General features: G+C 40.3%; 5 protein-coding genes across 5 annotated transcripts; 2 read left to right on the forward strand and 3 right to left on the reverse strand.

Moving 5' to 3' along the window:
• Nucleotides 1-2,475: 2,475 nt before the first annotated feature.
• On the reverse strand, nt 2,476-10,895 carry LOC139469292 (alpha-L-fucosidase-like). The gene is made up of 8 exons (XM_071251431.1): nt 10,532-10,895; nt 7,985-8,091; nt 7,644-7,774; nt 6,874-7,007; nt 6,066-6,163; nt 5,810-5,942; nt 4,405-4,575; nt 2,476-2,957 (listed from the first exon to the last, which is right to left on the reverse strand). Exons 1-8 carry the CDS (start codon nt 10,864-10,866, stop codon nt 2,699-2,701), a joined length of 1,368 nt encoding a protein of 455 aa, XP_071107532.1. The 5' UTR covers nt 10,867-10,895; the 3' UTR covers nt 2,476-2,698.
• Nucleotides 10,896-13,147: 2,252 nt separating this feature from the next.
• LOC139467693 (alpha-L-fucosidase-like) lies at nt 13,148-22,248 on the reverse strand. Its single transcript, XM_071249210.1, has 9 exons — nt 22,154-22,248; nt 21,153-21,560; nt 18,789-18,895; nt 18,127-18,257; nt 17,539-17,672; nt 16,562-16,659; nt 16,110-16,242; nt 14,114-14,284; nt 13,148-13,349 (listed from the first exon to the last, which is right to left on the reverse strand). The coding sequence occupies exons 1-9, from the start codon at nt 22,246-22,248 to the stop codon at nt 13,148-13,150; spliced, it is 1,479 nt and encodes a 492-aa protein (XP_071105311.1).
• A 4,268-nt stretch (nt 22,249-26,516) lies between these two features.
• LOC139468256 (alpha-L-fucosidase-like) lies at nt 26,517-37,112 on the reverse strand. Its single transcript, XM_071250102.1, has 8 exons — nt 36,670-37,112; nt 34,871-34,977; nt 33,729-33,859; nt 32,862-32,995; nt 31,552-31,649; nt 30,971-31,103; nt 29,386-29,556; nt 26,517-28,231 (listed from the first exon to the last, which is right to left on the reverse strand). Exons 1-8 carry the CDS (start codon nt 37,005-37,007, stop codon nt 27,973-27,975), a joined length of 1,371 nt encoding a protein of 456 aa, XP_071106203.1. The 5' UTR covers nt 37,008-37,112; the 3' UTR covers nt 26,517-27,972.
• An 11,913-nt stretch (nt 37,113-49,025) lies between these two features.
• On the forward strand, nt 49,026-56,715 carry LOC139468257 (alpha-L-fucosidase-like). Its single transcript, XM_071250103.1, has 8 exons — nt 49,026-49,458; nt 50,784-50,890; nt 51,468-51,598; nt 52,031-52,164; nt 52,641-52,738; nt 52,830-52,962; nt 54,065-54,235; nt 55,986-56,715. The coding sequence occupies exons 1-8, from the start codon at nt 49,127-49,129 to the stop codon at nt 56,242-56,244; spliced, it is 1,365 nt and encodes a 454-aa protein (XP_071106204.1). The 5' UTR covers nt 49,026-49,126; the 3' UTR covers nt 56,245-56,715.
• Nucleotides 56,716-64,760: 8,045 nt separating this feature from the next.
• LOC139468258 (glutathione S-transferase D2-like) lies at nt 64,761-69,965 on the forward strand. The gene is made up of 4 exons (XM_071250104.1): nt 64,761-64,910; nt 67,811-68,033; nt 68,461-68,637; nt 69,392-69,965. Exons 1-4 carry the CDS (start codon nt 64,832-64,834, stop codon nt 69,543-69,545), a joined length of 633 nt encoding a protein of 210 aa, XP_071106205.1. The 5' UTR covers nt 64,761-64,831; the 3' UTR covers nt 69,546-69,965.
• The last annotated feature ends 2,124 nt before the right edge of the window (nt 69,966-72,089 follow it).

Raw genomic sequence — 72,089 nt, forward strand, 5'->3', positions numbered from 1 at the left:
CAATAGGCTTATCTAAGCTCATTAATAGTCACACGGGCCTATAGTTTATTAAAGTCTCATCTCAACATATGATACGGCAAATATACATGATCAAATCTTTTAGAATATTGAGCCTTGTATTCGAGAGACTATTGTACATAAAATGCAATGAAAGTAGAATTTATTTAACTTCAAATACTGAAACTATGTTCCAGTGAGGTGAATATAGACAAGTATATAAAATTTGACGTTTCGTTGTTTTTAAATATTAATGCAAGTTTTGACAGATAAAAGGTCATTTCAGGACGCGACAAAATAAACTTACCTTTATCGACATCTTTAAAAGACAAGCAACCATATAGAACTTGGATGCATTCGTTAAAAAGGCGACGACTTTCATCAGTGTAAAAATGACAGTAAAACGTAATATTAATCCTTGATAAAATCTTTACAATAAAAAACATTTTCTCTCTGGTGAAGGACAGCTATCATATTGTAGTTTCTTACAGGAGCAACTCCACATCTGAAAAGTGTCAATGCCCTTTCATGAGAACGTTGCATGTTACATTTTACATAAAATTCAGAACCAAATTCATTTTTAAAAGTTAAATGTGTTCGAAGCCTTTTACCACCTGTGACTGTTCTACCATCCGATTTTGGTACTGCTTGTTTCTATTGATTGTGATACTTATTAAATATAAGATTTGTTACTTGCGACACAACAAAAGGGATGTGATAAATTGTATTTACTTTGATATGAATTGCACATGCACCAACATGCGGGCGACCCGCGCTGTCACACACCATGTGTTATTTGGACATTGACTTCATCACCTGCTCCGGTGGCTTGGTGGAAAAAAAATCTCGGTTAAAACAATACTAAACATGACAGATGTGGCTACAGGTTAGATTCACGTCATGACATTTTCAAATGGAAAAAGTCAACGTAAAATGAGAATTATTTCAAATAGTTCAAAAGTAAAACCACAAAGCTGGTTTTATTCATCCTTCATCATAAATTCTCTTCCTTGTGCGTATCACTTCTAAATGCCACTTGGTGATCGGCATTAAGGGGCCAAAACAAGGACGGGTTGGCTATACTGTGTCTGAGTGGGATATTCATGTTAAACTGCGGCATTGTATCTCAGTGGGCTAGTAATATAAATCGGCATCAGTCCGGACCAGTACAAGCAGCCACACACACACACACACACACACACACACGCGTACATGCACGTCGCTATATAAGTGCAATAATGTTGGACGCGAAGCCAACTAAATGCCAACTGTTACTCATTTGTCTCTCGTTGAACCATCTGTGATCAACGCAAGATGTCTCGATTAACCATCTGTGGTCTCAGATGTCTCTTAAGGAACAATATGTAGCATTTTCAGTAAACAGAAGATGTCAAGTTTGGTTACATCACATGGTTAAAGACTAAACTGCCGGACACAAGAAAATGTGATTACCCAAAATATTACAAACATTATGAAAACGTTACATGACTGAAAACAGTCGCCGAAACACTGCAAAGGTAGGGTCTAAAACGTTACTATGACACATATGAAGATCCGGGTTAGAACTGGTCTTAATCAACCTTTGCTTGTCGGAAGAGGATGGACTTGGTTGATGCATGTCATTGTATCTCAACTGCGTATTTCAATGATCATGATGCCAGTCACTGGATTGTCTGGTCCAGACTCGATTATTTACAGCCTGCCGTCATATAGCGGAATATTACCGAGTGAGACGTTAAACAACAAACACATCAAATACATCATCATCGACTTATCATTTCTTGTTGTTTAATATTTTCTTCTGCCGGCAGTTTAGGTCTTCAGCAGCATCCGTCATCCGCCGTTTCCGGATGCTTACTCCGCGAAGGAGAGGAAAGGCCCCAGTACCCCATGCACTCGGGAGACTAAAAGAAGGATTGGGTTGTTTGACATGGGTGATTGAGCGTCATCGTACACCAAGGACGTTGGTCATTCATATGCTAGCGACCACTGGCCAGCCTTGCCCAGATCGCACACTGCAACCATCCGATCCTCGTTAGTCGGTGTTAACAAGTATGAGATCTTGGGAGCTCATTCTACCCCGGATTCCCATGGGAGGGGAATGCAGAGCTCAGTAGGGCACCCATCCAAGTTCTGCCTATGCCCAAACAAACACGTGGCCAGTTTCAGAACGTAGTGCAGTTATTAATGTTGCGCAAAATCCTAAGATCTAAAGGGGCCTCCTCAGGTTTTCCTTGACAGCAATCTGTAACCAGTACTAGAGTACAGTAAACTACGGTTATAACGAACTCAAAGGGACCACTAATTTTAGTTCGTAATAACCGTAGTTCGTTATAAGCATATATACAACAAATGGCAGGGACTTACGTTCGTTATATCGGTCAGCTCAATATAAGCGTGTTCGTTATATGTGTAGTTTACTGTATAATTACCAATAAGACGATATTTTTTATGTAAAGTTTAATTTTAAATGCATGTGTACAAAAATCATCAACAAAAATGACACAGGATGACCATGACTAAAGTATATCAAGAGATGTAAAAATGTCATTAATATTAAAAAGTCTAAAAGGCCCAGGCAATAAATGTGCAAGGCGAAAGGAGTGAATTAGATGGACTTTATACCGCTTTTATCAATATTCCAGCAATATCATGGCGGAGGACATGTATGAGAACTGTACAAAATTATACTTTTAAAATACTACTGGTTTTTTAGATTATCAAGTCTGAAAACCCAGGCCCACTCGCAAGGCATACGATTGGCTGGAATTGCTGGAATCATGATTGTCATTCCTGATGTGGCGCCAGCTTTGAATCCAATGTGTCCTGGGTATCCTAGCAACGTCACTGTGGTGGCAGGACCCGGGTGGGGGACAGCTAGCTCCAGCTTATCTCCCACGGGCCAACTGAGAGTGATGGCGTACACGGAAATACCGGTTGATGACTTCTTGGACGTGTACCTACGTGAGAATAAAGCGTACCAAAACAGAGTTTACAACGCTCTTCCGTACATCTTCAGTATGATAACCAATTCACCAATAGTCATAATAGATCTTATTTGTAAGAAAGAAAAAGAGGTATCGAATTCACAGCGTTTCAGTTTTATATATTATGTGTTCAGGCAACCTATTTTCTTACTGAAATGCAAAAGAAATTGCTGTTCATGAAAATAATTCATGAAAGATTCCCATTGAAATATCAATGCTTTCTGGGGTGGTATCTCGTGTTTTTTACATTAGTCTGTATCCAAACTTAATGTTAACGGCCAAAAAGTGATACGATTTATGGATGTAATTGGTCGCCAAAACGCAGCTACAAAGCTGTTACCAAGTCCTGAATGTTTTCCATGAAAATCAAAATAACCTTGCCATTCTTTGGGCATTTTCTGTTAAACAGAGCCCCAATACATGGATCCAACATTCTTGTATCGATACTATAGAGCGCCATGCCAAGACTTACGAAGAATCAGAGAAACCAGGCATTAGGACAGCTGCATGCTGACCAGAGTGCACGAATGGTTGCTAATGCTTTTAATGTCCACGTGAGAACCATCTTCAGATTACAGCAACGATACCGGGTCACCAACGGCATGCAGTCGTCCTAAAGCCTGGTTTCTCTGATTCTTCATAGGTCTTGGTATGGCGCTAGTATCAGAACAAGAATGCTGGATCCACGTAATAGGGTGCCGTTTATGAGAAAAGCCACAAGGAAACGATAGCGAATTTTGATTATCATTGGAAGCATTCGGGACTTTGAACCATGGTCGTTTTGCCGACCCATTATATTCATATTTGTTTCAACATTACACTTGTGTACTTATGTAAAAAAGCGAGATACCTCCAAAAATGCATTGATATTAATTGCACAAAATGCATTGATAGTAATGGGAAAATGCATTGATAGTAATGGGAAACTTTCATTAATTATGTTCATGTAGTGACGTTTTGTAGTGCAGTACACATCGCAAGGTCTTAAATTGCATTCACACTAATAGCCTCGTAACATAATTTCCTTTAGGTAGATATTTCTTATGAGTATGGGGATGTTTTTGTCGATTTTATTTACACCCTTCTTTCTGCGGGAAGGTATAATCATGTTGCGATGAAAACCATTTTCCGTTTGAACATACGGACAGTTGTGTTTCACTGCTTGCTTGATTATAATGATAACTGATTATTTTTCGATGAATCGTCAAACCACTAATGACGATTGAACAATATGGCTGTATTATCCCTTTTGGTATATAATTAACAAGAGAGATTTGAGGAGAGAATGGCTTAAATGGAATTCTTTCTGAATTCAGATTATTTAGTTTGTAATTAAAGTGGGTTTAATTAATATTTGGTAAAATATTACAGTGTTATATGTTAGTACGTCCTTGTGGGAACTTTTATGTATTGTACGTACCAGACACCAGGTGTCGCTGTGTCATTCTGGGTAGTCCAGGGTCGTGTCCCATAGATGGCGTCGCCATTAACCTTCAGCCATTGTCCCATCTGCCGCAACCGCTCCTCATATATCGGACCGATCATACCGTCAGGGGTGGGGCCAGCATTCAGCAGGAAGTTGCCACCGCAGCTGTCAAAGAACAACATCAACTTGGGTCTCAGAACATAACCTTATAGACTGTATGTATCTCACCAGTTCTTGCCTTGTGTGTGTGGTGGTGGTTGTAGTGGTTGTTATGGTGGTGCGCAGAAAGGTACGGGCTAAGAGACGGTGGCCCGGTCGCATGAGGCGCCACAATTCGCTGTGCAAAGTTGCGTTCCTTAAATCTATCGATGGTTTGCCCTGTTCCATGCCGTGAAATAATGTCAAACCGAAGACACTCTCTCCCTCATTGATCGAGTGAGTGAGTGGGTTAGGTTTTACCCTGCAGTGTTCCACCAATATCACAAGGGAAATAAAGACGGAGTTTAACGCATTGTACGTACCAATTTTGGGGATCGAACCAGGAGTGTGAACACTTAACCACTACACCACCTCGCCATCCCACCGACCGTGCCTTGATTAGAGGTTGAGAGGTTATTTGATTGTAATATATTGTGTCACGAGTCTTGACTGGTCTATGAAACTGTGATAACCACAGTGGACACGACTAGTTCAATGGTCTAATAGATTCAGCTGCTCGCTAAACATTATTGTATTTATAACCATGTGCATTGGTTTGGCCAATTGGTAAACGTCTACAACCTCCATAGCTATACGCTGAAATACCATTCCAGACATAGGTACACCCAACTCATCCCACTTATTCATAAATACAGACGTGAGTAGTCCACACTCATACACACCGTAGGAATTCCATACTTATACGCATATATCCCTGTGGGGATTCCACACTCATTCACATATATCCCTGTGGGGATTCCACTCTCTTTCACATATATCCCTGTGGGGATTCCACACTCTTTCACATATATCCCTGTGGGGATTCCACAATCATTCACATATATCCCTGTGGGGATTCCACACTCTTTCACATATATCCCTGTGGGGATTCCACACTCTTTCACATATATCCCTGTGGGGATTCCACACTCATTCGCATATATCCCTGTGGGGATTCCACACTCTTTCACATATATCCCTGTGGGGATTCCACAATCATTCACATATATCCTCGTGGGGATTCCACACTCATATACTCACTCACACTATTCTATAGATATGGAGGTCTCCAAATAATCGAGACATCATGAGCATCTATCTGCGCACACAATGTACTCAACCACGTATTCAACCACTCACCCAAACACCAACCCACCAACCACCTCACGAAGTCACCACTCATAATAAAGAAATAGGGTACCTGACAACTGTAATGAGCTCTGTCAGGAGATGGTTTATGGTGAAGAAGTCACTCAGCTTGGCGTTACGGATGAATCCCCAATAGTAGTCGTGGATAGTGGTGGCATCCTCGAACTTATGCTTCTGTGCCACTCCTGTCAATTGAGAACCAAATTGTGCAAACTGAAGATACGAATCGCATGGCAAAATAGCAAACTCCTCCAAACCACCTTTCAAATCAGTACTAAATCAGTGCCAAATCAGTGTGCTACACCTACCTGGATTGTACCTGTCATGGCAGGTGTAGAACCCGCCATGTTTGCATGTTGCGTCTTTCCCCCAGCGGTCGTTCGTCACCACAGTGTCCTTAACAGGGCTGGAACAAGTGAGAGTGTCTGTCAGGAATACTCAAACATCACTGTGAGGCGGACAAAATGGTAGCTAACGATCATCATGCATACCAACATTGTGAAACGTAAAGGTCAAGTGACACCAGTACAAGCATTGTGAAAGGAAACTAGGATATCCAAACATTAAATGCAAAATTTAGAAAAGACAGAAAGCTGGGGAGGGGGAGGATGCAATACAGCATGATGAAGTGGGCAGAATGCTATCTAAGGATGCAATGCAGCACGATGAAGTGTATCTAAGGATGCAATACAGCACAATGAAGTGGGCAGAATGCTATTCTAATGATGCAATGCAGCATGATGAAGTGGGCAGAATGCTATCTAAGGATGCAATGCAGCACGATGAAGTGGGCAGAATGCTATCTAAGGATGCAATGCAACACTGTAAAGGGGGCAGAATGCTATTCTCAGGAGGATGCAATGCAGCACGATGAAGGGGGCAAAATGATATCTAAGGATGCAATGCAGCACTGTAAAGGGTGCAGAATGCTATGCGGTTGTATGTCATGAGTGTTGCTGTTTCAGTATGTCACGAGTGTTGCTATGACTGCGTGTTTTTCTGTGCCAGGATATACTTAACTATATTCTTTTGTCATATTTGTTCTCCAGAGTCATGTTATGGCAATCTGTACTGCTTTGTCTTCACTTAATTTGACAGATATAGGAGGAGGCCTACCTGTCGTTATACAGCCACGCTATGAACTCTGTAGAGTTCCAGTAGGTAGACGGTGCCATCCAATCCCCATCTGACCAAATAACATCAGGCTTGTACAGGTTCACCAGCTCATATAACTCGGGCATTGTCTTGAACTGAAAATTGTTTTGTATATATGTTCATTTCTGTTAGTATTAAGGAAAAAAGGCTCCAGAGCATAGGGAGAGTTTTAAAAAAAAGAGTGTGTCTGTTCTTGCATGAATGGCTTTCGCTCAATGAACCAATGTACACCCGCAACCAGTACACCTCACTGCTCGAACAGGCTACTGCATCACGTGAAGATTGTTTTGGTTGTAGAAATAAGTGAGTTAGTGAATGATTTTTTCCTCAATCATCACAACTGCCTGTAAATAATCAAAATTAGTCAGGCAAACCAGTGGTTGATAGTATGCCCAACGACCCACGGGCCTGGGTACGATGACATCCAATCATAAAATGTTACCATCCGATCCTCATTATTAGTATTATTATACTACCCTATATTGATCCGAAACAAACCGAAACATCCAAGCAAGCGCATAGACACACTATTATGCATGACAAGTGACGAATATCTCATAAATGATTGCCTGGTAATGCCATTCATATCAAACGTTAGCTAGCAAAGTCTTTAGTAAGACAATATCTGTCAGAATCTTTTGGGTTTTTTAAAAATTATAATAGAACAGAAATATAGTTAAACAAATATAAAACTACATTTGAAAGTATTTGAAAAGGTCCACAGGACCTACCTTAACAAAGTCTTGAGTTTTGAATTCGTTCTTCTGATCTTGAAGAAACATTGGGTTGACAAATTCGAACAGCGAGTGGTAAAGACCAAACTTGATGGTCGTCTTCTTCCTGATTGAGTTGGCCAGGTCACCTGGAATAGATGATTCACAGAACTGGTTACATGGCGATCAGGATGATATATAGATGTGCCTCGTTACTTATAGCTATTGATTATTGGATGACACGCGAACAAATATTCAAACATTCTTTGCTGCTGTCAAACATAATCGGAGCGAATCTCAAAATTCGAACCCAAAATCAGTGGATCCTTGAAAACCATGGGACGTAACTCTGCACGTACCAACTAAGTCCCTGCGAGGGCCAACGTCCATGGCATTCCAGTTAAACGAGTATTTGGTTGGCCAGTTGCAGAATCCTTCATGGTGCTTTGATGTAAGTACCACATATCTGAAATATATATATATTTATATTATAAACTTTGTATAGAAACAGTTCGAGGCACATGGCGGAAGTTGAAAGCAGGAAATACAAATCGGTCGGTTCGTCATACTACGATGATTAATAACAACACAAGAACTAACATGACCAGGCTGACCAAACAGTAAATTATCAGAAGTAGACATCTACAGAAATCTATTTTAACAGTACCTCTCTTACTCTTAAATATACCTGAACATCAAGTTAAATCAACTGACCACGTCTACAATTAGCTGTAGCATTGGGGGAAGCTTTTACCAAGGAATATTCTCTTTAAAACTGTGATACGACGTTATACTACATGTTAAAAACAGGATCTTTTGTGTCACGAGGACCTTTCACAATGCGTTTCCTTGTGTGAATTTCAATCACATGATGTATTAATAATACGTCCAGGAAGTCGACAGCGAATACAGTCGTTAAACTACACACGTTTGGTGAGGTTTATTCAGTTTGTTTCTCAACAACACCTACAATGATACAGCCAGCCGTATGTTGGATTTGTCCATTCCTTCAGGCAGTTGTTCAACATCTTTGACTTGTTTTCTCAGGACGAACACGGTGAGAATAATCTTATTGTGTTTGGTGGGATTAAAAGTAGCGATGAAACCTGGACTCATGCTAAACGGTGACGGTGACGTGGAGGCAAAACTGGACATATCGCTGGACGTCGGGGTCGGATAAGGTCTTTCCTCAAACCGTTGCTGACCCTTCTGTCATTTAGTGGTCTCAACCCAGGAATTGTCAGTGGTACGTCATGAGTGTTGCCTGCTGTAGGTTATGACCAAGAAGTCCCACACAGAGCGGCCAGAAACATAAATAAATCTGGCACCTTACTGATAGCATCACATTCTAATGACAGATATGTTACTTTAGGGCAGTTTTACACCTTTTGTTTAAACTAATGGTTTACAGGTTGTGGTGTTTGACATTTGGTTCTTTCTGTCTTAAGCTGTCTGGACATAGTTTGTGAGTGTTATCACACTGAACAGACATTTGCGCTTAAATAAATCAGAACTTAAATCTCAAATATGTATTGGTTTGTTAGTTTTCATTAGAAAAAAAGAACCCTTCACAGCACCGGAAGTAGTCAAGATTTTAGTCACGTGATCTCTATCAGTAAAATGATTGGCTCAAACCCATCGTCTGCTGTAGCAGTATTCTACTGTTTCTGTTGTGGTGGACGATTACTTTTGGATTATACCTTGGCTATTGCATTTTTATGCCCAATCATGGCTAAATTGTGTGTTTCAACTGTTATTTTCTTGGCACTCACTTGGAATACCAGATTCTTACTAACTATTTACCATGATGCGACTTCCAACGGACACCACTGAACATTTGTCAAGAAAGGTATGAACATATTGGAATTCTGACGCCTCTAAAACTAATGAATTTTCAAGTGGAAAATATCAAGAGTACATTTTTACAAATAAGGCTTGTGTATGCATTAATATTATGTAGAACTTGTAAATGCTCGCAGAATTTTGCATCTTGTGAATGTGTGTGATTTTATGCCATCCAAAAAGTCAGAAAGGAAATAGAAACAAAAGCTGAAAAGATGGCATTCCTCCGGAGAAAAAATGTAAGACATCGTATCATTATGGTAGCCCATGTAGTCCCTGTCAGGTATGCATACAGTTGGGAACATTTTATCAAAGATGGTCCTCATCATGAAATAAATAAACCTTATCACCCAGGTGAAAAGCATGAGTATTCAGTGAATATATTTCGTAACATGGAAAACTAATAAAAGTACAAAAACACAGTTGTTTTAGTAGAAACCAGCTGACAGAAACTAGAGAGTGAATATGTCATCTGCTAGCAAATTGTATTTACTGTTTGTAGGTCGCATTTGAGAACGAGGCTTGGTTTTTACGGGAAAAGATATCAATTACAAAATTGAGGCTTAGCTCGCACACTGAATATAAGCTGATACTAAACCGAGCTATCCGATCAAAACAAAACTAAAGAAAAAGTCATTAAAGTAATGCCAGTTTATACTATGACCATAAGTTGTTTCAAGACATTGGTAAAATGTAATGAGGTTTAACGTCGCGTTCAAGATTATTTCACTCTCAAAGCGACTTAAATGTGTGTGTGGCTGCTTGTACTAATCCGGACTTATGCCGGTTTTATACTATTAGCCCACTGAAATACCATGCCGCAGTTTAACATGGATAGTTAATAAGGCAATAAGCAACGGCCACCATAACGCCGTGAAAGGAAGGAAAGACCCCACAAAGCCTGACACGACTGGCTGACTTTGCCTTTATACCACCAATCTGACACGGGTCGAGTCACTGTTACTAATATTAGATGTGGGAGGATAAATTCGATAATTCACTGTCGGGTGTTATGGGTTCGCTACAGTTTTGTATGGAGGTACTTCTAGTGCTCGTGATCTCACCTTGCCCCCGAGGCGTTGAATATCTCCGCCCATTCGTCGGGGTTGTAGAACTCAGCTGTAAATTGTGTTGCAAAGTCAGCATAGGTAAAATCCGGTCGGTAGTTATTCTTCATGAACTCCATAATGTCCGGTCTTTTTTCTCGCCAAAACTCCTGGAACCAAGCACCTGTGAAGCTTGGAACAGAGAACACCCCCCAGTGAAGAAAGATGCCAAACTTGGCCTCGTCGTACCAGGCCGGGAGGGGCCTCTGATCCAGCGACTCCCATGTTGGGTCGTAGCGGGCACCTGCCGCAAGTGTCACAGTCACCAGCGTGCACAACAACAGTCTAGCCATGTTGCGTCGTCCCGTGTGTTCACAAGGAATCGCGCTGTCAGCTGAGCGTAATCAACAGATCAATCACGTGACTAGTCACATGTAGGTGAGGTGAAACGGGGTTTACGTTGAGTCCAAGATCAAGAGAGAGAGAGAGAGGTCAGTAACATGAATTTTAAAACCGATTGAATTGATCTGTTAGAGCTAGGTGTTTACCGGATCAAATATTTAATCATTTTTAATATGAAAATAATTAATTATAAACAAGATACAAGAAACCAATCTTCTATTATCGCTGCCGGATACTGCCATTTAAAATGTCTTCATTGTCACCGATCGTCTTAAATGTGAACTGTTTGCAAATTGATCTAAACGTTTTTAAAGATTGTCGAACTGTGTGCTTCGTAATTTGCAAAGGAATTCATCCCAAATGTCTTTGAGAAAGATCTCATTTTAACGGAGTCATCGGCTTCTTACGACGTTCTGCTATCATGGCTGCTTAACATAAACAATCTATGGATGAGTTTGCGTGTGATGTGTGAATGAGTTAAATGTACATGATAGTCTTCTACTCCGTGAAAAGGCAAAAATATATTTAGTGAGTTAAATCAGAGGTCACGTGTCGCTGATGCGATTTATTGCAACACTCTTAACAAGTCTATATGTAAAAGAGACTGCTTGTACTGGTCGATTGTATAATTGTATGTTTAGGAGGGGTGAATCAGAGGTTCCACTAATGAATACAAACTGTCGGTTGATGAAACAAACCACGCTGGAGTGTATGCAGTTGTCCACGCGAATTCAGAAGAACATGACGAGTTTCAACACCTTCATTGTTAAACAGGTAAAACTATTCGGCATAGGTAACCAGCCATCTTTATAAGGTAGTTGTTAAACTGAATAATCTAGTTTCAATTGCCTTTCTTTGATAATAAAATACGTTTCTTCCTGTTTTCTAACACATAATCATAAAGGTGAAGATAAACATGACTGAAGAGATTGATAGTAAAGATCATGGTTATCAAATGTAGTTGGGCACGGTCATTTGTTTTGTGTGTTTGCAAAGTATGTTTCATTTATGAATAAACAGGTCAACAATTACAGTACAAGTCCGCCACCTACCAACTCCGCCACACGACCAACAGTTCACATGTGCAAATGACTCGACACCGGGAGTTCCTTTAATCCATGGGTTTATTTCATACTGGCAAGAATTATGGCTTACAAAGGCATCTTCCCCGAAATAAGTATTAGGAATGATATGGTGAGGGTGTTCTTGTTTACGCTGCTTTCCAACAAGTATATTGATGATAAAGTGTTTTTGTTGTTTTGGTGTTTGTTGTTTAATGCCGCACTCAGAAATATTCCAGCTATATGACGGCGGTCTGTAAATAAACCAGATAATCCAGTGATTGACATCATGAGCATCGATCCACGCAATTGGGATACGATGACATGCATCAACCAAGTCAGCTAGCCTGACCACCCGATTCCGTTAGTCGCCTGTTACGACAACCATTATCGCTTTTTACGGCAAGCATGGGTTGCTGAAGACCAATTATAACCCGGATCTTCCTTATGATATAGTGACATTAAGTTTACGTGACAGGAAAGTCCAAACTGATGTGTGTTCACCCTTTTTGTGAGGTGTCTACTGAAGTACCTAGGAATGTAATAGAAATATTTGATTGAATAGTTCATATTAAATTACATTTCTATACATCTCATGAACGTTTTGATCGCTTGATTTTGAAATCACGAAATTGTCCACATTTTAAGGATATGTTTCCTTGGTTCTGAAGCAATGCCATTACCAATATATGGTGCCCTGAGTTTCACACATCCATACTGAAGCTCGACTAAATGATATGAATGACAAAGAAAAAGGACACACAACGGACACAAAACACATTAAAACATATATCCAACCACAAAATTACAAAGAAAATCCACCAAATGATACATAGTATGCATATATAATGTATTCTATTGGTTTTTGAGATTATCAAAAGATTGAAAACCCAGGCCCACTGGCAAGGCATTAGTCTGTCTTACAGACCCTGATACAAATATATATCAAATACAGCCCATGCAAGTCTATAATGTTTGGCAAGTCTAGATCACTGCAGTATCAGGGTCCTTTACACGTGTCGTAAATGAAGAGAGTCACTGGGCTCCTTTTTATTATATTTTTATTAAGATAACTGAACAACTGTTTTTTATGTAAGATGTGTTCATTTCAGAGACTAGATGTTAGTCTAGCAAGGCATACGATTAAATGGAATTGCTGGAATCATAACTGTCATTCCTGTTGTGGCGCCAGCTTTGAATCCAATGTGTCCTGGCACGGACTTATATAGGTCCGTGGTCCTGGGTATCCTAGCAACGTCACTGTGGTGGCAGGACCCGGGTGGGGGACAGCCAGCTCTAGCTTATCTCCCACGGGCCAGCTGAGAGTGATGGCGTACACGGAAATACCTGTTGATGACTTCTTGGACGTGTACCTATGTGAGAAGAAAGCATACCAAAACAGAGTTTACAACGCTAATCATTGCATCACCATTAGCTAGACCATTTCACCCATAGTCGTAATACCTCTCATTTGTCAGAAAGAAAAAGATTGATCTACTTAAGAGCGTTTCACTTTTATATAGCAAACGTTCAGACAACATTTGTTCTATGTTAACAGATCCATCAACGAAACATTGTAACGTAACATTCACACTAACATCCTTGCAACATTAATTTTCTTGCAACCTGATGAAAAAGATGTTTCCATTTGAATATATGGACAGTTGTGTTTTACTGATTGCTTGATAAAAATTTTTCAATTAATCGTCAAACCACTGTTGTAGAACCGTGCTACATATACTGTTCAATCAGGACTTCAGGTAACAGCAGACAAACACATTTTAGGGCGACTTGGTTCACTTGGATGACTTCATGATGTTACAGGTACAAGAAGTGCAAGCGCGGGAAAATATTCATACGTATAGACTAATTACATAACTGGTTACGTAATTCTGATGCGCTAACATTGATGCGCTATGAGCGATAAATGAGTATTACAACTGCCATCAATTATTTTTCAACAATATGGATGTATTATCCCTTAAGTATGTAACTGACAAGACATGGGGTTCGGGGATGGCTTGAATGGGATTCTATCTCATTTTAGATCATTTCAGTGTGTAATTACAGAGGTTTAATTAATATATGGTAAAATATTAGATTCTTATATGTATATACATGTATGTAATGTACGTACCAGACACCAGGTGTCGCTGTGTCATTCTGGGTAGCCCAGGGTCGTGTCCCATAGATGGCGTCGCCATTAACCTTCAGCCATTGTCCCATCTGCCGCAACCTCTCCTCATATATCGGACCGATCATACCGTCAGGGGTGGGGCCAGCATTCAGCAGGAAGTTGCCACCGCAGCTGTCATAGAACAACATCATCTTGGTTCTCAGAACATAACCTTATATAATGTATGTATCTCACCAGTTCTTGCTTTGACTATGTGGTGGTGGGTGTGTGGTTTTAGTGGTGGTATTTGTGGTGATGGTTGTGGTGTGGTGGCGACGGCGGTGGTGGTGGCGGCGTGGTCGTGGTGGCAGTGAAGGTGCGCGGGATGGGGTTGGGGAAGAGACATGGGTGGCCCTGTCGTCCAAGGCGCCGCATTGCGCTGTTCAGAGTTTCCTGGGTTTGAATCTTGGTACACCCTGATTACGATTCACGCCATGATATAATTGAAATACTGTTCAAAGCGACGTTAAACTGAGGTCGCTTAATCACGCCTTGTGGGGCGAGCGAGCGAGTGAGTTAATTTTTACCCGCACTTAACAGTAATCCACCAATACCACACCGGACATTTTGAGGGAGTTTCTCAAACTGTATGCAACACTAAGGTGAATCGAACCAGGCGAGCGATCACTTAACCACTAGACCACCTCACCATCTGTCGCACTTGCCTGGTTTTGATGTTGGTAACAGAGTTGGTTTTAAGTGTAATAAAATGTGTCATGTGTACAGATGTGTCATGTGTCATAGCTCGTCCTTGAAACTGTGATAATCAGAAGGGACACGGCTAGTTCAATGGTTTAATGCGCGACAACTCGCTAAACGTGACTGCATAGCTAACTATGGGGACTAAGTTTTTCATACTTCATCACGTTATATGAGGCATATTAAGGATTGGATACAGTGAGAAATTGAAAGATGAATATTACAAACTAGAGGACCATGCTCCAATATCGTAAACATGGCAAGTGTCAAATTGACAACGTGCATCAGACATAATCCTGGACAGCTTCCTGAGGCAAGGAGTAAACTGACCATAAATGTCCTGTTTCCTCTCTTTCCGAACTAGGCTAGAATTTCGAGACTCGATCGTAGCGCCACCAGTGGCTATTACGAGTTATGACCCTTCTATGCCCCTACTATTCACCAATCAGATTCCATCTCTCATATCACTTGCTTTTGCTTCAAACCAAATGGCGGCGCCCAAGTCAATCCGATCTGATCGATAATCAAGATCTATATCGTAATAAAACGGGTCTTTCCCCGCGAAGTACATCATATCACCTGAGCACCTTGATTAAAACATAAAAAGATTTGCAAAATGTCTGTCGACGCCAAGTTAACAGTACACATGTTTTGCAAATCCTGCAGTCGGCCGAAATCTGCACGTTGAAATGTTGTTTACGAACCGGACGTCGATTTCGTTACACGATTTTGATTGGACTATGCATCGACTCGTTAGTCCAGCCAAAATGAAACTCCGGATTTCCAGCCTAGTTCGGCAAGGGTGGAAACTGGACTTTTATGGTCAGTTAACTCCCTTGCCTCGGGAAGATGAATGCAGGACCAGTATCTCTTATTGTGCTGTCAGATAGCGTTAGGCAGACACATTTAGGCGTTATCTTCGGCTATGTCTATCATCCACCCTTATCAAATCACACGTACCACGTAAGTGCTAGCAGCTATTCTTCTTCATACTGAACTTCACTCATAAACACCTTTATCATCAATGCCTCCGCCAAACTAAATTATATAATTCTGTAGCTAAAGCTCACAATAACAACTTTATCGCCATTTTAATCAGATCAATAAGATTATTCCTATTGTTAGTTGGTACGTATTTCTAGTACACCATAGATATAATGAAACAGTAGAAGCCCATTTCTCTAAAAGCGGCGTTAAACCCGATTCACGTACTCCACAACTCTCCCACCCACTCACACACTATAATGAAATAATGTACCTGACAACTGTGATGAGATCAGTAAGGGGGTTCTGTATGGTGTGGAAGTCAGTCAACTTGGCGTTGCAGATGAACCCCCAATAGGTCTTGTGGACAGTGGTGGCATCCTCGAACTTATGATTCTGGGCCACTCCTGTCAATTGCGAACATATTCAATACAAACGCCATGAAACCCCGTTTATCCGGAAGGTTTCATTTGTATTGAAATCGTCCGGATTCAAAAAGCACCCGGATAACGAATCATGGCTACATAATACTATTCCTTTAATACACGTAGATTTTACCTACAGTAAACTAGTTTCGCAAAATATGCTTTGAGTTAGTGAGACTAAATCCCGGCACTATCGCTACAGTTTGCAAATAATCGAATCTAGGCGGTCCTATAAGCGGTTGACAGCGCCAAGCTATTTTAAATGAGCTTTCCAATCAGCACTGCAGTGTGCTGCACCTACCTGGATTGTACCTGTCATGGCAGGTGTAGAACCCGCGATGTTTGCACGTTGCGTCTTTCCCCCAGCGGTCGTTCGTCACCACAGTGTCCTTAACAGGGCTGGAATAAGTGAGAGTGCCTGTCAGGAATACTCAATCATCACTGTGAGGCGGACAAAATGGTAGCTAACGATGCTTACCAACATTGTGAAACAGTCAGGATAGATCCGAGGTACGTAAAACTAACACATATACACATTTTCGAGAAAGGAAAAGGACATCGAAAGATTCAATTCAACGACAGGAGTGAGTGAGTTGGGTTTAACGCCGCTTTTAACAGTATTCCAGTTATATCGCGGCGTGTCAGCTTAATGTGGGAGGAAAGCTCGAAGTGATGCAGGTATCAGACGTTCACCACTTCGGTGAAACCAACGAGCACGGGTATGGTGCTGACAAACCTAGAAACACAATCGGGGCGAACCGGGATTCGAACCCACAATCATAGGTTCCTGGCGTGCCCAAGGGACGCAACTCTGCACAGCGAATCGCGGCGCCTTAGACGACTGGGCCACCCGAGCCCCCTCAACGACAGGAAGCTATCAAAGGATGTATTCAGCATTTTGAAAGGAACAGAAGGACCTTATTCAAAGATGCAAGGCAGTATTGTGACGGGGAAAGAATGTTTTCTATGGATACAAAGCAACATGATGATAAAGACTTAATACAATGATCCGAGGGCGTAATGCAACGTTATTTAATGGCCCGCAGATATTCAACATACAATGAAGCACTGTGAAGGGGCAGATTGCTATAAATCTGATTACGTAATGCAGCAATGTAACAGAATGTCAAAAGTGTTGCCGTGACAGGAAATAATAATTGGTAAAAGTAATTTTATTCTGCTTTGTTTTTATATATATTTTTTCTATGGTTGCCATTTCCTTGTCTGTCCTGTACTGCTTTGTCTTCACTTGGTTTTCCGATATAGGAGGAGGCCTACCTGTCGTTATACAGCCACGCTATGAACTCTGTAGAGTTCCAGTAGGTAGACGGAGCCATCCAATCCCCATCTGACCAAATAACATCAGGCTTGTACAGGTTCACCAGCTCATATAACTCGGGCATTGTCTTGAACTGAAAGACAAGTTTTACCAGCTCAAAGTACACCTGATATCAGTACACCACACTACTCGAAGAACAATTGTGTGAGTGAACGCTTTGCTCCGCAGTCAGAAATATTGTAGATTCACAGCTGCCTGTAAATAAGCAAATTATTCAGGCAAACCAGAGGTTGATAATATGACCAACGACCCACGTGCCTGGGTCACGATGACATTCAATGATGAAGCGTCACCACCCGATCCTCTTTAATCAGGAGTACTTGGAACCCTTTCTGATCCGACATTCTAGACACTCTATCATGCATAACAAATGACTAGTTTCTCATAAATGCCTGCCTAGTAATGCTATTCATATTAAACCTACCCTTGAGAAAGACAAAATCGAAGGAACAGAACAGAAAAATAATAACAGGAATTTGAAAGTAAAAATACATTAAAAAGTATTTGAAAATGTCCACAGGACCTACCTTAACCAAGTCTTGAGTTTTGAATTCGTTCTTTTGATCTTGAAGAAACATTGGGTTGACAAACTCGAACAGCGAGTGGTAAAGACCAAACTTGATGGTCGTCTCCTTCCTAATTGAGTTGGCCAGGTCACCTGGAATAGATGATTCACAGAACAGGGTACATGGCGATCAGGGTTATGCATGGATGTGTCTCGTTACTTGTTGCCAAATATACATTCACTTCTTAAAGATTATCTACATTTGAAAAGAAGAATGAAACAGACTGGTGTAGCATTTATAATTCTACAATGACTATTTATCTCCAGCCACGAAGTGGGGCGGGGGATATAGGAACGGAGTTCGCTTCTCAATGGGGACACATTTTCTCAAAAGCTATTTAAGTAAAAGAAATGAATTTTTACACACCGGTGTTACTGGTCATGTTCTTAAATGAGTTCAAAAGTTGGTACCATACATAATTATTTTAGAGAGTTATGTCCCTTGCTCCATGCCTTTCAACTTTTCTCAGAAACTACTGCAGTCACATGAATGAAAGTACTTATCAAAGAGATACTGAGCTCGACAATTGGTGTCAAACCAAGAAGCAAAATTGGGGCGAATTTCAAATTCGACCTCAAAATCAGTGGATCCTTGCAAACCATGGGACGTAACTCTGCACGTACCAACTAAGTCCCTGCGAGGGCCAACGTCCATGGCATTCCAGTTGAACGAGTATTTGGTTGGCCAGTTGCAGAATCCTTCATGGTGTTTTGATGTCAGCACAACATATCTGAAATATATATATATATGTATATATATATATACATGATATAAAAGAGATAGAGGCATTTTTCAAACATAATACTGACAGTGAGTGATTATAACAACCGGACAAATATATGACTTGCATGTTATACAGTTAGACGGCCATAAGGAAGTATGTCGTATTTCATTACAAATACGACGCTTCCATTTAGTCTCCTTGCTATAATTCGTTTGCCATATAATAATTTATGTTTGGGTGTAATCCATGTTGATTTATTAACTGAATAAACAGGAGCCCCGATTGTTTGGAAACCTCTTTAGTTGATCAATTACTGTTCGGAACGTGTACATGATGACATAAACATTACAATTTGACCAAGGCGTGGCATGACATTTGTTTGTTTGTTTGATGTTTAACGCCGCACTCAGCAATATTCCAGCTATATGACGGCAGTCTGTAAATAATCCAGTCTGGACCAGACAATCCAGTGATTGACATCATGAGCATCGATCCACGCAATTGGGATACGATGACATGCATCAACCAAATCAGCGAGCCTGAGCACCCTATCCGTTAGTCGCCTCTTACGACAAGCATAGTCGCCTTTTACGGCAAGTATGGGTTGCTGAAGACCTTTTCTAACCCGGATCTTCACGTTTCGCGTGGCATGACAATTCAACGAAATCCTTTGGTCAGGGGATATAGAAATGAATGTTAAAATTATCTTCCCTTGCAATACGAGTTTCTCGATAAGCCAATACCATGTCACATGACAACGTGAAAGGAAGAAAAGGACACACAAAGCCAGACACTATTGACACCATCTGCCTTTATTTACCTGACACAGTTCGAGTCAACGTTACTAATATTACATATGAGATGATAAATCGTATGCACATCGTCAAGTTCCAATGGAGAGTCGTAACACAAACCCGACATGGGTCTGTGCGCTGGGGTTAAGTAACACTGTTACTAATATTAGATACTCAGTGTGCGAGCTTAGCCTCAATTTTGTAATTGATATCTTTTCACGTAAAAACCAAGCCTCGTTCTCAAATGCGACCTACCTACAAACAGTAAACACAATTTGCTAGCAGATGACATATTCACTCTCTAGTTTCTGTCAGCTGGATAAACAGGTTTCTACCAAAACAACTGTGTTTTTGTACTTTTATTAGTTTTCCATGTTACGAAATATATTCACTGAATGCTCATGCTTTTCACCTGGGTGATAAGGTTTATTTATTTCATGATGAGGACCATCTTTGATAAAATGTTCCCAACTGTATGCATACCTGACAGGGACTACCATAATGATACGATGTCTTACATTTTTTCTCAGGAGGAATGCCATCATTCCAGCTTTTGTTTCTATTTCCTTTCTGACTTTTTGGATGGCATAAATGCACACACATTCACAAGATGCAAAATTCTGCGAGCGTTTACAAGTTCTACATAATATTAATGCATACACAAGCCTTATTGGTAAAAATGTACTCTTGATATTTTCCACTTGAAAATTCATTAGTTTTAGAGGCGTCATACCTTTCTTGACATCAGTTTAGACCCCTGACACACAAATTAGAACCTCAATGACATATCAGTCAACACAAATTTAAACAAACGGTGTAACACTGCCCTAAAGTAACATATCTGTCATTAGAATGTGATGCTATCAGTAAGGTGCCAGATGTATTTATTTTTCTGGCCGCTCTGTGTGGGACTTCTTGGTCACTTCGAGGGGGAAACTGGGGACTGTCTTTTATCCAATTAAAAACATGTTTACAGTTCTAGCTCCTCCTATTTTAAGTTGGATATAGGAAGCTTAGTGATCAGTGATTGCTGGAAACACAGGAATTGGCCCCTCCCCTTAAGACAGATGGAACCCATATTTTTTGGAATGACTTCTACCCTGTGAGAGAATATTTTGAGATCACGTGACTTCAATAAACATGTTCTCACAACTTCTACAGTGCATGGATGGGTTATATTTTGGTAGTATTTTGATAAATTGACACATGTGGAAATGGGAAATACATGAAAACATTACATGTTCAAATAGGATTTGTAATAAAAGGTTTATATGAGGTAGAGCCCAGGATTTTTCACTTCTTGTGACAGGGGTTGTGACGTCATTATGGGGATTTTAGCATTGAATCTATTTATAACCTGTGTGAAAGCGAGGCTTGGTTTTCATCTATAAGCGGTAACATAGGCTGAGCTCGCACACTGACTGCAGTATGGCTGGCTTGTTTGTAGTTTGACTTTACTGTGTTCTCACCTTGCCCCCGAAGCGTTGAATATCTCCGCCCATTCGTCGGGGTTGTAGAATTCAGCTGTGAATTGTGCTGCAAAGTCAGCATAGGTAAAACCTGGCCTGTAGTTATTCTTCATAAACTCCACAACGTCCGTTCTGTTTCCTCGCCAATACTCCTGAAACCAAGCACCTGCGAAGCTTGGAACAGAGAACACCCCCCAGTGAAGAAAGATGCCAAACTTAGCCTCGTCGTACCAGGCCGGGAGGGGCCTCTGGTCCAGTGACTCCCATGTGGGGTCGTAGCGGCACCTGCCGCTAGTGTCACAGTCACCAGCGTGCAACAACAACAGTCCATCAATGTTGCGTCGCCCCGTGTGTTCACAAGGAATCGGGGGGCACGGGTGGCCCAGTCGTCTAAGGTGCCGCGATTCGCTGTGCAGAGTTGCGTCCCTTGGACACGCCAGAAACCTATGATTGTGGGTTCGAATCCCGGTTCGCCCCGATTATGTTTCTAGGTTTGTCAGCACAATACCCGTGCTCGTGGGTTTCACCGAAGTGGTAACCGTCTGAGACCTGAATCACTTCGGGCTTTCCTCTTACATTAAGCTGACACGCCGTGATATAACTGGAATACTGTTAAAAGCGGCGTTAAACCCAACTTACTCACTCACTCACAATGAATCGCGCTGTCAGCAAGAGCGTAATCAACAGATCAATCACGTGACTACTATCATGTAACCGTCTCGTACGAATATCTTAAAACGTCACTCTGTCTGTACGTCAAATAGTGTTGATTCTCAGCGTTGTTTACACAAACAATTCAAATTAAGCTGGGTCAACATGACTACTGTAAAGAGCAGGTGCACAAACCCTACAATTTCCCTATAAACGCCAGTACCAGCCTTGTAGTTGAACCGTTGTGTTGTATGTTCAGATGGTGTTCAGGGTTTCCTCTAATGAGAACAACATATTAAAAGTTAACCCTTTCCTTCCTGTTTCCTTTGTCTGCATACAGAATGTCTCACAACACTGTGGACAACCCAAGGACGTTAGTGGACTCCAGAGACGTTGCTTTGTTAGTCCTTCTTGATCTGTCTGCCGCGTTGGATACATAGGCCATGCAAGGTTGTTATATGCAGTCTGATATCAGGAATATTCTTTGTATGTCTGGTTTTTCTCTTGCGTGGATATCTCAAGATGTTGGAAATGATAAATTATTTATCTTCATGCTTAAGCAAAGATTACTTATTAATTTTCACAAGATTGGCACTGTCAAATATCATCCTCAAGGTTTTTATGCTATTATACGAATATAAAATCATTACTTGTGCCTGAAAAATATGTATCTGAACTTCAGGATAGAACTTTGAGAAGATCTTTGTGTAAATTACGTATATCATTACATAATTTTAATGTTAATAATCTCAGAAAGAAAACTGTACAAGAAAAAGAAAGTAGTTTATGCCGTTATTGTAATCAAGGCTATGTTGAGGATGGGTTTCATGAACTCATTTGTAAATATTATCAGTTTCTTAGAAATAGATACCTCCCTATGATTTCAACTATGTACACAGACGAACAACTGATGAAATTGTTGAACTCCCGCAATGCTAATACAATACCATCTCTGTCAATATTCCCGAAGTAGTTTTTGAAATTAGACGTTGATATTATATGTAAACTTATTATTACCTACACGTGACTGTACTATGTTGATAAAAAAACAAACACTTCTGTACTATAGGTCATATGGCCTAAAATATTGAATAAACTTCTGTGTGTCTGTCTGTCTGTATGTATATACAGTTTTGACAGACAGGTCACAGGTAGGTCATCTAAACAGGGCTATATAAAAAGTGAGAGTCTCACGTGAGGGGTCCCTCAGGGGTCTGTGCTGGTGTGTCTTACCAGATACGTCATTAATACGATCGTTTTGTAAATTTAGGGTCTCATTACACAATTTTAAAGTAAATATGTGTCGTAAATAGAAAGGTATTCATGCTGTTAACGGTGTTTGTACCAATTGTGACAGAGGTGAAATTGAAGATGAATTCCATGTCTTATTCAAGTGAAACAAGTATTCCAAGTTAAGATCTACATATCTCCCCATCTTGAATAATGACTATAAATCTGAAATGTTAATGATAAATACTATCAACTCACAAACAAATTTGTTATCTTTTCAGTGGCTACTTATATAAAGCATGTTTTTACTATCAGATTCAAGATGTAATTTCTGTATATGCACGTGACATCATATTGTGAGTTGGTATCAATTGTACTTCAGGCCATAAGGCCATAATACTGAATAAACCTGTCTGTCTGTCCGTGGGCCCACCATCACGTGCCTAATCACTTTTATGCAAATTCACAACTGGTCGATAGATTTAGTCCCTTCTTCGACAATCAGATTGCACCATTGAACAGGATGGAAAGCTGTCTCAACAATGTCAAATCCTGGATGACTTCAAACATGCTTTAATTAAATGATGAGAAAAAGGAGGCAATGGCAATCATTCCGCCTTCAAGACAACAGTAATCTCAGCTAACTCACTCCACAATTGGACAATCCTTGATTCCATTTTCTCCATTTCTCCAAAACCTTGGTGTTTTTATTAACTCATCCTCAATTATGGAAACACAAGTACTCTTTCTCAGTAAAGACGTCATTCTATCGGAGAAATATTGGATCAATGCATCGCCTGATTTTAAGAGCCTTTCTGCCCACCAATCGCTTCCTAACACTGGCCCTGCTTGTTCTGTGGGATGTTCTTCCAGTCTCTTGACTGAACCCAAACTCAAACTAAAGTTCTACGGTGCTCGATCCTTTTCTAATGCAGGTGCCTCACTATGGAACTCTTCGGTGTTTAAATCTAGAGTCGAAACGTACCTCTTCAAACAGCTACAACTGAATCAGATCAACAAAGATCTGAGGACATCCCATTTCAGGTCACGTCAGAACCTTTCGAAAAACCGTGACCGACCAATGAAATGTATAACAGCAAGTCTGAAAATAGCTTTCTTGAACTTTATGGCACTAGTTTCAAACTGACAACTTCCATTCCAGACTATGCTTGGAAAAGTTCCCGATTCAAAATTTCAAAACTGAACAAACGAAAATTCTGAAATGTCAAAAATGGCTGTGATTGTAGGGCAGTAGTTACTATATGGATATGGAAACTTGTCCGTTTGAGTGAGTGAGTGAATATTGCTTAACGCCGCATCAGCAATTTTGCAGCTATTCGCGGCGAGTGTCCGTTTGAAATGTCGACCCCATTGAAGTGAGAGATAGACACTGATTTCAAAGGAATCTGTCGTACAGACAGTAGGGCTGCAACGATACAGGAAGGTCACGATACGATACGCATCTCGATATTCTGGTCACGATACGATACGTATCTCGATACGCAATGATAAAAAAAGAAGACTTAAAGCATGTCAAGAGTGAGCCTTTCATGATTTTGGAACAGTCAAAATTATTTTATAATAACAAGACTACTGAAGTTGTTAAGCTTCAAAGTGGAACTTTCCCTAACTTTCCTTCAAAACAATTCAAAGTTCAAACACCAGAAAATAATTAATGTACTTCACCAGTGATACAACATCAAAGAATTTTGATGCAATGGTCGAAGAAATTGTATGAATTTTAAGGAGTCAAAGTATAGCATTTTTAATATATGTATCCATTCTCTAGCAAATGAAGTTCGTTTCAATGCATCAAAACCGGTAATCTGACTGTGGTTGCTGGTATTTCCTCACACACGATTTCACCTAACTTAATGAAAACAATATTAAATGAAATTTTGAATAAAATTAATAAAACATATTACAAACACAAGTCCTTATATACAATGAACACGTTTTAATAACAAGATAGTATAATAATGGTATTGAATTGCGTACTTCAGTTCGTATTTGCTGACTGGTATTTCCGGTGTTATGTGCTTGCGGAGATCAGCTGATAATGTTTTTTGAGATGGGAAAAAACATCTGTCAGTGTAAAATCTGAGCTTATTAAAAATGTAACTACGATTTTGGGAGCCATGCGTTACCGCGCGCTATAACTAAGTTAGCGGTTTATTGAAAGGCGCAATAGCGAGGAAACGCTGTACTTGAGATTTGCGTTCCGTATCGTGGCGTATCGATAAATGGGTCCACGTCTATCGTATATCGTATCGTGGGTCAAGTATCGCGATGCATCGGAATATCGGTGTATCGTTTCACCCTTAACAGACAGTAACTGTTATTTGGAATGCCCGTGTTGACCTTTTCGAGGTTGCGTGATTAGAAAACGCGTTCAGACTTTTTTTTTCGCGAACTCGTAAGCGACGCTCTGATTGGTCGGAAGAAAGGCCGTTCCGACGCTACTTGTAATGGGATGTCCTAAGATCTTTGTGTGGCAGGAGCAACCACTAAGATCAGATTTTAATGAGATTGGAATCAGATAGGAATACAATCTGTTGTCCCCGGGCCTGTGTAGAGAGCGTGGTCACAGCTGCCCACGGACACATAACAGACAGGTGGCTCGGATTCGTTTTGATTTATAATTAAACCATAAAAGCCCTGCTTTTTTCTGCTCCCTTTGTGTCCTCTGCATGTGTATTTTTTAGTGTCTTACTGTCCTCAGTGACGTGACATTTAGCGTTATATACATCATGTATTCCAATGTAAACATGAATGAATTATACAAAAGTTTGTTAGTTTGTTGTTTAACGCCGCACTCAGCGATATTCAAGCTATATGACGGCGGTCTGTAAATAATTGAGTCTGGACCAGACAATCCAGTGATTGAGATCATGAACATCGATCCACGCAATTGGGATCGATGACATGTATCAACCAAGTCAGCGAACCTGACCACCCGATCCCGTTATTCGCCTTTTACGATGAGCATAGTCACCTTTTACGGCAAGTATGGGTTGCTGAAGACCTTTTCTACCCCGGAATCTTCAAGGGTCTATACTAAAGGTAAGGTAGTATGGGGTTTAACGTCGCGTTCAAGATTATTGCACTTATATAGCGACGTGGATGCATGTATATCGAATTTATAGTGATAGTTCACTGAGATATAGCCGCAGTTTAATAGCTGACCAGTCCTTGTTTTAGCCCCTTAATGCCGAGCGCCAGACAGGGTAACAAGTACTACTTTTTAACGTATTTTCGTATCGGATCGAACCCCGTACCTTCCGGGCGGATGCTCTACCACTAGACCACGGAGGCGGTCACCTATATTACAGATTTCGGTTATCATACAAAGTGGTAGGACACGATCATTTGTTTTGTCAGTCTATAAAGTATGTTCATTTATGAGTGAACTGGCCAACAGTTTCAGTACAAGTCCGCCACCTACCAACTCCGCCACCCGGCCAACAGTTCACATGTGCAAATGACTCGACACCGGGAGTTCCTTTAATCCATGGGTTTATTTCATACTGGCAAGAATTATGTCATACAAATGCATCTTCCCAAAAATAAGTCTCTTGAATGATATGGTGAGGATGTTCTTGTTTACCCTGCTTTCCAACAAGTATATTGATGATATAGTAGCATCAACTTTACATGACAGGAAAGTCCAAACTGATGTAGCCGTATATGTGTGGGGTGTGGGGTACACCCTTCTTGTGGGGTGTCTACTGAAGTATCTAGGAATGTAATCAAGTTGAATGTGTGTTCATCTACACGACCAGTAATCGGGTAGAACCTGAGTTCATCCCTACGACCAGTAATTGAGTAGAATCTGAGTTCATCCCCACGACCAGTAATCGGGTAGAATCTGAGTTTATCCCCACGACCTGTAATCGAGTAGAACCTGAGTTCATCCCCACGACCAGTAATCGAGTAGAACCTGAGTTCATCCCCACGACCAGTAATCGAGTAGAACCTGAGTTCATCCCCACGACCTGTAATCGAGTAGAACCTGAGTTCATCCCCACGACCAGTAATCGAGTAGAACCTGAGTTCATCCCCACGACCTGTAATCGAGTAGAATCTAAGATCATCCCCACGACCAGTAATCGGGTAGAATCTGAGTTTATCCCCACGACCTGTAATCGAGTAGAACCTGAGTTCATCCCCACGACCAGTAATCGAGTAGAATCTGAGTTCATCCCCACGGCCAGTAATCGAGTAGAATCTGAGTTCATCCCCACGACCAGTAATCAAGTAGAACCTGAGTTCATCCCCACGACCTGTCGACCCTGGCAGTCTGGGATATGAAGAATTGCAGCACACAATTGGCCCTGCCTGCTTCCTGGAATGTTATACATTATGGGCATATCTGACTGAATAGTTCATATCTAAATGATATTTCTATACATCACATGAACGTTTTAACCGCTTGAATTTGAAAGTGACATAAGTTTGCATTGTTACATTTATGGAGATTGTCCAAATTTTTTATAAAAAAGAGAAATATTACTATAAGATACTTATATTTTACATTGTTTCTAAAATAACCAAACATATGGTTCCCTGAGTTTCACACCACCATACTGAAAAGTTCCCGCGATTACCGTTGTAATCTTAATGGTCTAGACCGCGTGTCCCTATGACAACAATACAACAATCTTAAAATTACGCCAAGCCTTAGCTCAGATTTTGATAACTTTGAATCTTTGCTCCACAAATGATATGGATCCCATAAAAGCATGGTGGAAAAATATTTTTAAAATTATTTCAATGCAAAAACAGTCAATGTGGATTATTCAATAATGTATGTACAAATATAGAAAATACCCCCAAAAAGATACAGAAGGGATACAAAACAAGTTAAAAACATATATCTAACCACAATATCACGACGAGAACCCACCAAATAATACATATTATGCATATATAATGTATTCTATTGGTTTTTGAGATTATCAAGTCTGAAAACCCAGGCCCACTGGCAAGGCATACGATTAAATGGAATTGCTGGAATCATGACTGTCATTCCTGATGTGGCGCCAGCTTTGAAATCAAAGTATCCTGGGTATCCTAGCAACGTCACTGTGCTGGCGGGACCCGGCTGTGGGGCAGCTAGCTCCAGCATATCTCCCCGAGGCCAGCTGAGAGTGATGGCGTACACGGAAATACCAGTTGAAGACTTCTTGGACGTGTACCTTCGTGAGAATAAAGGGGCATGAGTGATGGCTGACCAAGGAATACATCCTGAGAGATGATCTACAAATCAGATTCTTAGCTTATTACAAATATCCATTCTGGTGTGAGACAAATAGTTCCGAGAGTGCTGTGTTTGTTTGTTTGTTGTTTAACACCGCACTCAGCAATATTCAAGCTTTTTGACAGCGGTCTGTAAATAGTCAGGTCTGGACCAGACAATCTAGTAATTGACATCATAAGCATCGATCCACGCAATTGGGATACGATGACATGCATCAACCAAGAGAGTCTGATCACCCGATCCCATTTGTCGCCTCTTACGACAAGCATAGTCATATTAAACCAAAGGTAGAAAATGATGTGGCTGTGTGAATCGATAGGTTTCAAGTCAACTGTTTGAACCGATCACATGAATTGTTATTGTAAAGAGAACTGTACCAACGTTTTTGGATGTTGGCGAGGTGACGTGAAATGGAGCTTAACGTCGGTTTAAGATTTTTACTCTTATCCCGACGTGCATGCCTGTATTAGTCCTGACTTCACAAAGTGGGTTGTATACTGCTGGTCCATCTGAGATACCATGCAGCAGTTTAACATGGATACCCCACTCAAACACAGTATCATAACAAGAACCATCTTATGACTTCTTTTGACGCCGTTCGATCCCTGGCCGTGTCATACCAAAAGACATTAATAGATGGTACTTGTTGTTACCCTGACTGGTGCTTGGCATTAAGGGACCAACAAGGGACCAACAAGAACTGGTTTGCTCAGAGTCAGTATACTGTGTCTGAGGGGGTTATACATGAACTGTGGCATGTCGTCTCTGTGGGCAAGCACTATAAAATCGCCATAAGTCCAGACACGTACAAGCAGCCACACACAGGCACATACACATTGCTATATTAAATTTTTAAGCGGAAGATGATTTTTTTCTGAGGACTACTGTTTTAAAAAACGTGATTTTCCGCGTTTCCGCAGAGATTTCACATCCCTGAATATAGATGCGATAATCTTGAACGCAACGTTAAACCCCATTTCACCTCACATGATACTTTCAGGCAGTGATTTTTTACTGCTTTTCGTCACATCACATGTTTTTCAGGATCTAGTTACATTCTGATGTCACGTCTCCTGTCTGTAATGTACCTACCAGACACCAGGTGTCGCTGTATCATTCTGGGTAGTCCAGGGTCGTGTCTCATAGATGGCGTCACCATTAACCTTCAGCCATTGTCCCATCTGAAGCAGCCTCTCAGCAAATATCGGGTTGATCATGCCGCTAGAGGTGGGGCCAGCATTCAGCAGGAAGTTGCCACCGCAGCTGTATTTAACACATTAGTGAACAACTAAAATACTGGGATTTCAATATGGTTGTACCGTATACTGCTAATATCATCTGGTCTGGGCATGATGAATACAAATTCGGTAAAATTGAACAGGAATTAGAATCCCCAGGAAGTGGTTTTGTTTTGTTTTGTTTTGTTTGTTGTTTAACACAGCATTCAGCAATATTCCAGCTATATGACAACGGTCTGTAAATAATCGAGTCTGGACCAGACAATCCAGTGTTTGACATCATGAGCACCAATATGCGCAATTGGGATACGATGACATCCATCAACGAAGTCAGTGATGATCTCGGTATATTAGCTCCATTCAGGTATGACAACACCCTGCCCCCATTCGCCATTATACTTTTCTTCGGTTCAATTCGGTTCGGTTTGAATGACACCATGCTAAAAATAAGCGTCCAGTCAAATTACACTGTTTTTTCATGGTTGAAACAAGTGGCAGTATCACCAGAACTCGACTCGACTGATTCATGTAGAACTGGAAAGGGTCACAGCAAAAGGTCTTTCCCATCTTCTTTCTCAGGGCACCGTTCCACAAAGCGATCGTAGTTAAAGTGATCGTAACTCACATACTTTAACATAGACTTGAGACAGTCATAGCAGTAGGATCGCTTTGTGGAAAGGGCCCCTAGGCCCAAGAAAACAGCTTTCCGAGCTAAAGTTCATATAGGACAGGATTTTAAGTTTCGATAACGTGCAAGGAGAGCTCCTTCAGACGAGGCTGCCATGTTGAATGTAGATCTACGCCGAATTCACTTTAAGAGGCAGCCACTTAATTGGGTTGTTGGTGTAAAGATAATACACAAGTCTCTGCCCAGTAAGTAAAAAGCGAGACGGAGATGGTAACATCACTTCTGAAACGAGTGAGTATGTTTTTACGCCACTTTTAGCAATATTCCAGCAATATCATGGTGGGGGCACACCAGAAATGGGCTTTACACATTGTACCCAAGTGGGAAATTGAAACCTTGGCCTTCGGCGTGACGAGCAGACGCTTTAACCAGTAGGCTACCCAAAAGCACCCAATTCTGAAACAAAGCTACCACGGTGAATGGGTCAAGGTTGTACATATCATATTAGAATGGACATAAAGCAGACTTGATCGTCAAGGATGAAAGATGAATGTTTCGCTTCATTCTTTTCAAACTTATTCCACAGAGGTGCAACTATGAATGACCCTGTGGCACTGACGTGCTGAATGGATACCCGCAAGAGTACTAGTATGTGTTCTGTTGATATTAGATATGTGAAGCCCATTTCTGGCGTACCCCCCCCCCCCCCCCCCCGTGATATTGCTGGAACATTGCTAAAAGCGGCATCAAACCATACTCACTCACTCACTCACTCACTCACTCACTCTCACTGTTGATATAAGTGACCTACCTGACAACTTGGACAAGCTGAGTAATAAGTGCATGCACTGTGTTGAAGTCACCAATCTTGGCGTTGCGCCGGAAAGCCCATGCATACTTGTCAATCGTTGTTGCATCCTCAAATTTGTGCTTCTGTACCACACCTGAAGGTGCAAACATATTTACATAAACCATGTGCATAGTCTTTGATAGGTATTCAGAAGTTAGGAGAACATGAATACATGACACTTTTTGATGGCAAATTCTTTTATTCTTTGTACGACGTTTCAGAGCCACTTTTCAATCACCTGAAGAAGGAGCAAGAAGTAGCTCTGAAACGTTGTACAAACTTTAAGAATAAAATAAGTTGCTATTCATAAAAAAGTGTCATGTATTCATGTACATAACAAGTAAGAACAATTGGTGAAACCCACAAGCACAGGTATGGTGATGACAAACCTAGAAACATAATCAAAGGCAACTGGGTATTGAAACCATGATCATAGGTTTCTGGTTCACATAAGGGACACAACTCTGCACAACTCTGCCCCGCTTATTTCGAACAATACAGATAATAACAATATTGCTATTCTTGAATCCCCCGAAACCTACCTGGATTGTACTTGTCATGGCAGGTGTAGTATCCTCCGTGTTTACACATGCATTCATCTCCCCAGCGATCGTTGGTCACCACAGTGTCCTTGATGGGGCTGGGGGAGAAGGAGGGAGTTACTCAGGTATGCAATATGCAACTTTGTCTCAACTGAACTTTTATTTACACTCAGGCCGCTATCACCTGTATCAAAGGTACAAAATTATTTCAACAACATAATGCTAAACATATACATATAAATATAGAATATATATACAAAAACATCTTTGCTGATCATGCTTGCATATTTATACAGATTTACTAGGGTAGCACTATATGTGCAATTCAAAAAGAGGGAGAGTAACTTGATAGGCTTAAACAATGACATGATCATTTTACAGAACTTGGACAGTTTTCTCAATGCTCCCAATCGTGAATTATTGAAAAGTAAATTCATTTTATGCATATTTGGTTTGATGTAGTAGAATCTGTGTAAAAAAATGTTTTCTTTCGTTTTCTAAAGATGGACAAACAAACAAATAATGGAATTCATCAACTATGGTCGGATAATTTACAATGTTGGCATTTCCTTTCAGTTAAAGGTATTTTTCTCCATCTCCCAGTTTCAATAGGTAGATTATGGTTACAAGTTCTAAACTTAATTAAGACTCACCGAACGTTTTCCTGCTGTATGTTTAAATAATATTCAAAATTTAGGCAATCAATATTTATGATACTATACTATACACAGTATAAATTTTGTTTGCATCGCTCAACTGCAGGTGGTGTGTGTGATCGATAGGTCATGGTCTGGCATCACTGTCAAGGGTAACTAATAACACGAGGCTGCTGGAACATCAGTTTACACACTGAAGTATACATTTACAATGATTTTGCAACAGCATGCATATCTGTGACACGTGTATGTAAAATCACGTGCTGTAAGACAAACGCTGGCATGTTGATTATTGACAATGGGGACTGTACTCAAGGAAAGGAGTACTTGAGTATTTCATATTTGTCATAATCGACTGAAATGGGGATCGGATGGACCCCGACTAATCCCGACTGCGTCGTAAAACAAAGTTCGCTCACTTTCACATTCATTCATTCCGTGAATGAGTGAGTGTTTTACGCAACAGTAAGCAATATTCCAGCTATAACACTGCCTGGAAGTAATCAAGCCTTGGTCAGACACGCTGTGGGGCACGATTGCAAGCTATCACACATTGTGACCATCCGATCCTCGGTCCTAGTCTGATAGGTGTACTGACACATATAGAGTAAATAACGAACACCTCCTTAATGACATTCAACAAGCAGACAGTACCTGTCGTTATACAGCCAGGCCAGGAAGTGTGTGGAGTTCCAGTAGGACGATGGTGCCAGCCAGGACCCGTCAGACCATATGAGATCTGGCTTGTACTGATTCACTAACTCATACAACTCAGGCATGGTCTTGAACTGAAATTAGACAGCAACTGTGTCGAATCAAACATACAGGAGAGTGCATTCTTTATTCAAATAATTTTTCCTTTTGCCTCGGCTTTCACTCAAAAAGTATTCGCTGGACATTCCGGGTGTCCTGGAAAATGAGTTGTGAAAGAAGAAAATTGTACCACTGCTCATTTCAGTGAAAGAAGTGAAGTGAAAAGGGGTTCAATGTGGCGTTCAAGATTGTTGACCTCTCTCTCGCTCTCTCTCTCTCTCTCTCTTGTTTTAGCCCCTTAATGCCAAGCAGGGTAACAACAAGTACCATCTTTTAACATCTCTCTGTATGACGGGGCCGAGTATCGAAACGGCAACCTTCCGTTTTCCGACGCTCTACCACTCGACCATGGAGGTGGCTTTCAGAGATAAAATGTGACTGAATACTTTGCTTCTAACAGACATCACTCGTTATAGACATACTTTGGAAATTACATCAATAACAAGCTATATTTCACCAATAATGGCTAAACTGGCCATCCCTCCACTCATCTAGACAGTTTGAAAATGTCTGTAAAATGCACACAGATTGTAACGTCTGATTTCCCTTTAAAGAACTATTGCTGCATGTAGTGTGGAGCATTCGTTCATCGTTTCACACTTCAGTGCTTAGCTACGACATCCTTTGCAATCGACAAGCAGAATGTCTTACAAATGTGACCATCGAATAGTAACAAAGATGGTTGCTAACAATGTTATCAAAGCCCACCTTAACAAAGTCTTGGGTCTTGAATTTGTTCTTCTGATCCTGGAGCCAGTACGGGTTGACAAACTCGAACAGAGAGTGGTAAATACCAAACTTGAGGATTGACTTCTTCCGTATAGAGTTGGCCAGGTCACCTGAAACAAGTGTTTATTGCACCTATCAAGACACCTGGAACACCTGTTTTATTGCAGTCAACTAACACATCACCTGGAACACCTGTTTTATTGCAGTCAACTAACACATCACCTGGAACACTTATTTTATTGCAGTCAACTAAAAAGTCACCTGGAACACCTGTGTCATTGCAGTCAGCTAACTAGACACCTAGAACACCTGTTTCATTGCAGTCAACAAACAAGTCACCTGGAACACCTGTTTAATTGCAGTCAACTAACAAGACACCTGGAACACCTGTTTCATTGCAGTCAGCTAACAAGTCACCTGGAACACCTGTTTCATTGCAGTCAACTAACAAGTCACCTGGAACACCTGTTTCATTGCAGTCAACTAACAAGTCACCTGGAACACCTGTTTCATTGCAGTCAACTAACAAGTCACCTGGAACACCTGTTTCATTGCAGTCAACTAACAAGTCACCTGGAACACCTGTTTCATTGCAGTCAACTAACAAGTCACCTGGAACACCTGTTTTATTGCAGTCAACTAACAAGACACCTGGAACACCTGTTTCATTGCAGTCAACTAACTAGACACCTGGAACACCTGTTTCATTGCAGTCAACTAACACATCACCTGGAACACCTGTTTTATTGCAGTAAACTAACACATCACCTGGGACATATGTATGTAATTACAGTCAACTAACACGCATTCAAACACAGCTCTGGTTTTGGTGTGTTTGGGTAGTGAAAGATTGTCTAGGCGACAACTTGACAAACACTTATGTAAGGTGAGAGAGATGGGTTGAAGGCCGTATAAATCATGTTTCGGTGACATCACAGCCTGTGGGTTTCCTGCTGGTGAAACCAAATGTCAAGCAGGTCGTAGATGTTTGTCACTTGAGTGAAACACATGAGCAGGGGCCTGGTACTGTCAAACCAAGAATCATAGTCGCTACGAATCTCAAATTCCAAGCAAAGATCAGTGGATCCTTGTATAACCAAGGAACGCAATACTGCACGTACCCACTAAGTCCCTGCGAGGGCCAACATCCATAGAATTCCAGTTGAAGGAGTGTTTGGTATTCCAGTTGCAGAATCCTTCATGGTGCTTTGATGTAAGCACAACATATCTAAAAATATGAAACAAAACAGGTTTATATATGAAGATACTAGTGACATTCGGTGAAGTCCTGTTGTCAGAAAATATGTCAACTCACAAGCTCCATAATTTTATGTCATACACAAGGTCAATAGTAGGCTATTACGGTCTATAGTAGTCAAAACAAGCCCATCATTTTTTATTGTTTAGAACGTCTTGGAAGGAATTTAACATCAGGTTTCAATATAACTGCCAGTTGTGATATGTTGTAAAAATGTTACATAATATCAAGACCTGGGCTTGTTTCGGGACATCTGAAACCACGACTGAAATAATTTAACAAACATTATTTTTTGTAATGGAAAACGCCATTACAGTCTCATAAATTGTTTTTTAAATATATAAAACTATATGCTCTAGTGCATGTTCAAAGAAGGCATTTCTACATAACAATTCTGCCCTGGCATGTATTCATGTTTCTTAAGTGATATCTTTTCACTTTCATTTTTATTCAACCACAATGAATGGACTACGAGTTGTACAAAAATGATCTATGCATATAGTTTGCGTAGCAACCCGTGCCCAAAGTAATCAGGGGTGCAGGGGTGCAAGGGTGATATCAAACAAAAACAACGCTGTGCACACACGAACGCACGCATGAACCAGATACACTTATACCCTATTTGTCCAAAAACCTGGTTATCCCGCCTATTCTGTTTTCAATTTAAAAATTTGTTTGTTTGTTGTTTATCGCCGCAACATTACAGGCATATGGCAACAGACTGTAAATAACCGAGTCAGTCTGGAACAAACAAACCAGTGATTGAAATCATGAGCATCAATCTACGCAATAAGGATAAGATTACGTGCATCAAACAAGCCAGCGAGCCTGACCTCCCAATCCCGCTACCCGATCCCATCTTACAGCAAGCATGGGTTGCTGAAGACCTATCCTCTGCCCAGATTTTCGAGGGTCTCAATTTTAGAATAAGGAAATTAACTGCATGCACACACTATTCGTTAATCAAACTCATCCCCAGATCCGCCGCCGAGTCTGAAACTACGAACGGGTATTGTTGATGTCGCGAGCATATCAATTGAAAGAAAATAATACGATATTATACACATACCGAAAATGAATGTGTACACATCGACTCAGCAGCACAAATACTAGACTTCCACAAGTCTCCAAGGCAATAACTATTAGTTTATATCATAATTTCTAGATTATATAAATGCTAAGAACATCCAGTCCCTATGATAGACCGGCTTATCTAGACTTCCCTATTATAAGAAAATTACTATACATGGACTTATTCAGTACAGACTTTGAGCAAGGCTACAATCCTTTGAATCGGACACGTTTCCGAGATGTAGATCACATTAGTACCGTACTGAGGTGAAAGACTTCCATTAGCATATCACACATTGTAATAGTTTCAATGATTTAAATAACATGTACAAAAAAAACATGATAATTTGGTTTATTTTTCGCAAATATGCCGTTTTGACGCCCATTGTTTTGACATAGACCGTTTCAGGCTGGTCCTGGTTATCCGAATTCGTACATGGTCAACACAGTCACAGTGTCGCGGAGAGTCAATACACAAACATGACAAAGGCCTACAGGAGGAAATAAAACTGATACTAATATTAGCCCCGGCAGTTGTGTATGGTTGGCTGGCTGGTAGGTTGACTTTACTTCTAGTGCAAGTGAACTCACCTTGCCCCCGAAGCGTTGAATATCTCCGCCCATTCGTCGGGGTTGTAGAACTCAGCTGTGAATTGAGCGGCAAAGTCAGCATAGGTAAAACCTGGTCTGTAGTTTTGCCTCATAAACTCCACAACGTCCGTTCTGTTTTCTCGCCAATACTCCTGAAACCAAGCACCTGCGAAGCTTGGAACAGAGAACACCCCCCAGTGAAGAAAGATGCCAAACTTAGCCTCGTCGTACCAGGCCGGGAGGGGCCTCTGGTCCAGTGACTCCCATGTGGGGTCGTAGCGGGCACCTGCCGCTAGTGTCACAGTCAACAACGTGCACAACAACAACAGTCCAGCCATGTTGTACGATCTCGTATCTATTGATGTTGTAGCGTCACCTATTGTATGTATGAATCACATGACTTGAAGCTATGTATATAGTCACGTGTGCGGTGTCGTTTCAGAATGAGCCCTATGTGAAACTAAGCTGGTTCCCGGCTCCCTATGCGCGTGGTATAGTCATCATGTGATATGAAGAGAAGGAACCCAGCTTATATGTGCAGTGAGATTTAGAGAACGTGTGTTGTGCCCTTAAACCTGTCTTAGTCTACAATATTCATTAGTGGGCGTGGCTTGTGTATGCACGTGACACTTTCTTCCTCAAAGCTGTTGATGTGTAACGAACGCATCGCAGTCTCGGCTGTTATTGCGCGATACGATGTTTCCCTCACAATCTGCACATCAGGTATATGACATGTAGTTTATGTGTCTTTGAATATTGTGCTGGACTGTATTTGCGAGCCTCGACTTCGGACAGATCGAAAGTTACGTAACTTTCGATCTGTCCGAAGTCGAGGCTCGCAAATACAACTCGCATCTCTCCGAAACATTCAGTGGTGCACATTAGCCCTGATCGAAACATTGACATGTCTTTGCTATTACTTGCATACCCAACACATTAAAAACCTCTTGTCATCAGGCTCCATAGAGTGAAGAGAGAGAGAGTTATCATGCTTGTGATATAAATATATAAAATAAAATCCAAATGGTGCCTAGAACAATGTTTATTAATCAGACCCATGGCTCAGGCAATTAGGACTTGCCAAATCATTCTCGACTTGAGTTGGCTCCCTTTCTCCATTTATTCTAATGTATCTGAGAGACAGAGGTTCAGGAATGTGCAATCTTCTTTCTGGATAAAAATAACCATATGAACAGATTCTGAGACACTTTCATTCATTCTGTACTGCGAAACTGCGGTCCTCAATATATAACGAAAATAAAGTAAAAAGTAAGAAATACAATTCCATGTATTAAAGTGACACAACTTTAATCTCCAAACAATATTAGTATAAAATCTGTTTTGAATTTATTTTTCAAATTCAATATACATCTATGAATTACCATTTGGCAAATAATAAAATAAGATAAAATACATGATCAGTGATGATATTTTCCATTATTCCAGATAATACAAGCTGAGCATCTAATTGGATCTAATTAGATATGCGCTTATGCAGTTTAATGTTACTCAAGATGGAAGATCTGTCGAAAAGTATGAACAACATGAAATTTTTAAAAAAACAGGTAAAATAGTTTCTTCTCTAGCAAGACATAACCGCATTGATCATGATCTGACATTTTCATCAGAAATAAAAACAGATTTGTTGGTATTAATCATTGCAGAAGTCTTTACTGGAACTTTCTAAGTCTCAAGTAACTTGAAATGCTTTGACATAAGTTTAGTCCCAGTCAAGACTACTATTTTTTGTGAAGGTGCAATTTTTTCATCTATAAACATTTCAAACCTGTAAGCAAAGCCTGAATGCTTGGGTCAATATTTCTAATTTTAAGAGATTTTTGACTATATTATTACTCATGTCCCCTCGACCAGAAATGGGATAATACCTATAAACTCGACAAATAATGGAATCTTAAGTTTTTCTTTTGGCTACTGATAGTAAATAACATTTCAAACCTGTAAGCAAAGCCTGAATGCCATGGGTCAATATTAATAATTTTAAGAGATTTTTGCCTATATAATTACTCATGTCCCCTCGGCCAGAAATGGGATAATGCCTATAAACTCGACAAATAATGGAATCTGAAGATTTTCTATTGGCTGCTGATAGTAAATCCCATTTCTAACTTGTGAGCAGAATTATTTAGTCACATGATATATTGTTAAATGACAAAATGTATCTAGAACTCTTACACTACAAGTCACTAATGTTCGAATTTCTTTTCATATGGTTGAATAAAGATATATAACTTAAGTCAACTTCAGTGTATGCATGACCAGATCGTTTAATTCATGTTTCTAAATACGTTTTGCAAGTACTGTGGTAAAAAAAATCCCATTCGGACATTTTGTATCTCTTGAGACCTTACAGGTCAGGTAATAGTGGGGTGGGGCCCCGGGTAGTAAATTTGGACTCGTCCCAGCTCTAGAATTTATGTACAATTATTTGAGAGAGATGTCGACATGTAATGACCATTTGAATAATAAAGTGATACCACATTTCTACTCTGTCTGAGTTCTGCTCATGACAGTAGATCATGAAGACTGCACCAACTCTATGCATGTCTGCCAAGGGAAGCGTGGGAAACTGTTGCTTTCTGCCACAACTCAGAAAGTTGTTGATGTGTAATTTTATATATGCACAGAATGTCTGATGTGTGACATTATGCTATACATTTTCATATTGTTATGTGTCAGTTTAGTTGCCTAAAAGTAACCCCCATCATCAGTTCGTGTCTGTAACCTGTAATAATAATGTCGCACATATTTACATATTTTGCTTCTTTGGACCATTTTCTGAAACGATTACTTACTTGTAAATAACATGGACACTTAATACGGATATGGAAGGTAATACAAGTGGTTGTATGAAAGTAACTATTAAACAAGATAATTTATTTGTCATGTAACAGTGTTTATTTTTTAATGACTACTACACAAAGTTTAATTACTTGGCGGATTATTCTTCACAGGATTTTTTCAAAATGTTCCTGGGGAGTTGTTTTGGTAAAATGTCCATGTCACAAGACAAACACATTTGTGGTTACGCTTTCCAAGTAGGGGGTATTCATGCATTTATCAAAATTGTATATGCCTTCTTTATTATGGGTACTTGCTTGGTTTAGGCTTTGGTTAAAATTGTTAAAGGTTAAGGTCTGTTTTCTGATATTTGCAAAAGACATTTTAATTATTGTATGGGACATGGTTTTCTCTGTAGACATGAAACTATATATGTACATCTTTACAAATACTGCCACATTAAATGTTAGTGCTATATATGTCAATGTTCAAGGTGACATTTGAGGTTATTGGGACACATGGTTGTATTAACTGTATTACTTGTGTAATGCAGAGACTGGGTTATATTAGGACAAAGATATTGTGATGCTTTGGACTTGAAATACATGGTAGGTTTTTTAAGACATTTTGAGTAAATGGAAATGTTTCTGATTTTGCAAGTATTTTTAAACATTTGCTAGTTACATTGGTTTGCATTCTAGAAACATTTAATTCCCATGAAAATGATGTGTATAATGGTCTTTGTCATATTTATGTAACCTCCAGGTTTATGTTCATTCAATGTTAAGGAGCCAATGGCTATAATTATTCATCTGGCATTTCTTGTGTGTTAGATTATTTTGCTGACTTATTTCAACAGACATAAAAATATATTTGTGTCTACCAAATTAATCGCTTGAATACCACATATGATTATATTTAACATAATAATCATTTAGTCTACCTTGTTGCAATATGGTTTAGAACAGGACGCCAGCAATCTATTCTTGTGATAACAGGTTGTCAGATTTGGTGACTTTATTGATTGTGTGTCATTGTACCCCGATGGTGTGGATCGTTGCTCATAATAGGAATGGCTGATTTGTCTGGTCTGAATTTGCATACAGGTGGCTGGAACATGGCTGAATACAGCATTAAACAAGAGTGAAAAAAAGTATCAAAAATATATGATCATGTAGTATGCATATGTTGTTGTTAGCTAACAATTTCTTATATGTTTGTTTGTTTGTTTGTTTTTTATGTGCCTCAGATTTGTCATCAATAATACACAAAGGTTGTTTTGTATTTTTGTAATAAAACATCTTCAATGAACTTCATTTCTTTTGTCATGTGAAGTGACTACACCAACAATCTGACTTCTCAGACAATGACCACCTTGACAAATGTACTCGTACCTTGAACAGCTTATCTATGTTCAGCTACATACACTTCATTCTTGTATTAAGTTATCATTGCATGAATGTCACAAACTAAAAGTCAATGTGAAGCTTACATCATCTCTAATTACACTTACATCATCTCTAATTACACAAACATTATTTAGTTCCTACATAGGAGTATCCTCTTCTTTCTTCAGATTTGAACACACAATTTAACAGCAGACAAAATGCATGTATAATCTGATGTCAAGAACATGTTCTATTCATGGTAATACATGTGCTTCACAGCCAATGTATATATGTGAGTGTAAAACTAATAATATACACAGATGTTTATAGCAGCATTAAAACAAACTACCTCACTGCTGCCACAATTTACTTTATGTTTTCACGGGATGTCCCAAACACTTACATAAACTAATGATGTCTTTTAAACCAACTGAGACATTTGTACTGTTTAATTTGACTAACCTGTACAATGGGTAGCCTGTTAGATTCGCGCACAAGTCCCGAAGGCAAAACTTATTAGTATTATATAATACTTTCTAGATTATGTAAAGAGTAAGAATATTTTGACGTTGGATTCATCTAGACTTGCCCATAATGAGTATAGAATTACAAGGAGCAAGGCTTGTAGCCTGTATACAATACTTCTAATGCATACCAAAAATGCCAAACTAAATTCCAGTTTATTGATTATAAAACATTATACTTTATCTGACCCTAACATGAACACCAAAATAAACACCAGTTCCAACTGGTAAGACCTGCAAACAAAACAAAAACGAATTCAATTTAATTTTTATGGATATACAATACTGATATGGATCAATCAACTTGTGTTGGGGCGACACATCACTTTCTCGTCCTCTTTCAAACTATATGATGGGGAATGAAAATCACTGACATTAACCATATTTTATGTAATGAATATGAACATTACTAGCCTGGATTAGAATTTGAATTTTGAATTTAATGTTATACTGGATATTTAGAAAGTTATCGTGTCCATATTTAGCCCATCCAAAGACACCACAAGTGCACGGGAGTTATGACATACTGCTAACGAGAAGGAATATGTCCTATTTTAATGCCCAATTCCCAGTATTTATTTTCCATGAGACAATAGCAAAGTGGAAGGTGATACTGAGAATAAAATTCCTTAAAATACCACACTTGCTTACAAAATACACGAACGTTTTACAAACATTTTGAGATATTTCCTCTTACTTTTGCATAAAATAATGATAGTTTACAGATTGATAAAGTAGTAAAGTTTCTTCAGGTTATGCTGGGGCGGTCGGGTAGCCTAGTGGTTAAAGCGTTCGCTCGTCACGCCGAAGACCCGGGTTTGATTCCCGACATGGGTACAATGTGTGAAGCCCATTTCTGGTGTCCCCCGCCGTGATATTGCTGGAATATTGCTAAAAGCGGCGTAAAACCATACTCACTCACTCCCTCAGGTTATGCTGTGCCGCAAACAATGCAGACTCACTTCACGCTGTGTGCTGTCACAACTCGGCAGAAGTACGATGCACTTCCGGGTTCAGGTGAGAAGCAGTGCTTACGAAATAAGTGTCACGTGCATACACAAGCCACGCCCACTCATGAATATTGTAGACTTAAGACCATTGTAGGATTAAGGGCACAACAAACGGGTGTGTTTGTGTGAGTGTTGTGTCCAGTGAGTGATGGAACAATTCTAACTATTTTACCCACATCTTTGGAAACATAAGTTTGTCTGTTTTTTCAAATAGCAACGTTATTTAAGTCCAATTTCTCCTCACCTCGTTATATCTTTTAACAATGCTGTGAAAAAATAAGAAAATTACAGTGCTTTTAAATGAAGAACAATGGCTCAACAATTATTTTGTTAATATATATATATATATATACTCGAAAGCGCGAGACGTAGGATCAACCATGCACTGGCCCAAACTTAATTATTTGCAGTAATATAGATAAAAATTAAAAAGTAATATGAAAACATTAAACAAACCTATTCCAATTTATGATGTGTACATATTTTGTGTGTCCACAATAATTACAATTTTCCAATGAACTTCTAAAAAATAAACAAATATCCCGTTTGGTTCAGTCACTGAATTGTCAGTCCAAATTCGATTATTTACAGGCATCATATAGCTGGAATATTGCTTAATGAGGCGTTAATAACAAAGAAACACTATAAAGTTGTAGCGGGATCACGAGTGGTACATGTGGTTTTTTTGCATCCTGTGTCAGGTTTTGTACCACGAGCTGGAGGCGACTGGTATAAAACCTATAATGAGGGACGCATCAAACCACACGTGGGGCGGTCGGGTAGCCTAGTGGTTAAAGCGTTCGATCGTTACGCCGAAGACCCGGGTTCGATTCCCGACATGGGTACTATGTGTGAAGCCCATTTCTGGTGTCTCCCGCCGTGATATTGCTGGAATATTGCTAAAAGCGGCGTAAAACCAAACTCAATCACTCAAACCACATGTAAGGCTCGTGGTATAAAACCTAACGCAGGACGCACAAAAGCACGTGTACCCCTCGTGATGCTGCTACAGAGAATTTATCTTACGACGTTGTTAAAGAATGAAAACAAACTCAAAATTGATTGAAAACAGCTGTTCCATTGAGCTGAGGTTAACTTGTGCTATGTCACGTGTCTTTCATTGAGTCGGGAAAAGCGTGAGGCTTTTTGCTTCGAAGCTGGTGTAAGAGAATATTCTTTCTCACAGAAACCCACGTGCAGGAATTTTTTCTCCCGCTGAGAAATGTATTTCCCTCCAAGGCGGGATACATAGTATTTTATCTAGATCACGTGAACCAATCATATCAGATCTTATCATTCTGACATGGAGGTATGACAAAGTAGTTTATCAAGATCTCGTGAACCAACCAGATCTCGTCATCCTGACAGGTGTGATGAAATAAATTAATTTGTTGTATATTAACTCACAACATATACTCCTGTCTTTGTCGAGATAGGTGACATGCTAACAGTTGGTACCTATTCTGATAGGATTAATATTAAGAGTTTCGCTTTGGGCCTACTCTAACCCAAGTCTTATGCCTACGTGACATCGGAGTTGTATGCATAGCTTTGGACTATAGCTTTAGACCTGGAACCCGTAATTTGTCAGATGTTACACTTGCGTATGTTTGTTGTTTAACGCCAAAGGCTGCGAGTTTGTTAGTATAGAATATTAGTTACATTGTTCTCATTTTGAGGCATATTTACGTTGGAACTTCATCTTTACTTCACATGGGATGCGGAATACTGTATCTATTTTAATATGGATGTCGCTTATCCGTGTTATCATCATCATCATCATCATCATCATCATCATCATCCTCATCATCCATTGCATAGACTGTTCACTCATAACATTGCCTTAGTATCATTATCGTTAGGCTCGTGAGACGAGAGATATCTATATGCGTTTACTCACGCTTGCTAAACAGACACTTATTACAGAACTTTCGGTATCAGATATCTGATAACTACGTTTCCCTTAGGCGTGTAACTCGGGAGACTGCATGTGACCTCATGTATTGTTGTCCTGTTACAAAGGTTTTAGGTTATGACCCTTATCATTGAATCACATCAGTGACTTGTAGCTGGTCACGCGGTGACCTGCATGAATAGATCTTAGAAAACCAGTTTCCTCCTGATAATGTCCCGCTTCACCTTTGTGCCCTTGAATAAATGGCCGGGGCAGTTTTGTTACGTAACAATCATAATGTGGACACGCAAACCCACAGAGACCTTGGCATTGTTTCTATAAAAAAAAATGGATTAAGGTTAATATTAATTATTTTGGGGGCTCTTCGCACTGTTATAGTGCAATCCATTTCAATACTTTTATTTAAAATAGTGAAAACCATTTCAATACTTTTATTTAAAATTTCATTTATCTAAAATTCAATATGTTTCCTAGTGCACCAAAATCCTACACTTACTTACTTACTTACTTACTTACTTACTTACTTACTTACTTACTTACTTACTTTGGAGATTTAACGTGCGCTTTCCGACTGATGCGTATTTCGCACACGGGCCCGGCCAGGCCATTTAATGTGTTTCCGAAAGGGGCGGAAGTGGTGTGTGCAACCCAAGAGGGGGCTTTAGGGGTTGCTAATATAGAATTTGGGAATTTTGAGATTTGGAATAGATGCCGACGGTGTTGGGGAGTAGAACTAAGGGAGCTGGGTATGGTGGATGTTTGTTTGTTTATGTGATTTTGATTTGGTAGATTATAATGTTTTTAGATGCGTTTTATTAGTTCCTTTTTGATTAAGAATACGCCTAAGGCCTTGAAGTTTTCTAGTTTATTTTGTGGGTTTAGTATTGCTTCTAGAGTGAGAGCCTTGTTTAGATTGAGGGTGGTTTGTAATGCGGTTCGATGTGTTAGGTAGTGTGTGCAGTAGATGAGTGCGTGTTCTGGGGTTTCTAGTTGTTTGCAGTGGGGGCAGTTACCTACACCCTTTGTCTGGTTAATATATTCAGCAAACATTCGGCATATCTCCTCTACTCGGTTACATCCCATTAGAAAGACATCCCATTAGTGAGACATCCCATTAGTGAGACATCCCATTAGTAAGACATCCCATTAGTAAGACATCCCATTAGTGAGACATCCCATTAGTGAGACATCCCATTAGTAAGACATCCCATTAGTAAGACATCCCATTAGTAAGACATCCCATTAGTGAGACATCCCATTAGTGAGACATCCTATTAGTAAGACATCCCATTAGTAAGACATCCCATTAGTGAGACACCCATTGTAAGACAGTGGAGTAGGTGGGATTAATTAAACAAACACAGCCAGTCTACCCACTTAACAATGGTCACAGCCCATGATTAGCGGATTAATTGATAAGAGTAGGCCAGTAATTCTACTAATTCACTATGTGAAATGTGTGAAGCGAAGGGATTATCGAAGTGTTTTTTTCTAAGTTTTGGTGTGGTAACCTCCCTCTATTAGTCGAAACAGGCCGCTATTCCAAGCCACCGATTCCTTTAAATGATAGAATATGTAAATTTTGTGCAGAAAAAAATAGTTATGTTATTGAGGATGAATCACACTTTTTAATAGATTGTTTTGTATACAGTGACCTGAGATATCAACTACTACACAAGGCAGCTGAATTAAATCAAGACTTTTATTATTTTAATAGCCTTCAGCAATTATCTTATTTGATGCAAGAAGTGATTTTACAGCCGCTTTTAGCAAGCACATTATACAGCATGTATAGAAGGAGATTGCATCTCTTCTAGTCTTAACATTGTATATAATATTTTTATTTTGTTTGTTTTTTATTTTTAATAATGGTATATGTTTTAAATGCTTTTAGAGTGTCTCATAAGTCCTAGAGGCTGGATATTGTACTTTTAATGGCAACTTGCTTTTGTTTAAAATGTGTTTTATGTACAATATGTGACACTTAAATAAACATTTCTTCTTCTGCTTCTTCTTCTTCTGTTTGAATATTCTCAGGAAATAAATGAGTTAGGAGCTAGAAGTAGCTTACTCAAAAAGTTGAGATGCATGTTTTGTTAAAACTTACTTATTACACATATAAATTCCCCCTGGTCTGTGAACATTTCATAATGAAGCTGGCGAAGCTAGCTCTAGACAAAGCGGATATACAGCCTATTCCCTTTAGTAAACTAGAGATAAAAAGCAAAATCAAAGCCTCCATAGCAGAAAGATGGCAAGCCCAATGGGACGCAAGTAAGATCGACAGATGGCTATACAAAATTCAACCCAAGGTCCAACAAAAGCCAAACTCATACTCAAATGAAAGGAAAATTGAAATTGCTTTCTCACGCCTCAGAATCGGTCACAAAAAACACTATGACAAGATTTGTTTATCTTGCAATCAGGCTGAAACCATTGATCACGTGTTACTAGAATGTCAAGACCATGCCCCAGTCCGGGCTAGGTTAAAACAAGAATTGCAGTTAGATCCGCTATCTGTCATAGATCTCCTAAAGCCAAGAGATACAATAGCGAAGGCCAAACTAACTCTATTGCTGAGAGATGGACAGCTACTCGAACGTATATAAACAGAGCAGCCAAGGATAAAAATGAAATCATATCAATATAAGAAAATAGAAATCATATCAATACAACTACAGAAATTCTGTGAACACCAAACTCACAATAGATATGTGTACCCTACTCACACACAGGAGTCCCAAAGAGGGACAGGTTAGCCGAAATTGCCTAGGCAGAAGGCGACCTCTTAAACGCTTAATGCAACAACAACAACGAACATTTCATGCACAATCATGGCAGGTTTGCAGCAGGTTGAGTTCATTACCAGTCAAAGAGGTACTCTCCAGGTCCTCTTTCTGGGATATCTCCACTACAAGAACAAAGTAAGACAAACTGGTACTCATTGGCGATGTACCGTTAAGTGAGTGAGTGAGTGAGTTCCAAATTTCCAAATTTAAAAAATTCAATATAAGCAACCCCTAAAAAACCCCTCTTGGGTTACACACACCACTTTCACCATTTTCGGAATACAATAAATGGTCCGGCGAGGCCCGTGTGCGAAATACGCTGCAGTCGAAAAGCCCACGTTAAATCTTCTATATCAGTCAGTCAGTCCTCACGTCGCCGGATCTAACGTCGGTACATGTACGTGGTTCCCTGGCCTTGCCCCACGTAATGTAATACCTCTATACACAAAACCTGACGCGGCACCCGGGGACATATTGGCCACTCGGTCCGGGTGTGCGTTCTGTCACATTATAATCAACCTGTACACTTTCGACTTATTTCAACCTGCATCAATAAATATGGCTGCAGTCTTCAACCTTTCAGCCCTGAGTTTTGTCTTCCGTCTTCACTCTGAACTACCATCCGAGGGCGAAACAACGCCCTTGCACAGTACTAAAACATATGTTTGTATGTTTGTCTGTTGTTTAACGCCGCACTGAGCAATATCCCAGCTTTATGACGGCGGTCTATAAATAATCGAGTCTGGACAAGGCAATCCAGTGATTGACATCATGAACATCGATCAACGCAATTGGGATACGATGACATGCATCAACCAAGTCAGCGAGCCTGACCATCCGATCCCGTTAGTCGCCTCTTATGACGAGCATAGTCACCTCTTACGGCAAGCATGGGCTGTTGAAGACCTATTCTACCTCGGATCTTCACGGGTTACTAAGGCATATGAAACAAATTAGACCTTCTTTAAACAATTAAAGACCTTATTATATCTTACACTGTAGATTCTTTGTACATAGAAAGCAGTACCTAAATAATTGATGTGACGGACTAAGGTTCGATTTCCAAATGCTTAACCAGACTGTTATGTTTGATGTCAACATGACAACAAATTGGATCTATATAAATAAATGTTTAGTGATTTGGTATTATAAATGGAGGTGTCGTATATATACATGTGTATGTGTATCGAGAAACCACTCAGTAATGTGCAACCTATTGCTTGTCCACACAGTTTTTAATTCGGAAGCAGAGATACCAACGGGGGCCTCAGCCTCTATCAAAATGTTCAAAAAGATTAACGTAGTGGCCTTTTGCGCGAAAGACGATAGTACGTAGTAATCGACTAGCGTTATATAGTATCTACCAATAACGTATTCGATCGTGAAAGAAAACCAATGTAAATACAGTAAAGTACGGTTATAACGAACTCAAAGGGACTACTAATTTTAGTTCGTTATAACCGTAGTTCGTTATAAGCATATATACAGCATAACTGCAGCAAATAGTCGGGACCAAAAAAAAAGTAAGTTCGTTATATCCGTCAGTTCGTTATAAGCGTGTTCGTTATAACCGTAGTTTACTGTATTTTGACATGTTCTGCATGAGGAGAAGGTTTATACGAGTTGTCCCTCTGTCTTTTGGCACAAGTGTATTCATGGCTTATTTTTAAAACTTAAGGTATATGTATTCACTTAGTCCTGCACCATGACCGTGGAATATATTTATTTTATGAAAAAAGAAATCTAGAAATGCATAGAAAAGCAAGTCTAGCCAGCTCAAGCTAGCTCTATTCCACTCTGAAATCAGCATAGGGATTTTTTTTTATTTTTAGAGTCAAGAAGGATATTGTGTAATATAAGATTTCAGAGACTAAATGTTAGTCTAGTATTCGCTGTGCCGACTTTATATCTGCACAAGCAAAAGCGAGATCTGGTTCGAGCTGAATTGATCGCACGTGACTCCAGTTTCGAGTCAGGTGATATATTGTGCTGCTGAGTGAAACTGGTTGCAATAGATCTACAAGGAAGCAACATGGACGGACTGTTGTGCACGTTGTTGACTGTGACACTTGCGGCAGGTGCCCGCTACGACCCCACATGGGAGTCACTGGACCAGAGGCCCCTCCCGGCCTGGTACGACGAGGCCAAGTTTGGCATCTTTCTTCACTGGGGGGTGTTCTCTGTTCCAAGCTTCGCAGGTGCTTGGTTTCAGGAGTATTGGCGAGAAAACAGAACGGACGTTGTGGAGTTTATGAAGAATAACTACAGGCCAGGTTTTACCTATGCTGACTTTGCCCCACAATTTACAGCTGAATTCTATAACCCTGATGAATGGGCGGAGATATTCAACGCCTCGGGGGCAAGGTGAGTTCACCAGCACTAGAAGTAAAGTCAACCTAAAACCAGCCAACCATATACAACTGCAGGGTCTAATATTAGTATCAGTGTTATCTAATCATGCAGGCCTTTGTCATGTTTGTGTATTTTACTCTCCACGGTACAGTGACTGTGTTGGTCATGTACGGAACGGCCTCTGTCAAAACAGTGGGCGTCAAAACGGCACAACATTTGAGACATTTTGTACATGATATTTAAATAATTGAATATTTTATATTGTGTGATACGCAAATGGAGGTCTTTCACCTGGGTACAAAACTAATGCGACCCTCTCCTTGGAAACATGTCCGATCGTAGGGTTAGTGTAGTTGAGTCACTAATGTAATATGGTCGCCACATCAACAATACCCCGTTCAGCTGCAGTTTAACAAATCCAGTGTTAGGACACAACAAACGTCTCTCACAGTTACAACAGTTGTCATTAATGTCATGGAGACACTTGGCAACAGCCCAGTATTGAGTTTATAGTTATATAAGTGAAAACAGCCTGATCGAAACTGACAATTAAAGGGAAGTAACTCTTCTTACCCTGTCCTTGTTTTCCTAGACCTTCATTGTTGTGAGTCACGATCACGTGACTGGCAGCTGTTCACAGGACACACACTGAAATGTAGACATTTTCTGTAAGGCCAAAAAACAAACTTCCCGTGTTACAGGTAACATGTCCCAATATAATTATATGGGTTGATAGGCAGGGTTTTTATTATTTAATTCATAATGTTGATAATATTTAAAAGAAATAGTAAGTTTAGAAATGACAACAGTTGCTATTTATCTCAAGTTTGTAAGTCATTATGATTATTGCAACGACGATATGCTGAAACCGATTTATTTCCGAATGTAAAATATGTGTTTCATGACGGCTGTTATTAAACTGATAATAAAAACAATATTTGGTGAAACCATTTGTCTGTCAGGTTTCCTTGAACACGTATTTTCTTGCCTATAAGAGTGAATGAGTTGGGGTTAACGCCGCTTTTAACAGTAATTCAGTTATATAACGGCGTGTCAGCTTAATGTGGGAGGAAAGCCCGAGGTGATGCAGGTCTCAGACGTTTACCACTTCGTTAAACCTACGAGCACGGGTATGGTGCTGACAAACCTAGAAACATAATCCGGGCGAATCGGGATTCGTACCCACAATCATAGGTTTCTGGCGTGCCCAAGGGACGCAACCCTGCACAGCGAATCGCGGCGCGTAGTGTTTCAATACGGTAACTGTGGTGTGATGTTCGAGATTTATAGGATTCTAGTGCAATGCGAACAATAACCAATGTCATGTTATATTTCAGATATGTTGTTCTGACAACAAAGCACCATGAAGGATTCTGCAACTGGCCAACCAAATACTCGTTCAACTGGAATGCCATGGACGTTGGCCCTCACAGGGACCTAGTGGGTACGCATTGCTAATAATACACTTTGTATTATGCTAAAACATATATGATTTTGCTCTGGTGTTACTGACTAGAAGTCGAATGAGAGAAAAAAAATTATCTTCCTGTACACATAAAGAATGAGTAAAAAAACACCGACAACTCCCAACCGCTGAATCAATCATAGAATGAATGAGGTTCAACAGTATTTCAGTTACAGTAAACTACGGTTATAACGAACTCAAAGGGACCACTTATTTTAGTTTGTGATAACCGTAGTGAAACTAGAAACATGGTCAAGGCGAGTCTGGGATTCGAAACCACGAAGGGACGCAACTGCATAGCGAACTGCGACGTCTTTGACGAATGGCCATCCATGATCTAATGAGACAATGAGACTAGAACAGATTGTTGTCTTATTGCAAGGTATTTATCATTTGATGGACTTGGAAGTGAAGCCGGAAAATGTGCCAACCTTGCCGCTGAAGAAGACTATTTGCACCTACCACCAGTCGCTGTGATGAATGAACATGAACAGTAACACCAATATCCTTCACGACAGGACAGTACAAACACTCCTATGTATATCTTGTGTTCCAGGTGACCTGGCCAACTCGATCAGGAAGAAGACGACCATCAAGTTTGGTCTCTACCACTCGCTGTTCGAGTTTGTCAACCCATTGTTTCTTCAAGATCAGAAGAACGAATTCAGAACTCAAGACTTCGTCAGGGTAGGTCCGGTGGACATTTCTTCCTCAAGTCTTTCACATGCCGTCCTTTACATTTGACTTCTTAATATATGTTCTGCACAATGGTCAATGTAACTTGGTACATATTATTTACATGTCAAACAGACCCGTGAAGATCCGGGGTAGAACAGGTCTTCAGCAACCCATGCTTGCCGTAAAAGGCAACTATGCTTGTCGCAAGAAGCGACTAACGGGATCCGGTGGTCAGGCTCGTTGACCTGGTTGATGCATGTCATCGTATCCCAATTGCGTGGATCGATGCTCATGATGTCAATCATTGGACTCTGTCCAGACTCGAATTTTTACAGACCGCCGTCATAAAGCTGGAATATTGCTGAGTGCGGGTTAAACAACAAACAAACAAACATGTCAAACAGTTCATTATTGATATCATACCCAAATCATTGCTTCCAGATCAAGACAATGCCTGAGCTGTATGAGCTAGTGAACTTGTACAAGCCTGAACTTATTTGGTCAGATGGGGATTGGATGGCACCGTCTAGCTACTGGAACTCTACAGAGTTCATAGCCTGGCTGTATAACAACAGGTAAGAAATCGCCCATTTGTATCAGTAAAGAACATTCACTGTGGGTTAACATAGGCCCCCAGCAACATATGTCGCTCGTAAGAGGCGACATAATGGAATGGGTGGTCAGACTCCGTAACCTATTGAGCCCGTATCACCGTTAGTGGTATACTGCTATCGTTGCTCATAATATAATTCACTGGGTTGTCTGGCCCAGTCGCCAATATTTACAGGCTTTCGTCATAGCAAAATATTAAATATGTGGTAAAAAAAATAAACAATTTAAAAACAAACGCCGATCGTGTATTCGTTTTGCAGCATTTTATTCATTTTATAGCAACTGCGCTTAGTTGACCGTTGACATCACCAACTTTCAGGGAGTTCTTGCAGTTCATATATATTAATATTTATCTGATAAATTATAAATGAATGCAAACTCCACTTACAATGACTAAACGTTTTTAAAAGCGTTAAATATTTGTCTTATTTTCTCCTAGTCCCGTGAAAGACTCTGTGGTGGTCAACGACCGATGGGGAAAGGATGCTTGGTGCAAACACGGAGATTACTACACCTGTAGAGACAGGTACAACCCAGGTAATCCAATTAGCAATACTACGTGCACATGCCAAGGCCGCCGTGGAGGTAATGCATTTGTTTATACCCGTGTACATATTTGCCTCTCCAGGTGTCCTGGCAAAACACAAGTTTGAGGATGCTACCACTATTGACAAGGTGGCATGGACATTTAGACGTAACGCCAAGCTGAGTGACTTCAACACCATAGAAGAACTTCTTCAACAGCTTGTATCTGTTGTCAGGTAAACGCATGGCTGCACCCATACTCCAGACTGTTCTACGTAGCATTTTTGTCACCACGTGTGGTCAGTGGACGTGTGAGCCATGAAATCGAAAAAAGCCATGTTAATTTGAAAGTGTTATTTTGGTAATCACCCTTTCCCTGTATTGCTTACGACATTACGAAAGTAGGACTTTTTTTTTAAGTGGAGAGTATTCAGACTATGGCTGTTTCATCAACCGTTGCCTTCCTCGGGAATGGGTCCCCTGTGTTCCATGTTGAGCACCGCATGGTTTACATTGTGTTAGCTGAATGTTGCGGTGCTAGTCTGTCTCACAGTCCGTGAACAATGTTATTTTCCCTCCCGCCCTGCCCTGTGTGTAATGCTAGCCCTAAATGAGGCAAGTTTTAAATTTTCAACAGATTCTGAATATCCCATCTAACGGGGGTCTCGTGTTCAATTTAAGTGTAATTGCTTGTTTCTATCAAAATTATATATTTTCACTGAGCAGCCGTTGGTCTAATGGTGTGCCGTCACACCCAAATGGTGTTATCGCTGTTCATGGTATCAACCACTGGTTTGTCTGTCCAAAACTCGTTTATTTACATGCCACTCTCTTAACGCCTTAAAGCACTTGTGGAATGTGTGTGTGAGTTAAATGACTGGTATTTCTGTTTTATTATGACAGATATAGGTAGATGTACTCTGTGAGAGAGCGAGTGAATATTATCAGGACCCGTGAAGATCCGGGGTAGAATAGGTCTTCAGCAACCCATGCTTGCCGTAAATGGCAAGTCTGCTTGTTATAAAAGGCGACTAACGAGATCGGGTGGTCAGGCTCGCTGACTTGGTTGATACATGTCATCGTATCCCAATTGTGTGGATTGATGCTCATGATATCAATCACTGAAATGTCTGGTCCAGACTCGATCATTTACAGACCGCCGTCATATAGCTGAAATATTGCTGAGTGCGGCGTTAAACAACAAACAAAACAACAACAGCACCATATTATCAGCAATTTTGCAGCTATTTGCTGAATTTGGAAATGAAATCCTAGAAGAAGTTTAAAAAAGTTTTTATAACTACATTAATGAAGATGTAAAATAACATTTTATAACAGCATCGGTGGCAACTTCCTGCTGAATGCTGGCCCCACCCCTGACGGTATGATCGGTCCGATATTTGAGGAGAGGTTGCGGCAGATGGGACAATGGCTGAAGGTTAATGGCGACGCCATCTATGAGACACGACCCTGGACTACCCAGAATGACACAGCGACACCTAGTGTCTGGTGAGTGCAATACAGTGCACTATTGTCTCCATGCCTCTTTAGACTATTGTTGGCAATATACACATTATATTGGATAGAATTGTGATGGAGGAGGGGGCGGCGGGGGGGGGGGGGGGGGGGGGGGGGGGGGGGGTGTGTGTGTTGGGGCAGGGCCAGTTGACCTTATCCATAACCGTTAGTCAAGCGCACGGGTAGCCAAGTGGTCTGAGGGAAAGTTGCCCAGTTGTGTCCTTAGACTATTCAATGCTCTGCTGATGTGAGTTCGAATCCCAGGTTCACCCTGATCATTGATCTGTCAGTATCATCACATGACTACGTATATGGTGTACGACTTTCACCCACTTGAAGCTGATTTAACTGAAATGTGGTCATTACTGCGTGAAACCCCCGCGGTCACTCTTTAAAGTGAAGGAAAAACCACTCCTCGGTTTTGGCCCAAGGGTTTTCTCGAGCCCAGGGTTTTACATTTTCAACCTAAACCGAGGAGTGTTTGATCTGTCATATAAACCACTTAAAACAAAGAAATATCAGAAGAAAAAACAACATCGGGTAACCTTATAGTGAAACAACAGTGTAGTGGTATAAAAAGTGCACCATGCTGAACACCCTTTTATCACGGACTTTTTAAGCAAAATGGACAGCATTGTATCTGTCTTATAAGCCAAATGAAAAATCTAAAGCAACATCTATTAACACTTTTGTTTCGAACACACTTACCTGAAAGCAGACGTAAAATCTTGCTGGAGTACGGGTACTGGAAAAAGAGATTCTCATTCTGGATTATCAGCGAAGGTTACAGGATCGGGCAACTGTTACATAAGTAACATGTGTCGTGTTGTTATCATTTCGCCCATTTCCTTAGGTTACCATGGTAATGTGAGTTATAGGGATTGTGTTTAAATGAAAAATAGCTGGGAGAGAGGGATTTTCTATGAGGGTCGAGCTACAGATCTAGAATGTCCCCAATCTCATCAAAATCAGATCTTAGTGGTCGGTACTGATCTTGAGGACATCGCATTGCGGGTCATGCCAGAACGCCCTTTCATCCGACCAGAACGTCCTTACCAGATCAAGAAAGAAATACTGTGTGTGTTCTGATGATCCAACCTCAAAAAGGCTGAGGACATTTTGTACGTCAGTTACGGGCTGTATGACTGATTCCGTCAAAATCCTCGTCTACATGGCGTGTCAGTGGGATATACATTTGAAATGGTGGAAACTTTTCATTGTCATATTCCCGAGTCAAGGGAGTTAACTGACTATACAAGTCCAGTTTCCATTTTTATAGTCAGTTAAATCACTCGGTTGAAGCATGTCATCGATGCCAATTGCATGGATCGATGCTCATGATACCAATCACTGGATTGTCTGGTCTAGACTCGATTATTTACAGACCGCCATCATATAGCTGGAATATTGCTGAGTAAACCAACCAACCACCCAACCTTGCCCCGTTAAGGCAGTCAACCTGGTGTCATTTATTTCTACTTTTCGCAAATGCCGTTTGCCACAAATCATGTTCCTGATTTTTGTACATACTAAGATGGGTAGCTCGAGACGCGTTACGGTGGTATGGCTTCATGTGTTTTGGCGGTTGAACATTACCTGACATTATCGGTATAACGGAAAGAACAATATCGCATCTGTTTTGCCAATTCCGTAATATTTTTTTGAGATTTGTAAAAATCTAACTATCTTTAAACATCCCAAATTCGAGTGTCGGTTAGTATAAAATTAATTTTGTCTCAAGGTACACGTCCAAGAAGTCTTCAACCGGTATTTCCGTGTACGCCATCGCTCTCAGCTGGCCCGTGGGAGGTAAGCTGGAGCTAGCTGCCCCACAGCCGGGTCCCGCCACCACAGTGACGTTGCTAGGATACCCAGGAAACTTTGGATTCAAAGCTGGCGCCACAACAGGAATGACAGTCATGGTCCCAGCAATTCGAGACAATCTTATGCCTTGCAAGTGGGCCTGGGTTTTCAGACTTGATAATCTCAAAAACCAGTAGTATTTTGAAAGTATAGCATTGTACCGTACTTGATTTTGTATCAATTGGTCCGCAGAATATCGAATAATCGGCCCCTAAGACTTGCCTAAGTCATATGTTTGGTTATGACATTCTTTTCGAACCATTGCCAAATTTTCATCTCTTGGACTCGCTGATACTGACAATTTGCAATGGGCCAGGGTTGTCAGATTTGATCCAAAAAACCCAACAGAATACTTTTTATATAATTTGAATCATTTGGTATGTTGTTATTAGTATTTTGCAGTAAAAGATGTATGACTTTATGTTTTTGAATTCCTAATGTTCTTCCGGAATTGTATAATGTTTCAACGTTATATTATCTTGTTTTGTATATATTAATTGCACTGGTACTTACTTCAAAGTCGTCATATAAATGATTTGTGCACATAAAGAAGTATTGTATTCCATTAAGATTATATAAAAAATCGGGTACCATTTGCAGTAAAGAATGAGAGAGTGAGTGAGTGAGATGGGTTTAACGCCACCTTGAAGTGTTTCAGTTATACCACTGAGTGTCAGCTTTATGTGGGACGAAAGCCTATGTTATGTCTTAGACCTTCGCCACTGACAGGAGCCACTGAATGTCCTGGTTTTGAGGTTTCCCACTTTATGGCATTTCAATTCGCGGTGTATGATTGCCCTCCTTAGTGGTTACAGGATGTGCTGCTCGTGCTTTCGCATTCCGAATTCTGCCAGATCAGGACCACTTGTTAGTCGGCATGACCCAGACTGGAACAGTCTCTATCTATTGCATATTCTGGTCGCTTTGGGAATTTTGTTTTGAGAGAGAATATTGTTTCAACCGATGCCGAACTAGACTGGAATTCCATAGTTACATTTTGGCTGGACTAACGAGTCTATGCATGGTCCTATCAAAATCGCGTAACGAACTAGACATCCGGTTCGTAAACAACATGGATTTCAATATGTAGATTTCGGTCGACTAAGTATTTGCAAACAAGTGTACCGTCAACAGGGCGTCGACAGACATTTTCCAAATGTTTCATGTTTTTAAACAAGGTGCTAATGTGATTTGATGCACTTCGCAAGGTAAGACCCGTTCTGTTTTAAAATATATCTTGGTTATCGATCAGATCGTACTGACGCCGCCGTTTTGTTTGAAGCATAAGCAAGTGATGTGAGAAGTGGAATATGATTGGTCAATAGGAGGGACATAGAACGGACATAACTCGTAATGGCCACTGGTGGCTCTACGACCGAGCCCAGAAATTACAGCCTCGTTCTGCAATTGTGGAAACTGGACTTTTAGTCAGTTAACTCCCTTGCTTGGGTACATGGGTGTATGGTGTATGTTGGAAATCCTGGTATGTTTTGTCACCCCATATTAATTACGTCTGGTGCGAATAGGTACAGCATATGGCTCTGTGCATGTTGTCTGGACTTTGTCTGTACACGTGAAGGTTTCCAGGGCCCGCTTGTAATGGCCTTCCTTTCTGGTGTTGAACATGCTGCCTTTTTGTCGAATGTCTCCATACGGATGATTCTGCTTCGTCTTTTAAGGTGGACTAGAGACTTCTTGGCAGGTTTGTTTCTGTGAGAACGGGTTGCAGCTTTGGTGTTGAACATGCAGCCTTTTGGTCGAATGTCTCCATACGGATGATTCTGCTTCATCTCTTAAGGTGGACTAGAGACTTCTTGGCAGGTTTGTTTCTGTGAGAACGGGATGCAGCTTTGAAGTAATCATGGAGTAAAGCCATATTGTCTTTCGGAGTTTACAATCTGGTCTGCACTGTATCAGAGTTCTTTTGACGATGTTGGTTTCAAGTAATCACTGCCTGTATTGGACCCTTTCTAAATATGACACCAGTTAATTCAAATACGGCAACTTTTACATTCTGCATCAGTCCACTCGATGTTCCCTGAGAGTCTCAGTCCTTTTTTATTGACCAGTATGTTTTTTAACCGTAGTATCTTCTTCTTCAATGCGGGGGCACGGGTGGCCCAGTCGCCTAAGGCGCCGCGATTCGCTGTGCAGAGTTGCGTCCCTTGGGCACGCCAGAAACCTATGATTGTGAGTTCGAATCCCGGTTCGCCCCGATTATGTTTCTAGATTTGTCAGCACCATACCCGTGCTTGTGGGTTTCACCAAAGTGGTAAACGTCTGGGACCTGCATCACTTGGGGCTTTCCTCCCACATTAAGCTGACACGCCGCGATATAACTGGAGTACTGTTAAAAGCGGCGTTAAACCCAACTCACTTACTCACTCACTCATCATTTCAATCAGGTTTTGTCGGTAGTATATTTAATCGATAATGGCGCTTAGACATGCCTGACAGGTGCTATAAGCGCTGAAATACAAAGCGTCTTAAAAACATCACTATAGCAGTCTCCTTAATACTCTCAATGCAAATCCCGACCCCATTCGACAGTGTGTCACTTGCCGTGTTGCTACTGTCGAACCCATTCGACAGGCGAATAGCATGACGACGCCCTAAATTAAAACTCGCACTATTATATAAACTATTTTCCAAGTAGGTTTTACGTGTCATTTAAATTATGTATGGTATGTACATGAAAAAGAAAATCCCGAAGATAAAAAAGTATCGGTCAAATGTCTCGGCACATGCATCGTGATCCCGCAATACTATTACAATCCTTTAGTTATATCTAATTTAATTTTCTAAATGTATACATCTTTGTGAAAATTATCTCATATTTATCGAGTTGGTAGATGATTACGTTAGATAAACATTCGGACATTGACAAGCTGCTTACAGTGTAGATGACAAGTGACGGAGTGGCCCAACTCGCGATTTATTTAGTTGAGCAAACACTCCTAACAGTTGAAAATATGTGCTCATACGCAAAATCTGAACTTATTTACATTCGGACAAAACGATTCAATAGCAAAATAATCACATTATTTGTAATTTTTATCCATCATTGCTGAAACCGGAAGCACGTACAGCATCCCACACATCGAGGAACATATGCAAAAGTCGGTAAACTACCATCGAGAATACCGGAATAGATTCAAATTCCCGCCAAATTCGAAGGAAATGACCCACATAACTATACGCATGCACAAAAGTTAAGCGCCACCCACCATATTTGTGAGCTGTTACTTTTGGCACTTAATGATGACTATTATAACGAGATGTACGATTGTTATATATAAACCTCATGTGATGCAAAAGTTTATCTTGTGTTCCAAAAGAATATGAGCAGAATGGAATTTTACCGAAGACCAGAAATTGAAGGATTAGAAAACATCGAAAAACTTTATTTGTCATGTAACTGTCATGATATCAGCAGACCATATCAGGTGTCACATAGACACCCTAGGGAGTACAGAGTCTATTGCAAGACAGAAACGTCAGTAACGTGTGTATGATCTACGGACATTGACCACACAAGCCGTTGGATGCTTCTCTGAGGCAAACGGATCCATTCTTCATGAAGTGCGGCTTCAAGTCCAGCGAGGTTTTGAACTGGGGGATCACGATGCCTGATTTTCCGACCAAGAATGTCCCAGAGGTGCTCAATCGGATTAAGATCCGGACTACAGGCCGGCCAAGGAAGAATGAGCAATAGCTTCTTGATGCAAATAAGCCAAAACTGCCCGAGATCTGTGTGGTCTAGCATTGTCGTCCACGTCAACAGGTCTTGTCTGAAGAGGATGGTTGTCAAAATGAGGGACTACCACTGGACGGAGAACGGCATCTTGGTATTGTTGGCCATTCAGGTTTCCACGAATTGTCACCAGCGGAAGTTTGCAGCCGAAGGAAACACAACCCCATATCATGACAGACCCCCCGCCACATGCTAAGGTCTTCTGGATGTTCCTTGGTGCAAAACGAGTGTTACGTTGCCTACAAACACGTATTCGACCAGCAACAGTTCGCAGCAGCATTGGCCAAGTTCCATCGACTACGGGCACGACACCATATTAGGCGATTCCGCATGTGCCTCTCAGTCAGTTGAGGACATTTTACTGGTCTTCTGGCGTTATAACCAGCCGCTCTGAGGCGACGCCTTACGGTCATCGTCGAGAGTCTCTGATGGGTAATCCACTGCAGTCTTAAATCTGTTGAAGTGGGAAATGGATTTCGTCTGACTATCCTGAAAAGACGTCTATCCTCTCTGTTAGAGGTCTTTCTCTGGCCTACCAGACCTATGCCTGTCATTGACATCATTGGTTTGACCATGTTTACAATCAAACGTGATAACACTGTGATGACGACCCATTTGTCTTGCAGTCGCCCCGCATGACATGCCAGCATTTTTCATGCCTATCACTTGCCATCTTTCAGCGTTCTTTAACTTTCTCCTCACCATGGCTGATTTTCAACCTCTATTGGAAGGGGAATCTCACACAGGAGCAAAATGCAACCACGTGTCTGAAACTTGAATTTCACTATTTATAGGGTAGGGCAACTGCAGCAACACGTAAAGAACGCTTTCCTTGTGGTATCTGGACAAATTTGGGTTCATGAAACTATCATCATATTTCATATTTCTGTTTCCCACACGTGAAATCTAGAGACTATGAATATGGTGGCGCTTAACTTTTGTGCATGTGTATATTTAATCACCTTCACCAGCTAACTGTTCATTGACTTGGGTAGCAATTACAGTTGTCTTCACTCCCGTGTTGTATTTTTTCGGGATAGACGACGGTGGGTAACATCAAATTTTGAAGTTTCAATCCGAAATCATAAGGGATTCTGCGGTCGATGATTTTCGAATTATTTTCTGACAACGATGACGACGGGGAGAGATATAACATTAACTAGATTATGTCATAATAATAACAACACAATATTGTAATTGGTCAAGACACTATGGTTGCAAAATAAGACAATTCTGAATACTGAAGTTGTTTCAAAGTAAAATCCATATGCTTTTTGTACTGGTCAGGCGACCCATTACTTGAGTACTCAATGATTTTACGATGTCCTGTTTAGGGCTAGGTTTATTCTGATTTTAATTTGGATTTTATTTCTTTTCATTTTTATATGGCACTGACAACATCAAGCACTTAACAACTACTTAATCAAAGAGTATTCAAGGAAGGACATATTTTTAAAATATCAAAATAATACTTTTCTTTGCAATTCTTGTTTTATGATGGCAGAGGAACTTTTAGACACTGTAACAGACCCACTTAGGAACACATATGTGTGATTGTATACCAGGTATGCAGCAGAGGGTGCAAAATACATCACATAAGGTAACATAAGGTTATGGCGTGGGGCCGACAGGAAAGGATATATCTGGCAAGGGTAATCATGTTTACAGAGATATTTCTTTTCACTCCACCTAGAAGACTGAGACGTGTTGAATACACTAAGGACCTATTAACTGGATGTTCTGAAGCCTATCAGCTCATCAAAGGTGTCTCATCCAAGGCTGCGTGGTGAAGATCTGCATTTATTTTTAATTTCTCTACATAACACATTGTCAGATTTTCCGATAAACGGAAACCTTTTGAGAACTGTTCACTATGGTTCATCATGTACCTTTAGTGACATGAGAATCACTGTGCATACTACAACAAACCTGTAAATTCCTGCCAGACCAACTACAAATTATTTCATTGCAAGAACCCATAAAAAATAGTTAGAATGTTTTCCATGTACATTTCTCAAACAAAACAGAACTGCAAGTCTGTACATATGTGCCATGTTCCTTTTTTCAAAGATAACATTTTCTGAGAAGGCATTGTTGATAATAAACAAAATCACAAAACGAATAGCATTTACTGTTTACTGTAAAGAAAACACTATTTCGTCATATTCGTATGATAGTTATGGTTTAGCATTGTTTTTTAAGAAACAAAACACGCAAGAACAGAGTAATAAAAAATTACCTATTTGTCTTTCATTGTATGCTGGTATTAAATAATGATGGTAAATAGTTACTTTTTCACATAATTCATTTTCAGATGAAAGCTAACTAATTAAGCATTAACAAATATATCATCAAAACGTAACCAAGAAGGTTTTTATATTATTCTTTTAAATTTATAAATGTTATGTTCTTGTTCTTTTAAAATTCAAAATCATCCTATAAATGTAATAAATAAGAGCAACAATCATTAAAATATCCTAGATTTTATGTGAAACTAAAGCTGAAAATATTTATTGTGTTTGTTATTGATATATACCTGATCACATTCAGGAAAGCATGAATAGTATTTTGAAACATAATTTATCACGTCCATTTTCGCGCACCTGTTGTTGAAGGTGGTCATTGCGATATCTCCAGACATAGAATCTATTGAGTCGGACATAGTTATCATTCATCAATGAACTGGCTGCAAATAATAAGGATAATTGTACGGATGGTATACAACTGCATACAGATATTGTTAATATATTTTTTGTTGCTTTTTACTGATGATGTAGTCCTGTTCTCTAGTACGATAAAAGTTTTACAGAATTTGATAGATCAACTGGAGCTGTACTGTTCTAATTGTAAACTCCAAGTGAACACTGAGAAAACGAAAGTGTTAGTTTTTAAAAAGGGAAATAAACTATCAAATAGGGGAAATGGTTCTTCAACTCACAACCGTAACTAATTGTAACTTCTTATAAATAGCTGGGGGTAACCTTCACAAGCAGATTATCGTGGAATTACCACACCAGTAATGCAGCAATGCAGGCAGAAAAAAAATACTAAGGGGAATCTTACATAGTTTAAAAACGTTCACTGATCTTTCATATAAAACCTTTTTTTGAAATATTTGATGCAAAACCTAACAATCCAGATTCGTTTTTAGTATCTATAAGCCAAAGACTTAAGGATAATTACTTACAAAAATGGTCATCGCATGTTTAAAGTTCAGAAAATGCAATTTTTACAAGCTTTATAAACAACTATTTCCTCAGAATAAATTTTAAAAGGTTTAGAATAAGTTTGGCACAATTTAGATGCAGCTCTCATAGACTTAGGATCGAAGTAGGCAGACATAGAAACAGAGCCAGAGAATTGGGAAAAGGTGATCAATGTGGTTCAAATGTGATTGAAGATGAGTTTCATTTTCTGTTAGTATGTCCAAAATACGACCACCTAACAAGAATATATATCTGCCTTTTTATGAACATCCCACTCAACAAACATTTATATGGATCATGTCAACAACTGATAAAGATACTCTAAAAAATCTATCAATGTTCATTTATCAAGCCGAGTTAATTAAAACATGACCTGTTAAACGGATCTGTAACCACTCCCGAAAACAGAATTGTACTATGGGCCTGAGGCCTTTCAGTATGAAATAAAACTTATCCTTAATAATATGACAATTATATCGTCAAAGTCACATTGTTATTTCATATAAGCGATGATTACTGATACCATGTACTGATTTGTGTTTATTCTGGCTGTGACAGACGAAACATTTCCACATTTACTGTAAATATTTCATAACGAAGGATTATCAGAAGACTACCCCTGTCTGTGACATCACATCGTGTGACCATTGCACTTCCTGAAAAATTGCAGATTTTGCGATCTTTATTTTCGTTTCTCTTTCGTCATATTAAACTGAAAATGACAAATTGAACACTCGTAGAATTTGAAGATCGTCCACTTTCACAAAGGTATATATATATATATATATATATATGAATTCAATGCAAACTTTGTTGATATAAAAAAAAGCAATATTTTATGCTGAGGTCGGGCAAATCGCGCTATGTTTTCGTACGTCTGCTAGCATTACGACAAGGGATTTGTATGTTCGAATATAAAAAAAATATTCATCAAAACACATGAAATAAGGGTTGGCGAATATTTATAAGTCGATTATTGTATCTTCCAAATTTTATAACATGACACGTCAGATTAACCCTGATATTCTCATTTACGCAACTGACATGATGACCTCGAAAATTAAGTTTTTATTCTGTCTAACGTTTGGATAATAACATTACTGAAATTATTCATAATTTACCATCGCGCTATTGTTTGCCGATAACAAGATACGAATTTATACTCAGTTAAATTTAAAATATTGGAGATGTGTTTGTTTAAATCAATTTGCACAAGTTAAACGATTTAAACAGGTTCCTAATACGAAACGCATCTCACCTTCAATAAAATAATTCAGGTACGTTCAAGAAAATTTACAAATTTTATGTTCACTTTTGTCTTAACCTCTGTATGTTTGAAAATGTCAGGATATATATTTATATGACCGTGTGTAATTTTCTCTTTGGTATTAATGTGCAAAATATTGGTTTAGATGTCCCTTGTTTAATGAAGCACCGACCGTTTGAAATCACCCACCCTCTTGACAGTGCCTTATGCTAAAATTAATCCAGCACAGGCAGCGCTAAGAAGTGTGAAAATATTTCAGCAGCCCATAGTTCACGACCAATCGAAAGACAAAAACAGCACAATTGACGATGTATACATTTCCCTTTCACGATGGACTGGTGAGAGTCATTCGTCAAACTCGTCCCTTTCCGTAACCTATTCGGCTTGTCCCGGAATAACACGAGAATGGATGAGCCCACAACCGTCTATTCAGTCAGACGCAAGGCGACCTTCTCCTCGGCGTGTACTCCTAACAGTTATTTGTTCAATCGACAAACATGGCGGGAGACTCGGGAAAGATGAAAATGTACTGGTATCCCACCTACCGGTCTGTGCGAACAATATGGCTTATCAAAGGTAAGTGCTTGTACGTTAAAGTACGTTATCTTCAAATAATGACAAGGTACAACCTCCTTTCAAAACGGCACAAGTTTCCAAACGAATCATCAATTCTGCTGAATCATTATCATGAAACGATTGCTTCGTGTGATATAGCGAGGAGGGAGGGGGGGAGGGGGAGTTACTTCCCCTACTGCTGCCGTCTGTTCAGGCCGGTGTGAGCTGGGTGTGTACTGTTATTAAAAGCAACTTGCCTGAACGGGATACACTGGAAAGCTGATAGTTTACTGGTATCATATTCAACTCTTTTTTTCAAAATCCTTTATCCGCGCCCGAACAATCAGTACTGACAAAAACATACAATGGCACGCTTGTTTCAAAGGAAACAGCAAATCTGCTAAATTACGATCTTTTGCATAGCAGCTGGCTGTCAGGGGTATATTTGAGTGAGTGAGTGAGTGAGTTTAACACCGCTTTTAACAGTATTCCAGTTATATCACGGTGTCAGCTTAATGTGGGAGGAAAGCCCGAAGTGATGCAGGTCTCAGACGTTACCACTTGAAAACCACGAGCACGGGTATGGTGCTGACAAACCTAGAAACATAATCGGGGCGAACTGGGATTCGAACCCACAATCAGGGTGTATATGAAGGTATGATGCTTCAATTAGTCTTCTGTACACAGCCTTATCCATGGTTTAGTGGATACATCGTCGTTCGAGACAGCGGAAGCACCTTGGTTCGATTCCCTGTCCTCCTAAAAAGAACCTTACTTGAACGTCAAGGTCAAGTTTAGTGACAAAGAGGCAGAGACTAATGGACTTTCTTGTTTCATCTGTGTGAACACTTAGGAACGTGACAATGAATACCTGGGCACGTGCAGCTTGTATTGTAAGACACATGATTCACGGATATTGAACACCTGTGACAAACAATAAACCTTGTAAGTAATTGTTGTTTCCCTGTCTGGTGTTCGGCTTAAGGGACCGTTCAGCGTGTCAGCAATCTTCCTGTAATTTTCCCAACTCTGCGCGAGGTGGCTTGGTTATCAACTGTACGATTCTGATTTGTTGCGTCAAACACATCCAGCCTACTAATACCCCGTTCACATGCGCCTCTATACATATGTGTGTATATAAGCATACTTGTGTAGAAATACATACGTGAGTATACGTGTCATGCGAACGCGTTTCCACATGTGTGTATATTTGCATCATGTCTGGAGCAGGTGCAAATCTAGATGTAAATTTGCACTGTGTGTACATGTTGCAATGTGAACGTTTATGTTAACGTAAGAGGATGATCTAATTAATATCTGTTCTTTTGCCCACATCAAACAAATTGTCAACAGTTGCCAACTTTTATGCGTATATAGAGTTACGCGGACAGTGTTTTCTTTTGGTTTCAAGGAGTCAAAACTTTGTGTACAAATTAAATCAAACACATGTTGGTTCACACGAAAAGATTCGGTGAAGTAACTCTCTTCTCATTCAACTTTGATTGGAAAACAGCCTGTTTTGTGTTGAAAGTCGTAAACAGACTGACGAATATGTGTGCCTTACGCAAGTTACATACTTTATTTAGACACCTAAGATGATTTTCATGTGAACGCAAAGTAAATTTACATATAAACATGTATGTATAGTTACACATGTGTAAAATTACTTACGTCAGTAAATGTTGTGTATATGAAGGGGGTATTAATGGGGGTATTTATGTTAAACTGTGGCATGGTATCTCAGTGGGCTAGCTAGCACTATAAGATCGGGTAGAACAAGCAAGCACACACACACACACACACACACACACACACACACACACACACACACACACACACACACACTCACTCACTCACTCACTCACTCACTCTCACACACACACACACACACACACACATATATATATATACGCATGCACGTTGTTATATAATGTTGGACTTTACACCCATTAGATGTCACCACACTTTCAAAACTGATAACGGTTCGCGTTTCAAAACAAACAACCAATCGTGCTGAATCATGCTGTGCACTGACCGAGAGCAAATATGCCAGTCGTGTTTGTATCGGTTCGGCTTTGATTCATGCGGATTCCGTACTCGTGCGTGTTATTTCCACTGCACTTATTCTGCACACGGAGCAGTGTAGAGTACAAATACACTTCAGCCGCCAGCTTAAAAAAATCACATGAAACTATATATTTGGCCTCTAAAACTGCGAAACGCGTGTGTACGGATGTGAGATTGAACCATCTCTAAGCACTCTATCCATAGAGTAAATACCACTACGGTCAACGCCCTGACACGCAACGGGCACTCTCAACGGTATGCGTTGAATTAAACATATACCCTTAAAATGGCTTGGTCTGTGTACATTCATAAAGTGGAGGGTCGACCTACTCCTGAGGCGCTTGACTTCAAGAGCAACCAGCAGGAAGGGAACACATTGCGAAATTTTGGCGGATTTATTTTTCAATAAATGTACAAGTCTTTTCACCAGGCTTACAAATACGACCTGTGGTTACTTCATGCCCTCGAAGAAAACTACCATTTAACATCCTTTAGGAATAATGTCTTATAATAAATTTTCGGTACAGTGTTTAGTTTGTTCATATAGCCAAATATGGTTATTTAGTCTCATTGAAAAGGAAATAGTCGGTAAGATGTCGGTGATTCCTTTAAGGTGTGGTCGTACTTTCATAATGTTACTCTTATTTATTTGAACGAGAAGATGCAAGAATTGCTTTAGCCAAATTAAGGCGACCTTGGCCTTGACGCACATCCTCGATTGTCCAGTGTAGCCTGGATCTATTTCTCAGGTTTATTAACACATTGATACTCTGTATAGTCGAGGATGTTACGACAAATGCCGAGACTACAGTTGTGTTTTTTACATACAAAATATGAATCTTTATTAATTGTAGAACTGGACGCAGAGAACGACTTTGATTTGGTCCGCTTCTGTCCCGGGAAGGATGCGGCTGCTGATGTCGCCTACCGCAGGGACGTCCACCCCCACTGCACCATCCCTGCTCTAGTTGGTGCAGGAAATATGCCCATCCTGGAGTCTGGAGCCATCTGCTTGTACCTGGCCGACAGATACGGCAAACTCGTGCCTGACTCCAAGGACAGGGCAGATTACTACAGGTACTTGTCATACTGCATCAAATGTGTGAGTGCCATCACATTGCTGGGAAATTGCTACAAGAGGCGTAAAACTCAACACACTCACTCACGTCGTTATACTGCCCCACTTCAGAAGGATGACCCATGGTCATAACAATGTTTTAAACTCTCTGATACGATACCTCTGAGAGTGAAAATCTGTCGACACCTATACTGGAGGTCGCGTCAAGTGAACTTTCAGCTCAGTCAGTCATCGTCGAGGTTTCAAGATTATGAGCGAGTCTATCTGATAACTATTTCAGGAAAATGGACCAGTTCCGGATGTAAATAATTAAGACCAAGCCATTATATTGTGTGGAGGTGTCGTCAAATCTTCACACAGAGAGGTATCGAATCGGAGTAAAACATCTGATTTTAGTGACGCCCCTGTATGCCCGTTGTGTTTCAGCTTCATCCTCTACGCCACGTCCACCATCGACGGGATCCTAGACTTCTTCTACCAACTGTGGGTCCTCAACATGACGTTCACCGAGGATAAGGTCAAGAAGATGAGAGATAGGTTCAACGCTTGCCTAGACTTTATCACCAGGAGGTTGGAGGCCAGGAAGTTCATCTGTGGAGACAGGTAATACTAATATTCCTTTTTGATGTAAGGTGAGGTGAGGGTTTAACGTCGCTTTCAAGGTTATTGCACTTATATAGCGACGTGCATGCACGTGTGTGTGTGTGTGTGTGTGTGTGTCTGTGTGTCTGTGTGTGTCGGTGTCTGTGTCTGTGTCTGCTTGTACTAGTGCGGACCAATGCCGATTTTATGGTGCTAGTCCACTGAGATATGCCGCAGTTTAACATGAATATTCCGAGCGGTCCAGTCCTTGTTTTAGCCCCTTAATGCCGAGCTCCGGGGAAGGTAACAACAAGTACTATCTTTTAACGTCTTTTGGAATGACGCGGCCGGGGATCGAAACCCTGATCTTCCGCTCTCCGGGCAGACGCTCTACCACTAGACCACGGAGGCGGGCTATTCCTTTTGTAGCTAATGTAGATATTTCAAAGCCTGTGAGTTGAGATCAGCAAAATTGTGGCGCGAGGGCTGCGAACGATGCAAAACCCCGACTAACTACCTATCGATCCATAAAATATGGACTATATGGTTCCTTCACGCCTTTGTGCCTGCACAAGTGATACAGGAGCCCATGCCTGTCTTTTGAGCCGACTGTAGGGGATCGTGTAGTTGTCACTTTTTTCATGCTCGATTATTTACTGGGCGTCTTGATATAGCTGGAATATTGCTGACTGTGGCATGAAACAACATTCACTCACTTCACACTCAAGATTTGCTCCATATTTGGACGTATTTTTAATTGGATTATTTACCCCAGGTTCACTGCTGCTGACTGCGTCCTTGGCTACGTCACTTTCTACGCAACGGGGATGAAAGACGGAGAGTTGCTTGCCAACCATCCCACCATCCGGGAGTACCGCGACCGTCTCCAAGCAATGCCACACTACCAAGCCACTGTCAATATGAAGTAGTCCCTCAAGCCACCCATGCCTTGTGACCAACCATTTTGGTTTTACAGTAAACTACGGTTATAACGAACTCCAAGAGACTACTAATTTTAGTTCGTTATAAGCACATATACAGCATGACTACAGCAAGTAGTCGGGACCAAAAAGTAAGGTCGTTAAATCCGTCATTTCGTTATAACCGTAGTTCGTTATAACCATAGTTTACTGTATTAGACACAAGAACAAAATTCAATCACTTTGTCAAGACATACAATATGTTTCTCTAAACACAGAAACCAAACAATGTTTAGAACACATTTCTGTGTATACAATATCCACAATATAAAGTCTAGGCCTTAATTATTTACATCCGGAACTGGTCCGTTTTCGTGATAGTGTATACATGTATTTCGATTCCCGTGATTAATATATGTGATATAGATTTAGTGCATAATGTATACCAAAAAAATAACACTTGTTTTGTGTTGTGTGTGACTGGAAAAATACGAGTTGGGGGATCTTTTTTATTGTGACTGAACACAACGTTTCTCGGTGTGACTAACTTCTTCCCCAGTTCATTGACATAAAACATGAAGGGAGAATATAGACACATATACGAGTGGGAGAATGGTCGTTGACGTCCCACTGAGCAATGTCGACAGTACCAGCTATATCACAGCGGCCTGTAAGTAATCAAGTCTGTAACAGAGAAACCTGTGGCACATAATCAGTCAGGTCAGACATTGTAACCAACCGATTCTCATTAGTTACCTTTTGCGACAAGAACTGAATACTGGTGACCTAGAAACGGAAACTATTGTTAAAACAGAAAATGACTTTCTGCAAAGGAAGAATGAATGAATAAGTGCATTGGGGTTTAATTAGGGATGCTGGCGAAATGGGGTGGCTGTATGGAAAAGTGACACATTTTGGATGAAGAAAGTATAGAAGGGGACGATCGTCAATTGATTCCGGATATACGAATGTGCATGTCAGGAAATAATCAACCATAATTGCTGTAAGAACGAGTGCGCATGACCGTCTTTTAACATTTGACAAGGTACATTTTCATATCACCATTCGTAGGAATGTGTTCATAACAGAAGAAACAGGCACATAGACATTTTTGTGAAACCCGGAAACATTAGTATGGTGGTTGCATACTTGTGATCATAAATTGGGATCCGAACCCACGACCTGCCGACCCGGTACAGCTAAGTAGTTCTGTACAGGTAATGCAGCGGCACATAAACTGTGACTGCTTGGCCTGTAACCTGTTAAGTTTCGAAAACTCTAGGTAAGAGGACTCGGCGTTGTTTCTCTCGCCTATCTTCCTTCCCCCGTGAGGGGCACGGATGGACCAGCTAGGCGCAAATGGCACCAGTATTCTCTGTGGAGAGTTGCGTCCCTTGAGTGTGCCAGACACCTAAGACAGTGTGCTCGAATCCTTATTCACACTGATTATGTTTCTTGGTTCTTCAACGCCATACCAGTGCTCGTGGGTTTTACGAAAGTGGTGAGCGCAGACGACTTGCATTACCTCGGGTTTTTTCCCACGTCAAGCTGAAACGCCGTGATATAACTGACATTTTGTTGAAGCGGCGTTAAACCCACTCATTCTTCCCCTCAGGGTTTTGCCATCACAAACCTAACGCCGGAGCAAGCTGTATTCTAATCATACACCCCACACAATGACTATCTCTGATGTTTGTCAAACTTAATTACATGTATTTTAACCTACCGAGTGATATCTAAACGATGGTAAAAAACAAAAAATTGTCCAACATTCTTGCATCTCTACATCCTAGAATCTATTGTGACTGGTCCATCCACTTCACCACGTTGGCGGTCATGGGGATGTAACCTTGAACACAACAGCACTGATTATCTATAGAAGATTTTGTTTCTTTTTTGTTTAACGCCGCACTCGGCAATATTCCATCTGTATGACGGTGGTCTGTAAATAATCGAGCCTGTACCAGACAATCCAGTGATTGACATCATGAGCATCGATCTACGCAACTGGGATACGATGACATGCATCAACCAAGTCAGCGAGCCTAACCACTCGATCCCATTAGTCGCCTAGCTCTTACGACAAGCATAGTCGCCTTTTACGGCAATCTGTAGAAGTAGCGTATTTGACAGTGCAATGTCACAGGGCAATGTCGAGCAACGATTCTTCTAGTTTCTGTTCTACTACATCGGATAACCATGCAGCATGAGTAGGTAGATAACACACTGACCACTGTCTAGTGTTGACCGAGATGGGCATATTAAATTTCCCTTGATTTTGTCCAGTTTCAGCAGATGATAATCCAGTGGTATTTTACTTGCATGTTGGTCTGGATGGCCAATGTGTTATCCCACCTCTAGTGCCTCAACTGAGCTATACTAAAGGCGATCCTGTGTGGGTAATTACGACACATTCAATCTCATGAAAATCAGACTTTAATTCTCGCTACCGCTAAACAAACGAGAACAGAGATCTGAATTTAATAAGATTGCGACACTCTGCACAAGCAGTGTAATACGGAATACTTTTCTATTTACAATACGAATGTTTTA

Source organism: Haliotis cracherodii, unplaced genomic scaffold (assembly GCF_022045235.1).
Source record: "Haliotis cracherodii isolate W230 unplaced genomic scaffold, xgHalCrac1.p SCAF_2, whole genome shotgun sequence".
NCBI classification, from domain to species: domain Eukaryota; kingdom Metazoa; phylum Mollusca; class Gastropoda; order Lepetellida; family Haliotidae; genus Haliotis; species Haliotis cracherodii.

Excerpts from the sequence above, each read along its gene's own strand:
- LOC139467693 (XM_071249210.1), bottom strand. The coding sequence starts at position 22,248 with ATGGCCTATGTATCCAACGCGGCAGACAGATCAAGAAGGACTAACAAA. Across the intron at positions 17,673-18,126 it reads AAACTCAAGACTTGGTTAAG|TTCAAGACAATGCCCGAGTT; the intron begins GTAGGTCCTGTG and ends CTTGTCTTTCAG. Across the intron at positions 16,243-16,561 it reads CCATGACAGGTACAATCCAG|GAGTGGCCCAGAATCATAAG; the intron begins GTAGGTGCAGCA and ends CGCAATTGACAG.
- LOC139469292 (XM_071251431.1), bottom strand. The coding sequence starts at position 10,866 with ATGGCTAGACTGTTGTTGTGCACGCTGGTGACTGTGACACTTGCGGCA. Across the intron at positions 7,775-7,984 it reads CCCTCGCAGGGACTTAGTTG|GTGACCTGGCCAACTCAATC; the intron begins GTACGTGCAGAG and ends CATCTATTCCAG. Across the intron at positions 2,958-4,404 it reads ACAGCGACACCTGGTGTCTG|GTACACGTCCAAGAAGTCAT; the intron begins GTACGTACAATA and ends ATTCTCACGTAG.
- LOC139468258 (XM_071250104.1), top strand. The coding sequence starts at position 64,832 with ATGGCGGGAGACTCGGGAAAGATGAAAATGTACTGGTATCCCACCTAC. Across the intron at positions 68,034-68,460 it reads GACAGGGCAGATTACTACAG|CTTCATCCTCTACGCCACGT; the intron begins GTACTTGTCATA and ends GTTGTGTTTCAG. Across the intron at positions 68,638-69,391 it reads AAGTTCATCTGTGGAGACAG|GTTCACTGCTGCTGACTGCG; the intron begins GTAATACTAATA and ends TATTTACCCCAG.
- LOC139468256 (XM_071250102.1), bottom strand. The coding sequence starts at position 37,007 with ATGGCTGGACTGTTGTTGTTGTGCACGTTGTTGACTGTGACACTAGCG. Across the intron at positions 32,996-33,728 it reads AGACCCAAGACTTTGTTAAG|TTCAAGACCATGCCTGAGTT; the intron begins GTGGGCTTTGAT and ends GTCTAATTTCAG. Across the intron at positions 28,232-29,385 it reads ACAGCGACACCTGGTGTCTG|GTACACGTCCAAGAAGTCTT; the intron begins GTAGGTACATTA and ends ATTCTCACGAAG.
- LOC139468257 (XM_071250103.1), top strand. The coding sequence starts at position 49,127 with ATGGACGGACTGTTGTGCACGTTGTTGACTGTGACACTTGCGGCAGGT. Across the intron at positions 49,459-50,783 it reads TTCAACGCCTCGGGGGCAAG|ATATGTTGTTCTGACAACAA; the intron begins GTGAGTTCACCA and ends GTTATATTTCAG. Across the intron at positions 50,891-51,467 it reads CCCTCACAGGGACCTAGTGG|GTGACCTGGCCAACTCGATC; the intron begins GTACGCATTGCT and ends CTTGTGTTCCAG.